This window comes from Adiantum capillus-veneris, chromosome 27 (genome assembly GCF_014529385.1).
Source record: "Adiantum capillus-veneris isolate H3 chromosome 27, ASM1452938v2, whole genome shotgun sequence".
Lineage (NCBI taxonomy): Eukaryota > Viridiplantae > Streptophyta > Polypodiopsida > Polypodiales > Pteridaceae > Adiantum > Adiantum capillus-veneris.
Genome location: NC_140957.1, coordinates 22186311 through 22249057, shown reverse-complemented (window position 1 = coordinate 22249057; position 62747 = coordinate 22186311). Strand labels below are relative to the sequence as shown.

The 62747-nt window shown below is 41.8% G+C and overlaps 2 protein-coding genes and 1 pseudogene across 2 annotated transcripts; all 3 read left to right on the top strand.

Annotated features, from left to right (window-relative positions):
• The first annotated feature begins 3727 nt into the window (after positions 1–3727).
• LOC147421624 (Ribosomal protein S12/S23 family protein) lies at positions 3728–4217 on the top strand. Its single transcript, XM_086502955.1, is given in 2 exon segments — positions 3728–3739; positions 3993–4217. Coding segments are annotated over 2 exon segments (237 nt in total).
• A 24627-nt stretch (positions 4218–28844) lies between these two features.
• On the top strand, positions 28845–29915 carry LOC147421623 (uncharacterized). Its single transcript, XM_086502954.1, is given in 1 exon segment — positions 28845–29915. A coding segment is annotated over 1 exon segment (1062 nt). The 5' UTR covers positions 28845–28853.
• A 518-nt stretch (positions 29916–30433) lies between these two features.
• Positions 30434–33120, top strand: LOC147421622 (uncharacterized; annotated as a pseudogene).
• The last annotated feature ends 29627 nt before the right edge of the window (positions 33121–62747 follow it).

Below are 62747 nucleotides of genomic sequence, written 5' to 3'. Positions count from 1 at the left end.
GATAACTCTTTAGTAACTTTAACAGATCAATCTCCAGTAATAGAGGTTTCAAACTCTTCAGTAACTAATGTACCCTACACTTTAACCTCAACTGAGATGTCTACCCCGATACAATTAGATGATGGCGAAAATGAAGAATAAATGATAGTTTCATTGTAATACAGTTTAGGCCGAGCTGTCCAAAACGCTATCCACTCGCAAGAGTGGATACGCACCGCTCTAAACGGCAGTACCAGGAAACCGGAAGATAACGTGGTTTGCATGAAATCAACGATTCGACCACTAAATGTAAATGATTTCTCTATCATGGGATAAAGTGCCATTTGTCCTTGCTTGCAGAAAATGGCATATTTGACATAGTTGAAGAAATTAAAGCATAATAAGCTATCTATTTAATGCTAGACTGACGGAACCGCAAAGGCTATACGTAGTCTACGTACTGATGAGCGTATGAAAATAAGTCGTATTACTTCATTCTCAGGGCAAATAGATTTTCTATCTGTCCCGTCCGTACGGCGTAGAGTCGGGCATGAAACGATGGGCACCGAAGAGGAGTTAAACCTCTAACTACCTGATTTCCAGGGACTCTATCCAATTGAGCTATCAGTGCAGGGGGGTTGGGTTGATAAAAGCCCAACTGCACCCTTTCCTTGTTGCAAAGCAGCTTCTCTGCGCTACCTTCTTTGCCACAGCTACACCACTTTCGAAGGTTTTCTCAAAAGCCATCCCAATAGCCTGTTGAGCGCTTTTCCTTCTTTTCTTTGGGAATAGGTGGAAGGTCCTTGTAGATTATGAATAAAATCAATATCATAAACACTAACCCTATAGCAGCCACAACTACGACTATTGCTAGTGCAGACTCAGGGAATCTGAAAGGGTCAAGCAGGCCGACTGGGAGTGGGAGTAGGATTAAGTAGCTACTGAACTCTGAACGGAGATAACTGACAATTCTTTTTTATAAGTTTACATAATCAAAGTTACAAAAAAGGGTTAATTCAATTAAAACATAAAAAAATAAACAACCAACAATTTAATACCAGATATCTAGAGGTGTAAATAGTGCTACCATGAAAAGCAAACGAACCCTTAAAACACGACAATTGTTTAGACAAGTTCTTAAAAAAAGAGCTTTTAATTCTAGTAAACAAATAACCATTACTAGTAAAAAAGAGCATACTAACAAGATAAACAAAGCGCGGATAGTCAACAATATAATCAGAAATCTTAGATTATGACTTAATTATGAGTGGATTAGTGGATGTGATACTTAGGCTGTAAGGGAAATGCCAGATATTAAAAACTATCCAAACAAAAGTAGCAGATAAAACAAAAGGAGGCAAAAACTACTTAAATAAAACTTGTTTTATAACTTTTTTTTCCATTTTTCAGAATAACTAAGGATCAAAAAGCCAGAGTTTAATAAATCATACAAGGAAAGGTAAAATAGAGACGTGATATTAAAAAAATGGTCAAATGTGTGCTTACAGCCTCTGTTAGTTATATACAAATAAAAAAACAAGTCTAGATAGGGCAAAAGCTTAGCTAATAAAAAAATGAGCTCTTTTAAAAACAGATAAAGTGTGAACCGTATTAGACTGAAGCGAATCAATATCCGATAAACGCAAATCTTCAGTTCTTCTATAATTGTTTTCGAAACAAAATGTTTCATTTCACTAATTAATGAGTATTAAAATAAAACTTCTTTTTTTAGTTCTTTTCTTAATAATCATGGCTTTTGTTTTATCTTTACTTTTTAACTAGAGAACAAAAAAACCCTTATTTGATCCATAGACACAAGTTGTATCGTAGAAAACAAACTTAAAAACACAATAAATATTCTCTCTTATATTAACAAAAGAGCTCCTTTCAAAGCGTCGCCGCATCCTTCTTCTTTTGACGCCGGTGAGGCCGGTTTACTAATGTTATTCTTATCTTTTTTCTTTCCTTCTTTTTTTGCTTTTTGATTTTGTAGCTTATATAGATAAAAGCCTCAGTCTATGCTAGCATTAGCTTAGCTTTTAGCCCAGTTAACGGAAGATCTCAAGAGTAATTGCCTGTCCACCGAGCTGGCTGTATAGCATCTTTTGACACAAAATCGCATTGCCCTTGGCGAATCTAAGCGACTGACAAAAATGAATCACGCGCCATCTCTGCATAGACTTGGCCCCAGCAATTATAACCATATACAAATTACGGTTGTGTGTACTTAGCGCGGGGCGTGGAAACAAGCATAGGCTTTTGCATTGGCTTGGTTATGTTTCTATAAAAAAGAAAATAATGATTAGTTTCCAATTAGCGTTTTGCCGTTTCCTAATCAACGTAAATAGAGCTTAATGGGTCCTTGGCCCACTCTATAAGGAACTGCTAAGGTAGGCAAGAAGGTAATCTCGTCTATGTAATCGTTTGAGCTGAGCCCCTCATCTCAAGAATGTTCGGTATCAACTTGACTGCGTCGGTATTTAGTAAGTCTAATGGTGTACTAGTTGGTTTCAAGTCATTAGGCAGGGAAAAGTCAATCCAACGAAAAAGGTGGGTGGAGTAAGGGGAAGCAAGACTGTCTAGTCATTGCTGACGGTGTGGGTAAAAGAGAGAGATTTTGTGCACGCAGTTAAGGCCATTGTATAGTTATGTTTGTATTTTTTAGCCTAGGCAAAGCCTTAAATATACGTTTCGCTATCTATAAAGGCTAACATCTTTTTTGAACTACCACTTATTGGGATGGGAGAGGCAAGATTTGAACCTACGTAGAAAACCTTCAACAGATTTACAGCCTGTCGCTTTTAACCACTCAACCACTCTCCTTGTTTTTTCTCTTGCGTGTCACTTAATTGCCCACTGGAGCACTAGGCACTGTTAATGGCGGGTGGGATATCCGGTAAGCAGGTCTTTTTTCAATACTCTTACACATGCATGCCCTTTGATATGCTTTTAAATTACACAGCTGACTTGGATTTGATACTCTTGCTTAAGCTTTTGCTAATGGCTTTTTTGGTTTTTTTTTTATTCATAGGTTTGTTTTTTTCCTTAAACTTACGTGTAACTCCTTAAGAAAAGGAAACAAATTCGCCTACTACTTCATCTGAGTCAGCCATCTCAGACGACGTTAAAGAACTTAGTCTTTGTCTATTAATTCATTTACGTTACCTCCACTTTAAGTACCTAAGGCTACTTTATCTTCAGCCCCTGCTAAAGGGTGGCTTGTTGAATACATGAAGAAGTTAAGATAAAAAAGGAAGACAAAACTACGTAATAAACAGCGTTATAGCTTTTTGTCCTTGGATTGGGTTAAAGGCAATTATTCTGGCCCTTTCTTTATGTCAAAAAGAGTTTCTAGCTAATACAACGATTCTGAATCTAAAGACAAAACGGAATCCTACGGGCCTAACATAGACCCTGAAGACTTTATTTTCATAAAGTTAATAGAAAATAGTAAAGAACTTTGAAAAAAAAACCGACCTATAGTTTACATGCTATCATTGAGATCACCCAGCGCGTCGGGATTGCCTTATCAGAAAGATTTCTATCCTAACAAATGGCTTTATAGGGCATTCATTTCAATCATATTTAGCCGCAAGATTTCATAGTTTTTAATCTCATATATTCTTATTAGACACCCACATAACCTTCTCTAATGATGTATGATTAAACCCCGACACATAACTTAACCTTTTTTCATGACCCTTCCACCTGCCCTTTTCATATCTCTAAAATTTCGTACATTTTGGATATGGCGCTTAAAGTAAGTCCCTTTTAAAATAAAGAAAAACTCATATTAGTGGCGTTGGCATTTTTAATTTTATCCCCTGCGATGTGCTGCTTTAAAGGCACAAAGAATCGATCGTACACTTAAGCGGTTGAAAGATCTGGGTTGCACGCATAAAGAAAAGCATAGATTGCGAAATACACCTACCATAAATTAATTGCTTCATCATTGTAGAAGAGTAAAACGTCACAAAATATGTACTTGAGCTTTGAATTAACGTCTCTAAAAGTTTGGGGTATGCCAGTGTGTTTCGACAAGAACACTAAAAAAACCCAATTTAGCTTTATGCAAGATAGCCAAGGCACGTTTAAGCAATTGAAGGAATATTATTGCTTACATCCTTGGCGAGGGTTATAATTCATAGGAGCAGCCCGCGGTTATGGCTAGAGGAGGTAGGGTAAAAGATTTGTTAGGTGTCAATTATTATTGTATTCGAGGAGTTAAAGATTCGTAGGGAATCTTGGATTGAAAATGAGGCAGATTAAAACATGGTACAGAAAAACCTAAGAATTCGATACGAATAAAAACGTCAAATCAAAGAATGATTGCTTTTTTCGCTTATTGCCTTCAAATCGATTTAATTTCTTGGGAAGACTTTCAAAATGACCGGTAAGAACTTTCGGAACGGAAAGCCATCCGCTTTGATCCCATTGTAAATATTCATGCGCCCATCTAGCAGGGCTTATCTCATCTAGACCCAAGGGAGGCTGTATAAAAAGCACATATAATTACTGAGATAAATTAAGCTACATTTGGAGGGTAGATGATAGAGAAAAAAGATTAATCAATAAATTAGTCCACTTTTGTATGATTGATGGTAAGAAAACAAAATCTCGTGTTATTGTTTCCCAAACCCTTTCTTGTCTTTTCTGAACTGAACCCGATGTTCATGTTATTCTACTTTTGGCGTTAGCCACAGAGAATGTCAAGCTTACTTGCGAAGTCAAGAGAGTGAGAATTGGAGGGATTACTCGTAATGTACCCAAGATTATTCCCAAAAAACATTAAGAAACCTTAGCTTTTTGTTGGATTATGGAAGCAGCTATCAAATAACGTACTATAAGCAGAAATAGCTAGAGTCTAGATTAACGTTTATCTGCTGAGATACCGGATGCTTATTAAAAGAAGGGAAATGTTCATAAGAGAAGGGATGATCCTCATAAACCGGCAGAGGCCAATAGAAGTTTCGCGCATTATAGGTTGCGGCGCAATAAACAAAGTAAAGTAAACAAAACAAACAAAAAAAAAAAACAGGGATGGGGGCTTAATGAAGTCCATCCCCCTGCACCGATAGCTCAATTGGATAGAGTACCTGGCTTCGAATCAGGTGGTTAAAGTTTCAAATCCTCTTTGGTGCCAATTCCACAAAGAACATGCTTCTAAGGGAAAATGCAGTTATTCAATCCTATTTGTTACTTACATGTTTCCATTGCGTGTCGCCAAAAAACACCCACTGCACGGTTTAACGTTAAGGAAACATCTTGTTGTAACTGGCATTTTCAACAAGATGTTTCCTTTACTATGGAGATACCTATTAACCATATAACTTTGGGCCATTAAATGATTCTACTCTTTTTAGCTTGGCTACAAACAAAGGCAAGTCACTTTTTGGCTAAACTAAAAGGCAAAAAAACCAACCAATAAAATTTATGGCTAGCAATCAAATTGAAAGAAAAGAGGTAAGCTACACTTTGGCTTTCGGAAAAGTTATGAATACAAAAAACAAGAAACTAGCAATAATAGCTACATCGACAAAAAGAGAAAACCACCCTTTACTTCGGAACAACTGCCAAGGTATGCATCATGATTAAGTCTTTCGAGAAACCACCAACGGGGCATCTACATAACAGATGCTAGATTGGGTTGTCTAGAAAATGAATCTTATATACAGTGTTGTGATTGCTTCATATTGATAAGAAGTCTAGAGAATAATTTGAAATGAGAATACATAAATAATTACCAGTCATAGAGACAGAAACACATAAATTGCGCGAGAAGGTGCTTTGGTTGAAATTTTACCATCCACTCGGGGTTTAATTAAAAACTATATTTCATTATTGAACTCGTTTAGAGTTAATTGCCAAACCCTAGTCAAATCAAATTAGGCCTTTATTAAAAAAATACATAATTACACGCATAAACGAATCCAGACCAAACGTGATGAGATCGAATCAAAAGCATAACAGAAAGGCACTATGTGCTACCCTTAAGAGGACAGGAAATCACATAACGCTTCCCCCATCTCCCACTCGGCCGATGGGGGACACTTAATCAAAAAAGGAAAAAATGATAGCTACCCTTTCCACCGTGCCGTATTGTTATGCATGTAAAGGGACATGATCACACGCACTATCTATTTGGCTATGCTGAATTCTGTCGAAATTTTCTTTTGTTTGGTTTATGCTTTTGAACAGTCAACACCTTAGATTGTATGAAAAAGCAGCCACATACACGAACATAATGCAGTGTGCCCTTCGTATGAAATCGCAGCACCTATATAGATAGTTGATCAAAAGAAACAAGAAAGAACTAACCACGAGCCGAAAGCCTACTTAACCATGCCAGCCTACTGCCTACTCATAGGTAACATCAGCTATATGGTATATTCTATGCGCAAAGCAATCAATCATTGTATATATGATTGATAACGTTGACACTGGGGGCATACACATGACACGGTACCATTTTTATCTGATGTCACAGACGCTTTGAGCAAGGGAAAGAAACTAAAAAATCCACGGGAATTTAAAAAAAAACACTAAAGAGGTTGACTAGTAGTAACAAGAGGTCCGTTGGGAGGAATCCATCCGGGCGTATCACGGTTTTTTACTGGGGAGGTGGATTGAAGTGATTGTAGTGAAGAATCGATTGGAAATGAAGCGCTTCGTCCTTGGGCATTGTGGAAAGGATCGAATATGACCTAAATTGTTCCTTCCGGATTGCTTCAGTATGATGGATTGAAAGGGTGCGACACTTTGAAAAGAGCAAAGCGCTTTCTAAAACTAAAGCGAGGGCGCCGTGAAGATGGAGAATGCATAGCGTTCCCTGGGCGCAGAGAATCAAACGTAAAGCGCAGTGGAGTTTTCGGTAAAACAAAAAGAAATTTCTTAAACCTAAGCATAGCTTTAAAGGACGGCTAAAGGCAGATGAAAGGCCGAAAGATAGGGTGTGTAAAGTAGATCGTACACCTTCCGTGTGACCCGTTGTGTTGGTCCTAAGCAATGTCTTTTGCAAAGCAACCCACGTAGGCAATGATAACTTTGACTGAATGCGGGTACCCAGTCCCGCCAATAGCTAAAATGCATGACTGCCTTGATAAAAGGATGGCCACCTTTAAAGTTGCAAAAGCAAAAGGCCCGGGCCGTAACAGGATGAACCAATATAAATGAGTGTAAGCTTCGTAGCCTAAACACGATCAGTGCTAACCACGCATAACGAAGGCCTGTTATTATAGTAGCAAGAGAAGTCAAAGTGGTGATGATTGAAAGGTTTTCACTGAGCAGCGTTCCCAGTCGTACGAGAAGAGGGGTTAATCGGCGAGGCCATACACTTGTGGAGCTTCTCGCGAAGTATAGCTCACATCCAAACATCTGATTGAGGAACGGGGAAATGCCCATGGAGCTCCAGAAACGGAAGGCCTGCCAAGCCAAATGCCCGTGAGTGCAGCAGGATTCTTCAAAAAGAATAGGCTGACTTGAGGACTTAGGACCTTAGCCACGAATAGCCAGAGATGCGTGCAGACAAAATAGAAATTATAGCGTCCAACCCAAGGACTTGACCAAATGTTCAGGCCCTCCAATCGAGCAGGGATTTCAAGCAAAGTGGAGGATTTAAGTTCTTAAGAAGAGCAGTGTGAGGCCTATAGCTCATGCACAATTTAGAAACCGAGCCCTAACCGTAATGGTGCGGTTTAGGCTAACACTTATGTATTAGCTAGTTATTAATTGGAAGTAGGCAGGATGGTGATGAATTATGATTAGTCTAAACCATTCAACCTCATTTAACATAGAAAATGAAGGTTGAAAGTGGTTAGAAGAGAAGCTTCTATGGGAGAGCTGTTAAAGTGGTTCCTGGCTACGCCCTGGAGAAGACTACGATGACCCTTATAGCGATAGAAAATACGTACTCGATTCATATTTTTAAATTTTGGGAAATTGTATACCATTAGCCCATATAGCTAGGGGCGCATGGATACATAATATCGAATGGAAGCCAAGTTAAGGCGTATGGTAAACTTGAGCTGTAGGAGTCAAAGCTAAAATAATTGAGAAAGAGAATGCATAATGTATTGCGCGGTCACCCTTAGGTGTTCACAAACCTATAGATTTATAATGCTGAGCTACTATTGGTATGGTGTCTAATCCCAACCATGGCATACATAGGCTTAGCAAAGCATGGTAAAGTCGGTGGTTAGGCAGACGCCCCATTGGTTGAGGTGTTGCTATGAATCTGGTTGATTATCCCTATGGAGGAGGCGAAGGGCGCATGAAAGGAGGTAGACCTTCAGTGTCACCCTGGGGAAGGCCCACTAAATGTGGATTTTGAGCAATAGTGAGGAAACACAGAAATTAGTTTATGGCATGATTCGTATGGAAAGGCCCTTTTGTTGATGCTTGCCTATTAGAAAAGATGAAAAAGATCAGGGGGAGAATCTGGTTATGTAGATTTTCCATTTCGCTGTTATTTAAGGGTTGCTATGCAGAAATTCGTAATGGGTGATCTTTTATTCGTTTGAGGGTTATAAACGAAAAGGTTGGTCATAAATTTGGAGGGCCTTGAGAACAACTAGGATCAAGCCAAGATAGAAGGTACGATAATAGGATACGGCATAAAAGGTAAATCCGATTTGAGTCAGACTTAATCCAAACTACCATTCAGATTCAAGTCGGTTTAGTGAGGGCGATCGCGGAGTCACTGAATGAACTGCCTGTTGCATGTCGGTCGAGGCATTGCAGATGTCCACAACAAAACAGACACAACTTATTCCAACGCTAGGAAACCGCAAGAAACAACGGAAAGCACGCACCTCAAGAAATAAAAAGAGAAAACCAAAGCATGTCGTAAAAAGAGCACACTAAGCCTAACCAATCCTTAGGCTTCGACCGTGTCTCTGAAGCACAGTTGAGTGTAAATACCACAAACATGAGGTGCGGGAGGGATACCAAGCCTAGCTTTTCAAAAAGAAAAGCAACACCATGCCTTCTATGTACATGCGCTAATCATTGGAGCATGTACCCAGACAAGGAGGGCTCAAGCCCTTCAGGAAGCCCTGCGGCTTAGGCCTAAATCACACTATGCTTCAACAAGTGAGAGTATGCGGTAAAACCGGTGAACCACACATCTAACCTGCGGGCAGACGCATGGGGCAGAAGGCTCATAGTACCTGCCTACCTATCGCGGATCCCACAAGAAAAAAACGCAGCCCTGCGATGGAAATAAAGGAGCCTAAATTAACACACCCACCCAATAGGGACGTTGCACGCTCAAGCAGTACAGAGATATCATTTGGATGAAACTGAACAACTATGAATCTTTTTGACACATGCCGATTGGCTTTGTGTTTGCCCTTCAGCAGAGCAGAGATTAAGTCATCATTGAAACAAGGGAAGGAAAAAAAAACCTCAAGACTTTAATGCCTGAGCCGCCTGATTGAAGTGAAGCTAGTCATTAGCAGGCACCTCATTTGGATAGAATCATTTTAAACTCTATGAAATAACGTAAGCCAAGGCCGAAGGCTTTGAATGAAGTGTTTTTTCTTTCTTTTTACTGACCCACAACCAAAAACACATAGGTAAAAAAGCTTCACATTTTCGAAAGGCAAGGTGTCAAAACTGTAAGAATCAAGCAGCATCATTGCTAGCAGAGAAAAGCAAGTGCATAGCGTAAGAGGCTTGGCTTGCAAATAATCAAGCGCTTCTTGGATTATAAGTCCCCGAGCCAAGCCAGGATCTACTGCATGCAATATAGGTAACTTGGGTTAAAAAGCTGTGTGATGGGCAACCATCTTGCACGGTTCGAAGAGCACCTGATTTAGTCTGTGTTGGTAAATGAAAGTTCTTTACACGGCTTTTTTTACAGCTAGACGTAGTAACTCTCGACTCCATCCACTGTTATGGAAAATCGTTGTTATAGGATGTAGATTCTAGATATCTTTTCTATTCAATTTTTCCCAGGATTTTTTCTAAAGAAGAAAACAAAAAAACTAAAGAAGAGAGAGAAAACCAAGGGAAAAAAAGGAAAACTGAAGGAAGAAATCGCAAAGTTGACCTTCGTCTCGGTAGGTGTATTATTCATCATTTCCCTAAAAGGACATTTATTCATGTATTTTCTTTTAAAGTTTAATGACATCCACCATTACTTCCCGGTTGACTACACCGTTGATGACGCTAATCGAGAGGGCGACCGGTCTAATTCCTGCATGAAAACATTGTACAAGCTCGATTATGTATTGTATAAAGGCGTTGCACTTACTCTTGCTCGGTAACAAAAACAGGGACCAAAGCATGTGTGGCAAGGAGGTTAAAGTTTGAATAACTTTATGCGTAAACTAAAAACTCTACGCAACTTAACAGCATAAAGCAAGCCTGCTTTTGGTATTGAGATGAGGGCAAATCTTAACGAATCGAAGTTCCTTCCGAGGTTGGCTACCTAGCGATAGTTAATCATTGACACGCTTTGTGAATGGGTAATGCAAACACACGCTACCTTGCTTTATGCCTACTGAGGGTTTTAAGCAATTAGTCTAAATAATCTTCCCTTAACCCACTTATTGAACAAAAAGGAAAGGATAAAGAAGGTTACCTATGTTACTGGGGACAAGACACTAAATAACATCCCAACACAGGGCATTCGATCAACAATTGGACAAGCCATGTAGGAAACAACGGTGAGATCTTCTGGGAGGAATGTAATGGAAATGGCCTATGAATTTAGCGAATAGCGGAATTAAGAGAATTAGAGTGAGCAACTTTGAGAGCATAGAAGGTGAAATTAATTGGTAGTAGCAACTTAATCATAACACTTAATTAACTAGGCATGAGCAATACTTTTTCCAGAGAGAGAGAGAGAGTTTAGGGAATATGACAACAATTGAGGACCGGATTTATGTGCAACCGGTTCCCCCTCCAAAAGGCATTTGTATTATAGATTCTCTCATTAAGAGAGACTTGGTACAATACAATCTTTGTGTTCCTTGAGACCTCTTTGATAGTATGGAGATGGAAGCTTCATACACCAAGCTTTTACATAATATCAACAATCAATCTTAGCTTGAAAACAATCAAGAACTTGTGAACATCATTAGTCTTTGTGTTCCCTAAATCATTTGAGTGCATGAAGATGTATACTTTTATGCATCAACTTGTTCCTAAAGCAACAATTAATCTACCTTGCAATACAATTAATCTACTTGCATTAAGTAACTAATCTACTTGCAATAAACCATTAGCCTTCTTGCAATAAGCATAACATGCACTTTGTAGAAAGCATTAACTATCCCAAGCCTCAGTCCCAAGACCTCAAACACCTTCGAAGGTGGAGAGAGCTAGTAGGGAATGAAGGTAGGGAAGAGGAAGAAGAAGTATTCCATAGGAGAAAGAAATAATTTCTCACTTATCATCACTCTTCTTGCTTAGCATACATAATAGCATAGTAATGAAGATGGAGAAGATGGAAAGATTAAGCATTGAAGCATAGCTCTTGGTTGGATTTGCACTCCATAGCCAAGAGTGTTGGTGTAGGCTCTCAACCTCTACTTGCTTGGAGAAGGAGAGGGAGCTCTTGCACTTTGCATAGCACACAATGAGAGTGTCTGTGAGTGTGTGTGGGTGAGTATACCCCGTAAGAAACCCCCTAGATTTCTTGGGTCGACCCCCCCTTGTAGCTCATGCTTGAAGCTCATTGGACCCCTCCAGACCTAGCCAATCATAAGCAGGAGGCATTACAAGCAGCAAGGGTAGCCTTAGGACAAGTGTTCCCCTTTTCCCTTTGAGAGAGAGGACTTGATAAATGCAAAATCAATTAATTAAACCCCCTAAATTATCATTGAACCCCTTGGGTGGCCAACCAATAGGCTTCAGGCACATCATGAAGGCAACATGAGGAGGAACTTGACAAGTGTCCCTTTTGCTTTCTTTGTACCATGCATGCCTTGTGTGAGTGTGTGGGTGTTCTCTCTCTTCCCCCCTCAGGTAGGGCTCGCCCCCTCCTTGTAGGGATTGAATATTTGACTTTTTGACACCTCAAGCCCCTCATGCATAGGCCCAGTTCCCACCACAAGCTTGGCTCTTAAGCATTTTAAGGTTGGGTTGGGTTCTCACCTCAAGTGCAACCCTAGCATTTCAAGCATGTCAAGCACCTCAAGCATCTCAATCATTAATTAAGCATCTCAAGCACCTCAAGCACCTTAGTCATTAAGCATGAAAAGCAGGACAAGCACCTTAGTCATTAAGCATGAAAAGCAGGACAAGCACCTCAAGCATCTCAATCATTAATTAAGCATCTCAAGCACCTCAAGCACCTTAGTCATTAAGCATGAAAAGCAGGACAAGCACCTCGAGCTGGGTCGGGTTCCCGCGCCTCAAGCTCAGCCCTAGCTTACCTAAGGTCAAAGGAATTTTAGACAAATTATTGGAGGTCTTCAATCAAGTTAACCCTAAGGTCTTATGATCCATTGGTTAGCCTTGCTCTTTAATAGACTATCTCTCATTTGGGCCCCTTTTTTTATTGGCCTTGTGTTGAGATAGATCTATAAGCACATCTCAATATCTTAACCCTTGTTCCCGTTTATTCTCCCACATTAAGTGATCAGTTTAATATGAGAAAATCATTTGGGTTAGTTAGATATTAGTTTTTATGACATCACCTCTCTCTTGACATCATAGTCGTCCTCGACTATGAGGTAGATATGGTAAAGTCTCACCCATTAGTCGATTGGTCTTAGTGGGTAGAGGATCCATTTTTACCCTACGACATCATTCCAGAGTGGATGACTAATCCACTTGGTGCTTGAGAGACATTGTCTGCCACAAGCATGTCTTCTCTTTTTAGTCCATATCATACTTCCAAAGTAGAGTGACAAGTTCTACTTGGTGTTTGGGAGACGTAGTCACCACAAACATGATCCTAAGTATGCATACTTCTTAAAATTTGTGCACAAAACATAAAAAGAGAGTCTTATTTAAGACAAAAACATTGATTATTTAAATTTTATTTCTTTTACATTTGCTTACTCTTTTGTGTCATTGTAAGCATCATTAGCAAGGTTCATATTATCCTTAAGCTATTTTCTTTGCATGCAATTAGCATCTTTGAAAGGATAATTCTTAACTTAAATAAGATACTGTCAGTAATCTTACCATTTCTTAATACCTTGTGTTCCTGTCGAAGGATGAACTTGGGTTGGAGCTTGTTTGCTTCATCCTTGATCTCTTGTGGGTCTTCATTTATAGCCTCTATTGGTGGCTCTCCTTAATAAGGCTCGAACAGGCTCTCATGAAAATGATATATATGAGCCAGTAGTTGGGCAACTTTAATTGATAAGCCATCTGATGGATGGGCTTGAAAATTTTGAAGGGCCCATAGTATCTTTGTGCTGACCTAGCATAATACCTTTAATGGCTCGTGGGATTCTTGTGTGTAATTTTCCTTAGATGAGCCTTGGGGAAGTTTAGTAAGACCCAATTTTTTTTCTTTTTCTTTAAAGATAAGGCTCTTTTGTGCCTAATGGCAGTAGCCTCTTTTGCCTAGCTAATAGATGTATATAGCATGTTTAATCTTCTAAAAAGATTCGTTTTGATCTTGGCTATACTCCTTTGCAATGAAGATCTTCCTAGGTAACTTAAGCTACAAGGGAATTTTGGATCTTCCGTCTTTAGCCTTGAAAGGTACTTCCCCCTTAGAAGTATGTTCATGTTATTAGAGACATACTGTTGTTAGGGTAAGTACTTCTCCCATTTTGAGCATTGATCTACTTCGAATCACAAGCTTTTAGTAGATCAAGGATCATTAGTTTTGTGATTTTCCTTTTGGCCATCCGTTGGAATAGTAGGCCGACATAAAAGGGTTACTCTAGTTCTGATAGAGACTCTATCAGAAATTAGTGGTCATGGTAGGATTTCTATCCGACACAATTAGATGTTGGCAAGCCATGGTCCTTCTATCATCCTTCATCTTTTGGTATACCATACATTTTGAAACATACTCTTGTATGTTCTCATTTCTTGGTAACCCAATACAAGTATGCTTTTACTCCTAGCAGAGTAAATTCGAATTCCTCTTTGCCCCGCATATGGGAGGAGCATGGGAAGTGAGGAAGATATAGCCTATTGAGGTATGGAAGATAAACATCCTCTTACGTAAATGGTTCTTTTTCTTCCATTTGTAAAGGCTACTATCATATCCCTAAAGCCTGGGTTAGAAGCATATTTAACTATCATAAAACATAGCTCATTGTAAGTTGCTATTGATACCCTATCTACCCTTGGCCATCGGAAAAGTGCATCGGCTACATGATTGTGCTTGCCAGCAATGTGAGCAATGTAAAATTTAAATTGCAAAAGGAAATTTTCCCACCTCATTTGATTGTCAGAGAGCTTGGTTTGTATCATGGATGGAGTCCGCAAGAGGTACTTCCATGTGTCAACGGCATGTAAATCAGCTCGTAGTTCCTTTTGTATATGTCCAACATTCGCTCATTGGATTTGAGTCTTTGAATCTTGTATTCTATGGTATTCCCTTTTTGAAGTAAAGTTTTTCTCGAAGGAAATCATCCAGGCATTACATTGGACCTCAAATAGCTTTGAAAGATCCCGTAGTGTAAGCATAAGTTGAGAGATAAGTTTCTCTTTGAACTTTTCAAAAGTATTTTTCTCTCTTTCCAGTCCATGTATACTTAACGTTGTTTTTTTGTTAAGTCATGTATTGGACCTGCTATAAGCATGAATTTTTCCTATGAAGCATCTCTAGTATGCACTCGTACCTTTAGAGCTTCACAACTCATGTAGACTCCTTGGATTAGGCCATTTTTTTATTACCTCTACCTTTTGTGGATCCATACAAATACCACCTTTAGAGATAATGTGACCTAATTATTGAATCTCTTGAAAATTTCACTTTTCTTTTGGTTAGAAGAAAGCCTAATCTCTCTCGAAACTTACCAGTTCATGCTATTGCCTTTTGAACTCCTCTTGTGGAGCTTATACAGCTCAATAAGGAGGCTTATTAGGCAGTGAGCTTCGTGGTAAAAGCTCCATTGCATAATCATTGTCCCCTCATTGTGGAGATAGCTCACGGGGGTATCATCAATAAAAACACTTTGGAATCCATTTAGGAATGTAGAAAATTCTAATTCCTCTTGATTACCGTCTTTTTTATTGTTACTCGTTGAAACATTAAATTCATTTACAGACTTTTTAACAAAAATAATGTATATGAAAATATAGATTTTCATTAACTTGTGAAAAGAATGCATATTTACAAGGGATAGGATGCTACCCAACTCATAAACATGTATGTACATATCTCCTAGCATAGGAAAAACAAAAGCCTTTTGTTATGAGCATCCTCTATGGGAGTTTCCAGCATAGAAACTCAAGGCAGCTCGTTGCGTGCATTTCTTTGGGGACAAGCACGATAGACATGCCCTTGCTGTCCACACTTGTAGCATTTGTTATCCTTACGATAACACTCTAGCTCTATTGGAGAGAGTCTATTCTTACCTTTATAGACTCCTTTCTCCTTAGCTTTGTTATCGGTGTTGCTAGAGTTGCCTTTGGAGGAAGTTTGAGCATTATTACTCCATCTAGGCTCATTTTGATCCTTCACTTCCATGGGCTTAGAGTTTCTCTTAACCCCTTGTTGGAAATTCATTTTGAGAGGCAACCATAGTATGGTGTATGACCACCGATATGGTATTAGGCCTTTGTGAGTTAATATACTCAGCCATCTCTTGAGAAAGACCCGCACAGAATTGTTGCTTTTGCTCAGCAAAGTCTATCTTTTGAAAGACAGTAGCCTTGAGATGTAAATCCCAAAACTTGTCTACATACTTCTGGATAGACTCGTGGGGAGAGAGTTTCAAGCTTTTCCATTCTCTGAGTACATTGTCTTTAGTGTTGCTTGCCAAAAATTGTTTCATGATGGAGGCTCTTAAAGCCTTCCATGTCCTTGGAGCTTTTCTTTGGGCTCGTAGGCTAGCCCACCATTGACGAGCGGAGCTCTAGAAATGCATAGATACCTGACGCAATTAAGAGGACTCCATGAAGTCCTCCTCACCAAAGGCCACATCAAACTATTGGATGAAGGCCAAGATCTTGTCCGTAGCACCAAAGGTGCCATCATAGGTAAGGAAAGTGGTGTCCTTTCCTCCCTCCTTGAACTTCTTCAGCTTCTTGGACCTTCTCGATACCGGATAGGACTTGGGATGGCCTTTCCTTTTGGGCTCTTTGAGAGAAGAGCCGCTACCTTCATTGGAATATGAGGAAGGTGATGAAGATGGAGAAGAGGGTGACCTCTTTCTCTCCTTTTCCTTCTTTTGGTACCTCTCTTCCTTTTTGTGATAACAAGGAGGAGGACTTTGTGGCAATCTTTCCCTCTTGGGGGGAGTTGGAGATCGTTGAAGCTGCCATCTTCTTGGAGCCACATCTTTGGAAGTATTGGGAGACTCACTTATTTCTCCTTCCCTTGGTGAAGGCTCTATAGTAGACACTTTGCCTCCCTTCTTGGATGGAGGTAAGCCTGCTAGTAAACGTTTAAGCGCTTCGTTTGGGTTCTCCTCTTCTCTCACCGTAGAGAGCCCTCTCTTGGAAATCTCTCAAAGAGACTTCTCAGGTACTCTCTCTTTTGGGGGAGTTTGGAGAATCCCATAACTATGAAGTTGCTGGAAAACTTCACCTTGTAGGGTTGGGTTTCCCATAGCTTGTTGCAGCTTAGAAACAAGACAATTGATAAACATGGGAGCATCATCATTAGCACCTTCATGTGCAAAATCAAAGTTATCAATGTTCATTCTACTCTCTTGATTATTGTCAGCCATGTTAACAAAATTTGTGTATGTACTTAGTGTATGCTTTGGCAATTCAAAACCTTAGTTGCCACTCCTCTTAGCCTTTGAAAATCGGCTCTTAAGTATCTACACCCACGGCTCGAAGTGGTTAATTATAGAGAGTAGAGGAGTAGGTCTAACATAGCAGAGTTGCCAAGGGTTAGCTCCTTTCGGACTTCTTATGGCTCAATAATGGTAAAGCCGTAGGCAAGTCTAAAAAGACTCCATTATTAAGTCCAAAGCTCCCGAGGTGTGCACCATCCCCCACATAGTGGGCTCAACAAAACCGATAATAGATCCCAGTTCCACTTACCCTAATATAATTAACAACATCAACCATTTATACGCTACTTAAGGACCTCTCTTCTTAAGCAAGAAAAGAGAAACCAAATGCTCTGATACCAATGTAATGGAAATGGCCTATGAATTTAGCGAATAGCAGAATTAAGAGAATTAGAGTGAGCAACTTTGAGAGCATAGAGGGTGAACTTAATTGGTAGTAGCAACTTAATCATAACACTTAATTAACTAGGCATGAGCAATACTTTTTCCACAGAGAGAGAGAGAGAGAGAGAGTTTAGGGAATATGACAACAATTGAGGACCGGATTTATGTGCAGTCGGTCCCCCCTCCAAAAGGCATTTGTATTATAGATTCTCTCATTAAGAGAGACTTGGTACAATACAATCTTTGTGTTCCTTGAGACCTCTTTGACAATATGGAGATGGAAGCTTCATACACCAAGCTTTTACATAATATCAACAATCAATCTTAGCTTGAAAACAATCAAGAACTTGTGAACATCATTAGTCTTTGTGTTCCCTAAATCATTTGAGTGCATGAAGATGTATACTTTTATGCATCAGCTTGTTCCTAAAGAAACAATTAATCTACCTTGCAATACAATTAATCTACTTGCATTAAGTAACTAATCTACTTGCAATAAACCATTAGCCTTCTTGCAATAAGCATAACATGCACTTTGTAGAAAGCATTAACTATCCCAAGCCTCAGTCCCAAGACCTCAAACACCTTCGAAGGTGGAGAGAGCTAGCAGGGAATGAGGATAGGGAAGAGGAAGAAGAATTATTCCATAGGAGAAAGAAATAATTCCTCACTTATCATCACTCTTCTTGCTTAGCATACATAATAGCATAGTAATGAAGATGGAGAAGATGGAAATATTAAGCATTGAAGCATAGCTCTTGGTTGGATTTGCACTCCATAGCCAAGAGTGTTGGTGTAGGCTCTCAACCTCTACTTGCTTGGAGAAGGAGAGGGAGCTCTTGCACTTGCATAGCACACAATGAGAGTGTTTGTGAGTGTGTGTGGGTGAGTATACCCCCTAAGCAACCCCCTAGCTTTCTTGGGCAGGGATTTTAATTACGCGATGATGCATTTTGTTAAATGTTAATTATTGTTGTTATTATCACTATTTTTTTCATGTTAATAACATATCTAATTTCATGACCTACGAAAACCGGTAGAAAACGTAGAAGCGGCGGGAAAACCAACAATCCCGGCAGGCCCAACAAGCTTAATATGAAACCTGGCGGGCCCGGCGGGACAAGCAAGAATCCCGCCGGGCCTGTCGTGTACCCCCTCTATATTTGGCGGCTCTATATAACCCTTTTATAGACATCACATCACTTCACCTCTTCCTCTAAATTTGGTCATCCTTTAAAATTTAGAAGAAAAACTAAAGGTAAAAAAATGAATAGTCTTTAAAAAAATCAAAACTTAATGTAACTCTGATCATGGATCATTAGCTCTTTTTTGGACTGAAGTGATTCTTGAAAGGAGGTAGAAAGGTGAATCTTTGGGTCGGTATCTCTACATTTGGGATGGACTGATCTCATGTTTGGTTCACCATTATATTTGCTAAATTGATTGCTATATTGATTAGAACTTCTGTCATGGGTCATTAATTCTTTTTTGGACTGAACTGATTCTTGAAAAGAGATAGAAAGGTGAATCTTTGGGTCGATATCTCTACTTTTGGGATGGACTGATCACATGTTTAATTCACCGTTGTATTTGCTTGCTATTCCGATTAGAGCTCCAATCATGGGTTACTAGTTCTTTTTTGGACTGGACTGATTCATGAAAGGAGGTAGAAAGGTGAATCTTTGGGTCGATATCTCTACTTTTGGGATGGACTGATCACATGTTTGATTCACCGCTGTATTTTCTTGCTATTCCGATTAGAGCTCCAATCATGGGTCATTAGTTCTCTTTTGGACTGGACTGATTCATGAAAGGAGGTAGGAAGGTAATTCTTTGGGTCGATATCTCTACTTTTGGAATGGACTGATGACATGTTTGATTCACCACTATATTTGCTTGCTATTTCGATTAGTGCTCCAATCATGGGTCATTAGTTCTTTTTTGGACTGGACTGATTCATGAAAGGAGGTAGGAAGGTGAATCTTTGGGTCGATATCTCTACTTTTGGGATGGACTGATCACATATTTGATTCACCGTTGTATTTTCTTGATCGTGTTTGAGTAGATTGAGGTTTATTCCCTTCAGGCTTCACTACTACGCTTGTGTGTGATATTGATTATAACACTAATGTTTGGTTTGAATAATACTTGAAAGAAGAGATAGCATACTGAGCTATGTTTATTGGTATTTCAGGCATCCAATAAGTATGTCTTCCACCGGGAATGTGAGCGGTGATGTTGATGTCTCAAGCTTGGCTTCCTTGAGGAGACCTCCTACCTCGATGCCAGGTCCTGCTTCGCAGGGCAAGCGAAAGGCAGGTGGAAAAAGTCTAGGACCCGAGTGGAATTTTGCCACAAATTTAAATAAGTATCAAGATTGGAAATGTAACTTTTGTGGCAAAGAGAAATCTGGAGGAGCACCAAGAATAAGGGATCATTTGCTAGGTGGCAATACCCGAATCCAAGGAGGAAAGTGCAAGGGCTTAGGTGCAGAAGAAGCAGCTATGCGCTTAAAAGCTTTAATTGGTAAGCTAATTTCCATGAGAAAAAGATCAAAACTCTCTACTTTCGACCATCACACCCCGGTATCGATAAGATCAAACCAGGACGAGGGATCATTGGGTGTAACGCCCACCAATGGAAGCACTCAAAGCAGGGAACCAACTTCTCATATCGATGGAACTACACCTCCAAACCATGGATCTCCTGACTTTCAGGTGGGATCGTCAAAAAGTAGACAGGTTAGCTTACAGACGAGCTTCAAAACGCTTGCCTTAGAAGAAGCACAACTTACACTAGCTAAAGACGTCTATTTCACTGGGGGATCATTGGCCATTGTCTCCCATGATGCATGGAAGTCAGCTTGGAAACGCATTGGGGAGTATGGTTCTGGATTTACCCCTCCAACATATCACCATATGAGAAACCAACTGTTGGATAAATGTTACACAAGCACACACAGGATATTCAAAGGGTAATATTAAATGCAATAGAACAATCTGGATACACCATAGTTAGTGACGGTTGGTCCAACATTCAAAGGCGGCCATTGATCAACATCATGCTTGTATGTCCTCGTCGTGAATGTTTTATCAAAGCTGTGGATAGCTCTGGTCAAATAAAGTCTGGTAGTTTTATAGCTTCTCTCACCTATATAGTGCTGGTTATAGTACACACAGCTTGAACTTGGTATTGCAAGATTGGTACAAGAGTAATGACACAGAGTGGTTCAAATGGATAGTAGACAATGCTCGCTTAATAGTCAAGTTTGTTTTGAAGCGTCAGAGGGTTCTTGACATGTACCGTCAGAGGATGTCTACTATGTTAAAACTGTCGTGCGAAACTAGATTTTGTACCAACTACTGTACGATAGAATCACTAATAAAAAATAAGAATGTTGTGATGGAGACATTTGTTTGTGCCACTTTTTCAGAATGGGAGGCCGGTCAAAGGGAGAAGATAAAAAGCAAAATAGGGGTGATCAGAGATCTACTAGCTGATCGCCACTTCTGGGATGATGTGGTGGATGTGCACAATGTCATGATGCCAATTATGCTCGCATTACGCCAGCTCGATTCTGCCTTGCCTAACATAGGTAAGGTGTGGATGGCTTGGTGGAGTGTTCAAGAAAGCCTTGCAAATCTAGAGGAGCCCCAGGAGCCAATTGTGAAGCCTTGGAAGACACCATTCACTCAAAGAGGAGAGAAATTCTGAGAAAGTATGTGCATGGTCGATGGGTTGGAGCACATAGTCCACTACACAGCGTAGCTTTCTTATTGGATCCAAAGTATTGGGCAATGGAAATAGACAAACTCGATGAGGAGGTGCTGGAAGACTTTTATGATGTGATAGGCAGGTTTTATGTTGATCCTGATGAGCATGCATCAGTTGTTACTGATCTTACGAAGTTTAAACTCAAAGTGGGTAAGTTTGGTACAGAATTTGTGCAGAAACTTGCCACGGAGCAACCAGCGTGGAAGTGGTGGATGATGAATGGTGGTAGTGCACCCACCCTTAAACGCCTAGCTGTTAGAATCCTAGCACAATGTGCATCCAATTCAAGTTTTGAGAAAAATTGGAGTACATATAAATATGTACATTCCACCATCAGAAACCGCCTTCTAAATTCAAGAGCTCAAAAATTGGTGTATATGTACTACAACCATTGGCTATTGGCAAGAGTGCAAGCTGAGAACTACAAAGAGGAGATGCAGCGCTGGACTTATTATGTAACCAATGATGAGGTGGACGAAGATAGTGAGCTGCAAGGGGAATCTCATGAAGTAGAAACTACATGTACTTTAGAAGAGATTGAAGAGAATTTGGAAATTGAACCAACTTTGACCCGTCATCACAGCAAGTGACGGTGGTTTAATTAATAGATTATCGAATCCATTGAGTGACTTCTATTTAAGTTCAGAAACTGTTTATCTTATAAGCTTTTTTATATATTTAGTTTAAGGTTTAGACATTTTCTTAATAATAAACGAAGCCCTTAAAAACCTTTACAAGGCCACAAATCACTATTAAAGCTTCATAATATTACAAAGCCCTAACAAATCTTTGCATTATCGCATATCATAATTGAAGCTAAAGTGAAGACAATTTACAATTCACTAATAAATTCTCGCAAGACAACGAGTAAATGTTTTCAAATGTCACAAAAACTATCCAAGTGATAGTGAAATATTTGTGAGAATATCTTCATTCTCCTGTTCACGCTGACCTTTAAGCTTATTATAGTCTTCAGACATTTTGAACATTGCATATAGCTTTTTGGATATCTCATACTCACATATAGCACAATGAAAGCTATTCATCATGCTTTGCATCAAGCATGATATGGTACATATGTCCGCATGGCAAGCTAAAGGGACCACACCACTCATGAAAGAATGATCTACATATGGGGCAAGGACCACTGTGCTCACCAGAAGCTGGAGGGGCCTCAATAGATGTTGGGTGCTCAATCAATGTGGCAGAATTTTGTTTTTCTTATAGTCACCTCTAACTCTTTGACGTGGCGAGATAGCACCTTCACCTCCCTTTGCAAGTCTCTATTTAGGGTTGCTTCTGCATGAGAGCCTTGCGTAGCTTGTGATGCTTGCCTGAGTTGAGTTTGAAGCTCCTCCTTAACTTGGTGCACTTCCATTGATGCACCTTCTAGTGCCAATGACATCTCTTGCCGTGTGACGGTGATTGCACTGCTACGAATGTCCTCAACCGTCATATGAGGTGTCCTTGAGCTGAAGTCCACTCCTTCACCCAAGACATAATGAATGTATAACATCTTGGCAAACCAAAATGGACAATCCATATGATGCATAGGATGACCCATAACATCGAGATATATGTTCTCTCCATTGTCTCGTATGTCTGCATTAATGCATTGTGATAGCATGAGTCGGCCTTTCTTGATGTTTTCATCTGCAACGCCTGGCCATATGGATTTGACCATTTCTCGGTCAATCCTAGAGTTCACCTCTTTCCATTGTGTACCCACTGGGTTGGCCCACTGGGAGCAACGAGCTGCAATTCGAGCGGTCTCATTCACTCCACCACCTTGACACATGGATCTGAGACACTCAAAAGTGCGCTTAGCCCTTTTATTATCATTATCCATATCCTGATTAAACACTATACTTCAGTTACGGCATACAAACTTAATGATAATCAATTGCTACAAGAGTAACCACCATTTTACGACAATCAATTGATATAAGAGTAACCACCATTTTACGACAATCAATTGATATAAGAGTAACCACCATTTTATGACAATCAATTGATATAAGAATAACCACCATCTTACGACAATCAATTGATATAAGAGTAACCACCATTTTTTAAATCAATGAATGACAATCAGTGATTCCACGTGGCTTATGCTTGAAACTTAAGAGAAAAAACAAAACTCATAGAAAATTTGTTGTCTATTGAGATATAACAAAGTGTTTTTATTACTCATACATCATCCATGGCGCATAAAACCCAAATTTTAAAAGTGCTTTTATAAGTCAAAAGCCTCAGAAAACCCTGCTTCATAAAGTACATCATATATCCATCAAAAAAAGGCTACACTCATTTCAGAGGGAGGGCGTAAGCATCGTTCTGGCTGGGCTTCAAATCTTTCTAATTCTTCGTCCAAAAGTGCCAAGGTCTTTCTCTGTGTGGAGTTCTTCCTCACCCAACCTTCCACAACAATCCTAGATATGGCTTGTACCTCCACTGAAACCTTATGTTTGAACCAATCTGTGCTATAGTAGTTAGAGAACTCTCCACAAAACTTACAAAATTGCCATATCACCCATCCTATGGCGTACACATCTGTGGCCTTGGTCCATGGGCACGAGTGATTGCCATCTAGTAACTCAGGAGCTCGCCAAGGATGAAGCTTTTGCCAGTTTTCATCGGTATTGTTGGTCTTTTGTGTCTCTAAGCCAACACGCAGAGACAATCCCCAATCAATTATTCCAATACGGGGAGTGACTCTCCTTGGTAAAGTCCAACATGATGTTCCATGGATGGAGATCATTGTGGATCACTCCATCGTCATCTGCGAATCGCAATTCCTTCACAAAGGCATGGATCAACGAGGGAGCATGATTGCACAAGCTCTTGATACGTGTTTTCTGGTCTTCAGAGGGCTGCTCCCATTTAAAGTCTTCAGGGATCTTTCCTTTCCCGTCTTGATGCGCTACAAGCGTCATGAAAGAGCCATGTGGATGGGGCACTGTCTCCATAAGATCACCTAAAGTTCCCCCATTGAAGTAGGGAAATATCAGAAACCATGGCAACGCTACAGAGTAGGCAATACTCCTCACAATACCTCTATGGTTGAGATCTACCAAAAAACTCAAAAAAACATCAATAAAATAAGGAAGGGTTTAAAAAATTACTGCTACACTGCTTTGAGAATGTGGAAAGCTGCCAGAAAGTTTGGTGAAGACTTTTCAATGTACCTCTTTTGTGAAAAGACAAGCACCGGCGTCACCTTTATATAGCCACGGCGGGCCCGGCGGGCAAATAGCTTAACCCGGCGTGACCGCCGGGAAGATTCACTAGCCCGACGGGCCAACTAATTAGCCCGACGGGCTACAAGCCGGTCTCCAGGTCTCCCTGGAGGTCAAAAAAGATGAATGTCAATTAACAAAATATTTGTTATTTTGCATTTCTATTGTTATTAACCTGAAATTATAGTGTTATCACGTCATTTTGAAATCCCTGTTTAGAATCTTGGGTCGACCCCCCCTTGTAGCTCATGCTTGAAGCTCATTGGACCCCTCCAGACCTAGCCACGCATAAGCAAGAGGCATTACAAGCAGCAAGGGTAGCCTTAGGACAAGTGTTCCCCTTTCCCCTTTGAGAGAGAGGACTTGATAAATGCAAAATCAATTAACTAAATCCCCTAAATTATCATTGAACCCCTTGGGTGGCCAACCAATAGGCTTCAGGCACACCATGAAGGCAACATGAGGAGGAACTTGACAAGTGTCCCTTTTGCTTTCTTTGTACCATGCATGCCTTGTGTGAGTGTGTGGGTGTTCTCTCTCTTCCCCCCTCATGTAGGGCTCGCCCCCTCCTTGTAGGGATTGAATATTTGACTTTTTGACACCTCAAGCCCCTCATGCATAGGCCCAGTTCCCACCACAAGCTTGGCTCTTAAGCATTTTAAGGTTGGGCTGGGTTCTCACCTCAAGTGCAACCCTAGCATTTCAAGCATGTCAAGCACCTCAAGCATCTCAATCATTAAGCATCTCAAGCACCTCAAGCACCTTAGTCATTAAGCATGAAAAGCAGGACAAGCACCTCGAGCTGGGTTGGGTTCCCGCGCATCAAGCTCAGCCCTAGCTTACCTAAGGTCAAAGGACTTTTAGACACATTATTGGAGGTCTTCAATGAAGTTAACCCTAAGGTCTTAGCCTCCATTGGTTAGCCTTGCTCTTTGATAGACCATCTCTCATTTGGGCCCCTTTTTTTATTGGCCTTGTGTTGAGATAGATCTATAAGCACATCTCAATATCTTAACCCTTGTTCCCATTTATTCTCCCACATTAAGTGATCAGTTTAATATGAGAAAATCATTTGGGTTGGTTAGATATTAGTTTTTATGACAAGGAAAGCCCCGAAGAGAGGTCAGAGGGCCCATACTACCTGCCTACCTTTGTCGGAACCGGGAAGCACACATTTAGCGAATGCCAAGTAAAAGGGAAGGAGCCTATGTATTTGTTACGCTTTGAGAGCCGGAGGGAAGAGGAGTAATTTCCTTTACCTGGCCTCTCATCCGTCAAGTTAGAGAGCCGTGTGATAGGTAACTATGAAAATGCCTCCGAAAAGTACGAAACCTATAAAATTACTGAAGGAAAATTATGAAAAGGCCTCCGAAAAGTACGAAACCTATAAAAAAAGATACATGCAATAGTTACAGTTATTCTTCTTTAGGAAAAGATGCCCGTTGACGCTTATACATAGCGAATGCCTGATTCAGGGAAACTAAGAAAGTCTGCAGTTATCGTTGCCGGAAGAGGATTAAACCCTGGTGGCCTGAAATGTAAATTTTTTCATCTAGTGAAACAAGCACTAATATCTTGATCAAGCCAGTAAAAGCTGATTTTTCCTATTAATGTGCTTTTCCAATATCTTAGGAGATACTTTGGGGACCAAAAAAAAAGAAATCATTTGTATAAATTTGTACATCTATATCTTGAAGGATTGAAAACTGCGAATGTGTGAAGGGAATCTGTATTTGTCGTCTAGGTTGATTGAATGGCGCTTTAATCGCTTAAACTGAATGTATGAAATCTGGTTCAACATCCTTACATGTCTTTTCTGATTATATCAGTTACGCAAGGACAAAAACATTCACTCGTTATGGGATTCTGGGTGTCAAAGCGTGGATTCCGTATTCCAAACATGTTTCAAAGAACAAAAAGAGACTGTTGACGGGCGAGCGTCAACGACATGAATTATGCTTCCAATGGTGTGTACACATATGTGTATGCATATATTTTTTGTATTTACGGGCTCCACAGTGGGTTCCAAGTTGTACATTGTTGATTAGATGAGCCTAGATACCTGCAGCATGTTATATATTTTTTGGTCGGCCACCCATTTTTAAAAGCCCTTGTATATAAGTCAATTCACAAGATGTGAAAGGGCATTCTTAGAGAAGAGAGTGTGAGGGAGTGTGGAGAAGAAGAAGAGAAGTGGCTATGGAGCTTGGATCTTCCACATCATATATAGTGGTCATTGGGATAAATGGAAGCTAAGTTCTCTCTACTTTCTCTTATCTTTCAAGCGTATGTCTTTTAATGGTGTATGATTAGTGTTAATCTTCTCTTCTCTCTCAAGTTTTCCCTCTTGTTTGAGCATTCTTGCTTCACATGTGTGCTAGATTAGAGCGTGTGTGTACATGGGCTGCATACATTTCTCTCATTAGGCTTCTTTGTGTATGCTTAATGTGTGATTAGAGTGTGTGTGCTTGAGATTAGAGCAAAGGGATGCACCATTGTCTGCATGATTAGAGAGTTAGAGTGTAGATTGAGAGTGTGTGTGAATGGATCTTGCTTCATCGGCTTTCCCTCTTTTCCTCTCTTGCTTTACCCCTCTTCCTAGAGTCCTCATTCCATCACATTAGGTGCATCCATGCCTCCATGCCCTAGCCGGGTTCCGATCCACCAGATTGACATTATGTCGGTGGGTTGTGCGTTGTGCTATGACCGCCAACATTGGCGCCGTTGCCGAGGATCGAGAGCCTAAGCTAGAGGATCACCTGTGTGATGGTTTGAGTTTCTAATTTTCATTAGGATTAGGTATTGGTGATGGTGAATGGTTGATTTGTGATGAAATTTTGTTAAAAAAATTGTGTGTAATTTTCATGTTCTCTCTTCATTTTCACTAATTGATCACTTATTTACTACTAATTAGCTAACAATTGGAGTGTTTTACATGTTTATGTGCCTAATTAGAGGCTTGTGCATCACTCTTACGGGTTGAAATTTCATCAATTTTGCATGATTTGAGTGATTAGAAAGTGTGTAATTATGGGTGATTTATTCTAATTTTGATGTCTAATTACTCACTAATCTTGTGCGTTTTTGGTGCTACACATGAATGAATCTCTAATTGGATGTTTTTCCTTCATGATTATGTATTTGATTTGAAGAAAAATGATGCTTTGTGATTGGTGCTTGTAGGTGGAGATGCGGTGAAGCGGTTGTCTACACACACACACACACACACACACACACACACACACACACACACACGTGTGTGTAATCGTCAATTGGAGTGGAGAAATGGACGCAATTCTTGTTGTAATGTGAGTTCATTAACCCACTTTAAAATATGAAATTAAAGTGCAGGTTTGAGAATTGATTAGGTGCACTTAATCGGTGCAAATCTGTGTGCACTAGTGTATGCCAACGTGAGGGCAAATGTGTACAAATTGGTGCTTGTTTTTTGGCAATTTTGATGTTAATGTGTTTGATGCAAAACCATTGATTGATTATGGTCATTATGTTGATATGGTTTATGGTTTTCGATTGCCAATTTTGCACCGAAATGCTGCCCAATTTTTGGTAGAATGTGTGTGCATTGATTAGCGATTGGTGCTTGATTATGCGTGTGTGTGCACACTTAATTGGGCTTGTAATTGATTGCAAATTGATGTGAAATTGGATGAATTGCAAAGTTCAAAGTGTGATGATCAATTGTATATGCTTAATTTTGCTTGATTCTATTGCTAATTATGCTAATTTTTAGTCAAAATTAGGCAAAAAGAGAAGCAAAATTCGACCTAATTTGGATGCAAAATGCATTAAAATTTGATTTTGGGTGTGATTTTGAAGTATTAATTGCAAAAAAATTTCTTCACCAAACTGAGAGCGTATGCACTTCACGACCTATTTTTAGCTTTACATGCGCATAGGTCTCACTTCACGAAATAGTGTGTGCATTTACTTAATTTAGGTGTGTGTGTGCACTTACTTGATTTAGCTGTGTGTGCATTTACTTAAATTGGGTGTGTGTGTGCACTTACTTGATTTAGGTGTGTGCATCATTTAAGAGGGGTGTGTGCCATCTTCAATTTGGGTGTGTGTAAAGTGTAGTGCACAAGCAAACAAAGGGGGTGGGGGGTCAAGCACATGTGCATGCTTGTTTTAGGTGTGTGGAAAGGGAGTAAAGTCAACAAAAGACAAGGCATGTGAGGAAAGAATCCGGTGAGAGAGAGAGAAACAAAGTCAACAAAGATAACAAAAAGAGTGTGAAAGCACAAAAAAACAAAATTTGATTTGCATGGGCGTCCGAATTTAAAAGGTCTTTTTTTATTTTAAAATTTAAAAAAAAAAACGATTTTTTTTCTTTCTTTTTTTGCTTCTCACACATATTCCACACGCATCACACGCCCCACATACTCGACGCTCGCGCGCATGTACACACGATTAGACACATTTAGAGGAGATACGTCCGAGAGTTAGGTTTTGCCAGATTTGGGTCCGATTGTACGGATAACCCTCGATAGAGTGCAGATTTTGATTTTAGACTACATTCGACGAGCTGACGAGGTTTAGAGGCCTATCACATGCCGAGAGCGCACATATGATGGCCATGACCACTTCGTGCTCTGAGTACACATTGCTTAGACTTGTAGGCGAGCACAGAGGCCGGCCCTTTTGCACGGACACATTTGGATATTTCTTTGTCCAGTGCCGCACCTCCTTTGGCCCCACACAGACCCTCCAGGTGGTGCGAGTCCTTCCCGACGACACGTGGGATGGCACATTTAGAGATGACTATAGCGCCACGTATGTGGTCGACCATTTGATTAGGCTAGAGAAGATAGAGCTAGTACACGCAGATGATTGCCTTGAGGCCTTCGACCATCCTGTGCAGGTTACATTATAGTGGGTAGGTCCTTGAGTGATCTATATAGATAGTGCTCAACGCATATATCGATTAGAGTGTCGCACTTCTAGTAGACGCCTATCCACAGATGTTGTGACACTAGTTAGCGAGCCTAAAGACAAATGCTACATGAGCACCACAGGCACTGAGCTTTACTTTTTGACTTGTGGATTGCCGTACGATCCTCGACCGACCCAGCGCCCTACTTCGTGTAGGAGTGCCTTACCTCCTTTAGACACAGTGCCACCACCCACATCACTCAAGAAACCACCGCCAGGATTCTCCTCACCTAGACTTGATTTGCCGCCAAGAGTTTCAAGCTATCACGAGTCTAGAGCGATGTTCACGGCAATTGCTAGCACTTTGTGTACCACTCAGAGTGAGCCACAGATAGAGGCCCGGAGCCTTCGAGACACGTACTTCAGAGAGTCTCAACCTCGAGACCTTGCACCATCTAGAGACCCATGCCAGCCTTTGATGACACAGATTAGAGAGCATACGAGAGAGTCTATGACGACCACATCACCCCAGTTGAGAGCACCAGAGGTAGGGCCCGGTAGATCACCCATTGTAGATATGAGTGCCCCTAGACCATTGACCCCCACCCTTCAAATACTGTCCGAGACCAGAGAGACTAGGGATAGCATGAGAGATATAGACGGTCAGATCTTGCACATAGTAGGTCGATCTCCACGAGGGGTTGCATATTATGTTGACACTTATAATCACCCCTTTGTGAGGCTAGCCACCCCGTAGCGCATGATGTCTACACCTAGGTAGATTGTGAGAGCCTACCCACAGAGGCCAATAGAGCAGTTTTTATTGATGAGCTCGGAGAGCAGTATCTCTTGATTGAGACCCTTGATTTTGATGACATTGAGCGAGCACACCCAGATGACAGCCTAGACACACAGACACATCCTAGGCTAGTGGATCTTCAAAGAGTTGAGCAGACTGTGACCTATCTAGATAAGCTTGGTCGTAGGTACAGACGCATGACGAGTGGTGGATCCAGAGATCCTTCAGCCCGCCGCCTTCTTGCATATTTGATAGGAGATCCACGTGAGCGAGTTTATAGGGATGTCGATCATGCAGTATATGTTTTGACTATAGGTCTACCCTACTCCCCTCGACTTAGACATGATGATTTATGTTTACCCACGACGACCACGCTAGCTCCACAGCTATCGAGAGCTCCGATTCCTCGAGAGACACCACTAGAGAGATCACCTCCTAGGCTTCTTTTGTCACGTCGTATTCTACCACCTTGGGAGATGCCAGATGAGGATGATAGTGTGCCATGAGAGATAGCTCCAGCACCTAGCCTGCCACCAGAGGTAGAGCCCCTGAGACTAGAGCCCAGTCAGAGTATTGTTAGGGAGCCTACACCACCTACCACACTTATCCACGAGACTTCCAGCACACAGCGAGAGATCTCACAGAGTCATAGAGTGAGTGCCTCTGATGGCTTTGTTATAGATGAGACCACTCCAAAGATTCTAGCTTCCCTTGAGCATCTTTGTTTAGATGTGACGACCTCACAGAAGCCCTTAGAGATAGCTGTCGAGATAGAGCCATCTACGAGAGTAGATCCCCCTATGAGAGAAGATGCAGAGCCGACAGCATCGCTATCCCACTCTTTTAGCTTGCATAGCGATGTCATAGCTAGTGAGTCACAGAGAGAGCAGCCACCACATATAGATGTTGCCCTAGTGCCATCTACGAGTGCCGATTCACGATCAGATCACCCGATTGAGCGGAGACCAGCCACAAGCCGTACTTTTCTAGATCAGGTTCCTAGAGACCACATTATTGACACCACAGAGATAGAGGTTACACCACAGATACATGGACGTACACGGACTAGAGTGACCTCTACTGACACCCTATGTAGGGATGCGATAGAGCCTACTAGACTTGTTTGGAGACCATGTACACAGGCATCTCAGCCATGTGTTGAGCCTTCTCTAGGCAGAGGCTCTGCGATGATGAGTAGTGCCACTGAGGAGCGACACACGATAGATCAGGCACGTAGCTCTCCACGTAGAGCTTCTAGGATAACCCAACAGGTATTTGTTCCCAGTGACGAGATAAATGCTATATTTTCACCTTGTGATGACACGATCATATTTCTAAAGAGCCATATGACTGACGACGGACTTTCACATGGTTGGCTCACATCTAGACGGTCACTTGAGGCAAAGGATTACTTTGAGGTACAAAGACGTGTTTGGGTACCTAGGCCATGAGCGGTAGCACACCCAGCGCATACAAGATCATACCCTAGAGCGAGACCTCCACGAGCCATATGTCGAGAGATGAGACTACCCCTAGAGAGGTCGGTACCTTCATAGCAGATAGTATGTCCTAGAGCTAGATGCACACGTAGACACGCTAGGAGAGCTCAGCCTGAGATCCCTACGAGAGCGCAAGCATTGCAGATTTGGCTACCGAAGAGCCTTCCACAGACTATTCGAGTAGAGGCTGAAGCCCACCCTATGACCACTCCTTGTGCTGTTGAGCAGACTTTACATATGGAGCTAGGTGTTAGCCAGCCCTTGACTATTAGAGATCGAGCTAAGAGATTGCAGATCATGCTTCATGGTGAGAGCTCTCTCTTGACTCCTAGTTGCACGAGATTTGAGATTTGTACACATTGATATGTGCACTAGATTTATGTGCATATACCAGAGGCACTTTTTTCCCTTTTGGGTTTTTTCCCTCTGGATATCTAGGTTTTAGACCCTAGCTTAGATGTTTTATTTTATTATTCTGTTACTTTTGTTATTTTATCTTGCTGCTGACATACCTCTTGGAGGTACATTTCTTTTGTTGATCTTTTGATGCATCACGTAGACAGACATTAGCTTGCCCATGGAGATTGGACGACCATGTAGACATGATGTATCTCCAGACACGAGGAGCTTCCATGACATCGACCTCTTCATCGAGCCCATGCACAGGTGTACTCCTTCCTAGGCTATATGGTTTTGTACATTTATATTTGTTGATTGTGGCTTCTTCTTGGTTTGATTAAGTGCAATCAATTATGTTTTGTTATCTGCCATTAAAGATGTGTAAACTTGTCCTTTCTTTAGTTAATTGACTTGGAGTTTAGTTTTATTGATGAGCCTTGAGGTTAGGAGGCCGTGACTTTAGGTTAACTCATTTACTTGACTACTAGTCCTAGTTGGTAAAATTATTTGAGTGTTTGAAACCTTAGGAGTGTTTTAAGCATAGAGAGGCTTTCTCACCCAAACAACAAAGAACACTAGTGAAAATACAAAGGAAATGGAAGAAAAACAAAAGTGCCACAAGTGTAAAAGCTTAAGCTGGAAGAGAAATCCTGGCTTGATTTGGTACTTCACGCACATGTATTGCCTATGGTACTAGAGCCCTAGAGGTTCCCAGTGTGGGTGCTTTTCTTTGAGAAGCAAAAAGCCCCAGGTATACAAATAAGCACACACGTCAAATGATTTTGCAAAATGTGAAAAATAACAAATGAAAAGCAAGAAAAATGAAATGAGAAAGACTTCCATTGAGCTTCAAGTAACAAAAATTCAAGCTTTTGTTTTGAGTTGTGAGAGTTAGTTAGCTAATCTATGACAGACATAATTAGGGAATCTTGCATTGGGATAAATTTACTAACTTAGCTAGTACTAGAGTAAATGTTTTAACCCTTAGTCGTAGCTAACTAATTGATAGACTCGTTCATAAGCCCAAAACTCTTGATTAGTTAATTTCAGCAAGTGCAATTTATTTTTCCTTAATGGCAGTGTAACATTTCATAATTATTTGCATTTACTACATGTGCTTTGCCTTTTCCTTATACCTTATCACCATAGATTTGAGCTTGCTACCTCATCCACCTTTTTCTTTTTGAAGGCACATTCTTTCTCAAGCATCTACCACGACATGGCTTTGTCAGGGATGACAAAGCTTCGGGAGAGGAGAGTGTTGACGGGCGAGTGTCAACGACATGCATTATGCTTCCATTGGTGTGTACACATATGTGTATGCATATATTTTTTGTATTTACGGGCTCCACAGTGGGTTCCAAGTTGTACATTGTTGATTAGATGAGCCTAGATACCTGCAGCATGTTATACATTTTTTGGCCGGCTACCCATTTTTTAAAGCCCTTGTATATAAGTCAATTCACAAGATGTGAAAGGGAATTCTTAGAGAAGAGAGTGTGAGGGAGTGTGGAGAAGAAGAAGAGGAGTGGATCTTCCACATCATATGTAGTGGTCATTGGGATAAATGGAAGCTAAGTTCTCTCTACTTTCTCTTATCTTTCAAGCTTATGTCTGTTAATGGTGTATGATTAGTGTTAATCTTCTCTTCTCTCTCAAGTTTTCCCTCTTGTTTGAGCATTCTTGCTTCACATGTGTGCTAGATTAGAGTGTGTGTGTGTACGTGGGCTACATACATTTCTCTCATTAGGCTTCTTTGTGTATTCTTAATGTGTGATTAGAGTGTGTGTGTGGGCTTGAGATTAGAGCAAAGGGATACACCATTGTCTGCATGATTAGAGAGTTAGAGTGTAGATTGAGAGTGTGTGTGCATGGATCTTGCTTCATCAGCTTTCCCTCTTCTCCTCTCTTGCTTTACCCCTCTTCCTAGAGTCCTCATTCCATCACATTAGGTGCATCCATGCCTCCATGCACTAGCCGGGTTCCGATCCAACGGATTGACATTATGTCAATGGGTTGTGTGTTGTGCTATGACCGCCAACAGAGACTCAATTCGGATGCTGTATCCAAAAAGTACAAAGTTTTGGAAATGCTAAAAGGGAAAATGTAGAGGTTGCAGAACGGACGGTACATGACTTAGTTTCGGAGAATATGGCATTAAAAGATGTTCAGTGGGTCATATTCTATATTAAACCATTGAGGTAGCGCGTCGTGCTATAAGCAGACATTTCTAGAGAAATGGTTGAATATGGGTAAGAATCTTCGCAGATATTCCCATTACCCGTAAACCCACGGAAGTAAGAATGGGAAAAGGAAAAGGAAATCCTACAGGTTGGATGGCTCGTGTGGTGATAGGATAGATCTCACTTGAAATGGATGGTGTGAGTTTGTTAAATGCTTGAGAGACTGCGACATTAGCAGCGCATAGACTATGTATGTTGACTAAGTTTGTTTAATGGTTGTAATTTCTTGCAATGTAAAGAAAAAAATAACTGCCCACTTCGCGAAGCGAAGGAAGTGGGCGCCCAGCCCAAGACCACAGGGCGGAAACGATTCAACCACCAAATGATGAACACGGGATATGATAAAATGATGCCTCTTGATTGGAGTGTGATGTTATGCAAGCATAACAAAAGCACCTTTTGCACACAATAAAGATACTTTATAAATAACCAAAGGAAAAAATAGCGTGGGGAGAAAGAGAAAGTAGAACAGACCCGATTAGGGGAATCAGTGCAGATAGCAAAAATCAAAAGAAAAGTAGGCAGCACTGGGGGCTTATGTATGCCAGTAGGGCACTCAGCATGTACAGATGAGAGCTGAACTATGAGAGAACGTTGTGCATTGAGTTCACAGGTGTACTTAGCTGAGGAACTTGCAATGTATGCAGCATTTGTGGATAGTTGAGGGAAGGAAAGGCCTGTAATGTATGAATCTATGTGGCTGACTCGATGTATTGAGGCTTGTGGGTTACTAGTCAGCTAAAGGGCTGTGTGCGTGTGCTTAGATATGTTGTATGTGCATTTATGGACTCGGCCATGCCGCTTATAGTGTGTTTCACTTACGGTCACACATACATATAAGTGGCTTGTTGGCTGTACTTTTCCCTACCGTTGTGGAAGCGGTTTAGCTAGAATCACAGTTGCTAGATCATACAGTCGTAGAGACAAGGAATATTATAGCCACTTGATTTACGTTTCCCATCTCGTCGAAAACAATGTCTTGTTTCCTTTTGCACTTATGCACAGAAAAGGAGCCAATTGATTAAAGGTTCTATCCTCTAATCTCAACACGTCAAACACCTACTCATGAAGTGGTTACAATAGGCGCGTGTGCGCTGAGATAAGGAATCTAGCCAATAATCCCACTTCTTCAGCCGCCTCTAGCTTAATTCCTGACTTATCAAGCTCTACATCTATAGGTGGTACCACATTGCTTAATCGCATAAGGACAGACGCAAACACAAAAGAACCTTTTTTAAGTATAATAATCATTGTCATGTGTTGCAAGCGTGCATGCTTTGAGCAGGCTTACAAGGCTGTCTAGTAAATAAAGTTGTGGTTGCGTAGAGGTAAGTTATCTTAGGTGTGTGCGTTTGTGGTGTCGAGGGAGATTCGCTTTGCTTGCAGGTTTGAGAAAATAAAGGAGCTAGTGTGAAAACGTATCAAGGCAGCAAGCAGTTATCACATGTAAAATTGGCTTTGCTAATTGTTAGGATCGTTACAGCAAGAAGGCCCTTTAGTAGCTTACCGCTTGAGCCACTATGGAGTTACTCGCGACATGACGTCATGAAGCACTGCACTTGTTTGCCTATTGGGCCCTAGGAACCTTTCCTTTCTCCAATTGAGTTTTTCAGTAATGGAAATGGCAGCGGTTCTTTTGGCTCACGTAGCTTAAAGGATAGAGCATTCCTATGTACCAGGAAAGGAAACGGCAACGGTTCAAGTCCGGGTGTGGGCTGGTGGAAGGAACAAGCAAGAATGGTTCAATACGGTATCTAACAGGTAAATCAAGAATTTCACTTCGAATTCTGGACCTTAACACCTTGCTGCTTATGGTATTTTATGATTAGTATCGGAAACGGATGGAGAAGCAATAGAACGTGCGGAACCGCATATTGGATTACTCTAGTGCGGCATGAAGCTGCTTAGCCGAGTCGGCATATCCCACTTAGCCGTTAGCAATGCTTCGCTTGTTTCTTGGACCGGGTGGTACACGAAGGCAACTTCCACATCATAAGCACCGAGTCGATTTGTCAAGCAGGTAAGGCAAACTGCACGCGGAAAAGGAAAAGAGAAGGTTGTAAAGATGGCCTTGTTACCTATATCAAAAGTCAGAATAAATGATGGAAAGAAACTTAGTCCTCTATTTTAGTTATCTCACGGACCAACCATCGGGGTTTCTCGAAAATGAGAATGCATTGGCGGGTCCTGGAGTGCCCGTCAAAAGCACACGCACATACTCCGCAAGGTAACTATTACAACCAGCACCCTTTGCATTTCGGCACAGTGGAACGTGTAACCAGCCTGGAGTTCCGTTTCAACCTACACTTGTTTCATGTTGGGATGGCAAGCTAACCGTAAGGGACAAACCAAATCCTCAAGTCAGATAGGATGGCACTACTAGCAAATACTGTCTGGCAAAGACATAGGCGCAAAGCGTGGTAGGCCCGCTAGCTAAACTGAAATCATACAATAAAAGCAAACAAAAACCAACAAAACTACAAAAGCGTAACTAGGCAAACAGTTAAGCCAGGAAGGCCAGGTCATTTGATAGGAATGGAAAGGCTGATTTCTTTTGTTCAAGCTGGGGAGAGGAGTGAGAATAAGAAGCCAGCCTTGCCGCTTAGGCTACACCTATGCGCCGGGCCTGAGGTCAGGGCCTTAGCAAGTTTACAGTGCAATAGATGGCGCTGCCTACAACAAATTTGCTTTCCTCCTCCGTATCCTCAGGGGGACCTTGGAAGGGAATTACAAAACAAAGAGACAGAAACCATACACACATAAGCTACTAAATAAGATACGTTTTATTAGCGCAGCGAATAAAGGCTGGGCCGCCTCTACTTGTCAAAAATGACGCGAGCCGTATGCAGGGAGACTTGCACGTACGGTTCAAAGAGGGGTATCCGGCCAACAAAAACAAAGAACCGGCGCCTACCCAACTAGAGGCACAGAAAAATTAATCGAGTATAAAACGTATCTTTAAGCTTTACCTCATTCTGATCGTTTGGAGGGTGACCGTGAAGTCACCGAGTGAAGCCCTCCTTAGAGACAGAAAGGGATACTGCAAAAAACCACCCACGGCAAAGCAAGTATTACTAATCTATGTGTAAGATATGGCGACAACAACAACATGTCATAAAAAGAGATAACCAGAAATAGCCAACTCTTGGCATATCTCTAACTACGCCCCTAAGTGGCAGTTCAGTTGAACGGTTTCGTGAATGCGAGATGCTAGCGGAACGATCAGCCAGACGTGTTGGGTAGCTAAGGCTTTTTCCTTACCACGTCTTTCCCTCTGTGTTGAGGATCCAAAGAGAGTGAACTGGAGATAAGGGAAACTAGGATTCGATATGGGTATAGCAAATATCTGAAGCGTAACCGTACACTCACACGACCTTTGTTGGGCGGGGCAAGAGATAGAAGCATTCAGTGAAACCGTAAACCACACTTCTAGATAGATGTGTGGGACAGAGGACTCGTAATACCTGCCTACCCTTCGCTTCAAAAACCATGTAAGCATAGGGTGCTCTTAGTGTCGCAGAAGGAAAGGGGCCTAAATTAGCGGACAGACCACACTTAAGTAGTGCCGGGCAGGGTTTGTGCGAGTTAGAACACCCAGATAAGGAATTGGCAATCTGTTAGAAGCTGGACACACCCCACGGCATCTAACTACTCGGTAGATTATTATTTTTTGTAATTAGTCATTCATTGAGGAAAACCCTGATTTTCACCTTGTAAATATTGGGACTTACAGAAGTTTCCAGATTGTATCCCAGTTTTGATAGTTAGAAGGAGTAGATGGATGATTTTGGAACTTTAGGGTTTGAGAAGTTGTAAGGTATATATATCACTTTTTGACCTTAATGAAGGACCTTTTGTCATTTTAAACAAGTTTAAGTTTGTGAGTGAGCGTACTGTGTACGTGAGAGAGAGTGTGAGCTTTGTCTTGACACTACATGTGCTACGGTGGTCGGAATCGAGTGCGGAGAAGTGCAGCGTGTTGCCCCCGACTAGAGCTACGAGCTGATACCAACATTGCGCGCATACGGTTCAGCTTCGGGAGCTTCTTCTACGAGCTTCATCGGTTGTTTGGGTGAGCATACATTGTCCGATTTTGCATTGCAGCATATCCACACGTTCACATTGAGTAGAACCACACATTAGGCACTTCAGATTTTGGAAACGAAGACCTGCAGATTTCGGCCAGACATCCTACGTGTTTCTGCACCGGTTGTTTTGGGTCGTGACTTTGGTTCACAGACCTTAGGGAGAGTGGCCTATAGGTATTCGTAGGGTCTCCTTCAAGTTCTGTGGTGTTTCCGAAGTGTTTGATAGGTGTTCGGCTCTAGCAAGCGTTGTAGAAAGCATCCTCTTTTGTTCTCTTGAAGACTGTGACTTAGACAATTGGTAGGGGCCTCTGTAGGAACTAGTTAGGAATCGGTCGAGTGTAAGTTGACACCTTATGCTTGCTTCCACGCGCCTGCGGGTCGAGCTTCGTCCTTAGCTGACTTTACTTGTTAGGTGAGTTCTCGCTGTGCTGACGTCCGTCGCGGCATATCCGTCCAACATTGGCGCCGCTGCCGGGGACGAAAACCTTAGGTAGGTGACCGAGACTAATCCTTGAGGATTGGGATTTTTGGCTTGCCAAGAGTCTCGCTTTACATTTAGATAGGATCACAGGGTGGAGGACTCTCTAGGTCTTAGAGGGAGTTTAGGAAGCGTGTGTCTGGCCTAGATCCTTCGACTGAGGTAGAGGAGGTACACTTAGGAAGTTTTTAGTTAGTAGTCGAGTTCTAGAGTAGGAACAGGGAGTGGGAGAAGCGGTGTGAAGAGAGCTTGAGAGTCCGGAGAGGCCAAAAGGCAACCAAAAACACCAATTATCACCATTTCTTCATGGTAGGTAGGAGTAGAGTAAGTAGAACATCATGATTCAGATCTAGAGCATTTCATGCATGTATACTTGCTTGGTAGAATCATTACAAGTTTGTAAAAGACGCAAAAAGACGCAAAAGTGTGGTTGAAAGCCTAATTGAAGTCCAAAGAATACTGTGAGTGTTTCTGATAGGCCTAAAGAGCATCAGCAGCATTCCTGTCAGGAAAAACTTTAATTTTAAGCCAGGAGACATCCTACGCGTAGTATGTCTACAAGCCAATCTGGGAGGAATTTTGGAATTTTGAGGTGACCAATGTGTTCTAAAGGTAGGGTTTACCCTAATTTCAACTGCAAAGGGGAAATTTGGCCATCTCTTGACAGGATAACGCCAAATAGATTGAAATTGCTAGACATCCTACCCAATTAGTGCAAAAGCATCAACTTGAAACCAAAACCTTAAGATGGCTGCATGAGTGTGCCTTGCCTGATATATTGAGTAACTGAAAGGGTCTTCACCTCATTCGGGTAAGAAAATTGGGTTCAAAGTGGACTTTAGCACTTTTGACTGAAAGAAGAAAAACAGCAGAAGTTTGAGACTTTTGACATCCAAACTGAGATCTAAGCATACCACTGGGATATTGACATCAGGGGGAAGCTGTGGAAAAAATCCGGGGTCAAGCAGGCCAAAAAGACATTCTACGCGTAGGATGTCTACAGAGTGATTTTGGACTCCAAACTGAAATCTGAGTATACCAAGATGATCAGCAGCTCAATAAGAGCTGAAGTCTTGAGTTTAAAGCCATTTTGAAGAAAAAGACATCCTACGCGTAGTATGTCTAATGCAAGAAAGTGAAGCCATAATTGGACTTTGAGCATTGTAAGGGGTCATATAGCCTAAGGCAATCCTGCTAGTCAATTTTGGTCCAATTTGGAGTTGATTAGACTGATCAACACCATCATCGGGCCGTCAAAACAGATTTTTGACTCATTGACCAGCTTCTAGAAGTCCAAATCAAAAAGTAAAAACAGCTGTAAGCTCAGCACAATAAGGGGAAAATACAGTGCAGAAATCCAGGCTAAATGCAGCATGAGACATCCTACGCGTAGGATGTCTATTGGGGCATTCATGAGAGAAAATTTGACTTGGCCTAGACAGTGAGGTTCTATTTGGCTTAAGGGCTCTAGAACTTCTTTCAGAGGTAAAATTGGACCGTGATTGCCCCTTTGACAAAGCAAATACTGAATTCAAGCTTTTTCACATAAATTGGCCAACATCAAGGAAGGGTACTGTTTCAGATTAGCAACCTAATCAGGAACATCAACAGTATATAGAATACATTAGTGGTTGAGATTAACTCTCCAGTTATACCAATACTTACTAAGATCACCTCTAGCAGATAAATGCGTTGATCCAATTGCCGAAATTAAAACTCTTGTGTACAGGTATATTTAGCAACAAAGTAAGACGTTATGCAGAAACTGATCCATTGCCAGGTTAGTGGTTGAACTTGTGATAAGTTGCATTGATAAGTTTGATGAATTTAAGATCAGGAAGATACATTGTTAGAGACCAGAAAGTGGCAGGTGACCAAGTTAGCGTAGTGTCCACTGAAGAGAGTGTAACTCAGGCAAGGTTAGATCCGCTAGCACCGATTATTTAGGAAGGTAGTGATACTGACGCGTCGTCAGACAAATATTTCTTCATGATGGGAAGCCAACAGCCAGGAAGTTTCGCCTATGAGGGACCTATGCGAGGAGGAAGTACCTCCCAAAATCCTTCGAATGATTTCAGGCTTACTGTGATCTTCTTGGAGGGAACAAACTCAAGAGAAGCCCTAGTCTATTCTGACTGTCGAGGTCGCAAGTGCATTTGTATTGAAGAGAGGCCAGCACAAAGATTGGAGATAATCCACGTGTATGATGATGGAGATAGATTCCGAGACGAAAAGGGAAACCACTATTTAATAGTTAGCAACCCTAAAGATTACAACAGATATGGAGACAACGTGGCTAAAGGGAAAATGATTTCAAAAACTCAAGAGCCTCCACCAAACATTGATCGGCATGGAGCTATTTTCATGTACGATAAGAAAACAATCAGGGTTCCAACTTATAACGAGAATGTGGGAATCTACAAACACGAGAGCGAGGGTATTGTCTCTTACTTTCGCAGTAAAGAACCATACGTAGATGAACTAAGCAAAGACAAATTTCTTTACTTATTCTCTTATGAAACTGCTACGGGGAAGGGCATAGTTTCTGTTGATAGATATGGGCGATAATACCAACGTATTCTCCTAGAAGAAGTAGAAAGAGCAACAGGTCCAGGAGCATCAGCATATGCCCCTGAGGAAATGCCGAGAGCCGTCCACACCCCAAGCAAGTCAACGAATCCATTCTCAGATGAGTATGACGTTACATCACATTCCCCCAGACCGCGAGCATTCAACAACCCAAACCAACCAGTAAACCAGCCATCATTGCAGGCATGGCTTAGACAAAGTGCGACAATGGAACCAGACAAAAACCGAGAGGGTTATCCAGCGGCTCGAGGGCTCAGGGATTTGCAAGAACCACCACACTATTCAAGGTATCAAGCAGAGAGTAAGCCAAAGACACAAGGGTCGACCGAACTTGGAGGACCACCCATGGAACGAGTTCGAAGAGAAGGACCACCTCCGGCGAGAACCTTTAGAAATTATGGCTTAGGAGCACCGTTGGGCAAGGAACCAGCCTATTACAGAAGGCCTGAGGAGGGGTATAGACTTGGAAGGGGTGATCCCATGATGAGGTTTGTAGACCATCGCAGAATTAGACCTTCTCAAGTGCAAAAATGGGTAAATAGGAAATACACAGGAAACAGAGACCCAAGAGATCATGTAGCAGCCTTTGTACGTGTGATTAGAGCTGAAGAGGTGTTAGACTTTCCTACCCAATTCGCAAGGTTTGGACTAACCCTAGAGGATGATGCTGCAACTTGGTTTGACTCTGTAGAACGTAGAGACTTTGAGTCGATGGAGGAAGTGTTTGACGAGTTTATTGAGGAATTCTCTCAAAGGGGAATAGCTCATAATACCGTCTCACAAATCCATAAATTCAAACAAAAAGATGGAGAATCTGTACGGAAGGCAGCCCTAAGACTAAAGAGATATGTTAAGTTATGTCCTGTTGAAGAACTGCCAACTCAATCTAGACTTATGCTGATATTCATCCAAGGACTAAGGAATGCAGATCTCCAAAAAGACTTACATATGAAGAGGAGCACTACGTTGAATGAGTTGACCAAGGAAGCCTTGTACCTTGTGGACAATTGTGCGGTTTACAAAGAAGGGGAGTTCAAGGACCTTGATGACGATTCATCTTCACAGCAAAGTGGGAGCAAGTCCTCCAAGACAACACTGAAAGGAGAAATAGCGGTAAACCAAGAACAGCTTGTAGATGAAGTGCTAAAAAAGATCAACTTGTACGCCAAACCCCAGGCTAAACCGCCCAAGTGGTGTGCTATTGAACAAAAATGGACAAACCACGGGACCGAGGAATGTTACTATAACAAGGGATATGTGAGGGAGAGACCTTATGCTCCCCAAGCTCCTGTAGCTTCCCCTCAAGTTCCACCTATGCCTAGATATCAAGCAGGCAACTTGCCAAGACCTGTAGGTGTAGAGAGACCACAACCGGTGTTGGGGCAACAACCACCCCTACCAGGATTACGACCAGTTGGTGTAAGATACACCCCAACGGTAACTGAACCAGAAGAAAAGGCTTTGGTGCCTAGGCATGCATACTATGAGGATCCCAATGGATATGCGGCGAACCCTATCTATTATCCACCGGAGGAACCCTTGACACCAGATCCATGGAGCATGATGGGGAATCAAGGACCTCCAACTGCTATACAGGCCGCAGGAGAAGGAAGATATAACTTGGATGAACGAACATTGTTGTTCATAGCCAATGGAGGCATGGGCGGAGAGAGACAGACTTACCAGCAACGGGGAGCTCAAGGAGCACCTCAACAACCCAAGGGCCCCTGTTACAAGTGTGGCGGAGACCATTGGCTGAGAGACTGTCCCCATGATGAAATCATTAGAGTCAATGCGTATTGCCCAGAATGTGGAATTACTCATTTGATTCCCGATTGCCCTAAAAACCCAAGTAAAGGAGCAAAAACCACCTTGAACCTGTTGGAAACAGTACCTTCCAGTGGAGTATCAGAAAGTGAAACAATCATACATGTTCAGGTGGTGACACGGGCCCAAGCCCAAAGAAGGACGAATGAACCCATAATAGAAGAACCAAAGAAGGATGCCCAAAGTTCAGAAACGAAAAATCCGAGAAGCACTTGGAAGGCAAGAAAGGCGCGTAGGAAAGCCAAGAAAGAACGAGAGCAAACTGCCCTATCCGATGAGTTGAAACATACAAAGAACAGGTTGGAGCGGTTAGAAGATCTAGCCAGCCTAAGCTCACACACCACAGCAGCCATAGCACCAAAGGAAATAGTTGAGCCCAAAAGTGCAAGATCAGGAGGATCTGTGCTAGCAGACAAAGTAAATGAGCAGTTGGATGCGCTTCTAAGAGCTTATGAAGCTCGGCTTAAAAAAAACCAGACCCAGGAGCAAAGATGGATGACATATCCATATGCGGAAATAGAAAAACAAAGGTTGGATATGTGTAAAAAGATGATCGAGACGGCTCAATCATTGATGGAAGACCCGTTGGGAAAACCGGCAAATTGCCATGATGTGTCAGTTCCAACCCCTATCCAACCAACAATAGAGAAACATGAGGAAACAAAGGAAAGACTCACTAATGAATATGAGTCCATAGGAGAGCTTATCATAGTGCCCAATACCACTGAAGGGGCAAGTGACGGGGTCCGTCCTAGAATATCGGCAGAGATGGAAAAGGACGGTAATGGTCTAGATGATCTGTGGAAGCAAATCAGAGAGGCCAACGAGGCTAATAGAATGAATGACCACATGAATAGCACGAGAAAAGGAAAGAATGTGATCCTACCTCCTATTGAAGAATTTGAGGCAAGATCACAAATAAACTTTGAGGTGCATTCACAAGGGGGAGACCAAGGATCTATTAGGTCGGGACACAGCCAACCAGACTCTTTGAGAACTTTACCCTCTTACCTAGGAGAATACGAAGCTAAGTCGGAAGTGAGGGAAATTCCATCTCAAAGATTTTCTTCTAACAAGGTGATGGACTCACAAGGATTGATTGAGCTGTTAGCCACCCCGGTGGCATGCACAATTACGTTAGCAGAACTCCTAAAGCTAATGCCAAACATGTAGACCACAGTAGGAAAATGCCTGGAAAAATTTGGAGTAAAAAATCCCACCTTGAAACTACAAGAAGGAATCAGGGAGTTGAACAGGCCTAATCTAAACACTAGGCCGGTACCATTGAATAAGGTTGGAGAATATTGTGAGGGAGAAGACGGAAACACAATGCTACCTGTAGAATTCCAAGGAGTGGTTTCCAAAGCTATTCTTGACAGTGGAGCAGGAGTTGCTATCGCCACGAAGGAAGTCTGGAAAAAATGGGGAAAACCAGCTCTAAGGGCTACCCGAATGAAGCTGCAGTTGGCAAATGGTTTCATGGAGAAGCCTCTCGGACTCTTGGAAAAGGTAATTGTCACTTCGTGCGGGATCGAGTATGAGCATACATTTGCAATAGTCGATTTCGACAAAAAGAACAATTATGAGATAATCTTGGGACGACCATTCATGCGACAACTGAAGATGGTCCAAGATTGGGGTTATGACCACATATACCTCAGACATGGCGAGACGACAACTAAAATACACTTGAAAGACCATAGTTACAAGGATGTAAACCAAATACCTGTGGAAGAGTTTGATTCCGCTACAATAGCAAGATCAGAACTACCAGCATGGTTAGGGCAACCAAAAGAGCTATGGATGTGCGCAGCTTCACATTGTGGAAGCTTAAGAAAAGAGGATTACATCTTAGAAAGAGCAATTGAAGACAAAGAGTATATTCCAGAGCCATTCCCTGAAGATGCCTTGGAGCCTCTAGAATGGGAACACATACTGGCAATGTTAGATGTATGTACCATTACCAACAGTCCAACAACAAAATTTTGCGATAAGGATGGTTACGATGTGCTACCCTATTACATGGTAAGCATGATGCCAGAAAAAGAGACGGTAGCACCTCCAGAACAAGAAGAGTTTTACAACTCTTCTGAGCAAGTGGAAGTAAATGATGAGGCAGATAATGAGTGTTCGGACACCTCCAGTGAGCGTGGGAATGAAGCAGAGAATATCAAGTTTTATGATTTTGCTAATCAACACCCTAGACGCCAAGAACGCTATAGGAAGAAAAGAGCCAAAAATAAAGTGAGACAGAACCTGATGCCCAGGATAAAAGGAAAAACTCACTATTTGATGCTTGTAAAAGTAGAGGATTGTGTGAAAGATCAAATATCAGGAAAATTCTCAGAAAATCGAAAAGAACGAACGCGAGAACAAACGAATCGGGAAAGAAAAGCTCGGGTTCAAACAAAATCACAAAAATCTGAAAAAATAAAAAAAGAACCAACAAAATACCAAGAGTGGACCAAACTAGAGCGTAAACAAAAATACCAAGAACTGAAACGGTCTTTGAGGGAGATCTGGACCACTGAAGAGGATAGTGATGGTAAAGGGGAGTCAGAAAAGGGCAACATGAACGTACCACCTCACTATAGGAAATTTACTATCCAGGAAAGAAAAATCATCTTGATACCACCAATCAGAGAGAGAATCAACCAAGAATCTTACGATGGGCCTGAAAACGCAAAAAGAATAGACCTCGCAGAACCAGGTGAAAAGCCTCAGCCGGTCTATATAGCTAATGATTTAGAGCCTGAGGAGGAAGCACAGCTTACACAACTTCTAACGAAATATAAAGATGTGTTTGCTTGGTCCTATAAAGACCTTAAAGGAGTTGATCCATTAATATGCCAACATACAATTCCTTTAAAATCAGATGCAAAACCTAGCAAACAACGTCCTTATACATATAATGACACATTTGCCAAACGAATCAAAGAAGAGATTGATAAGCTGATGGACGCAGAGTTCATCTATGAAATTGAACATACAGATTGGGTTTCACCCATTGTGGTCGTTCCCAAGAAGAATGGAAAACTGCGAGTGTGCGTAAACCTCAAAAAGGTGAATGCGGCAACCGTAAGGGATAATTATCCCTTGCCAATTACAGAACATGTCCTTGAGCGAGTGGCCGGGAAACGGGCTTATTCCTTTCTGGATGGGTTTTCAGGATACAACCAATTGGCAATAGCAAGGGAGGATCAACACAAAACAGCTTTTGCCACAGAATGGGGGATTTATGCATATCGAGTTATGCCATTTGGCCTAACAAATGCACTAGCCACTTTCCAAAGGTTAATGACTCACTCTTTCAAGGAATACCTAAGAATATTCTTAGAAATTTACATGGATGACCTCTATGTACACTCTCTTCTGCGGGAAGAACATATTGACCATTTGCAAAAAGTCTTTGAAAAGTGCAGAACATATCGAATCTGTCTAAACCCGGAAAAGTGTGTATTTATGGTTAAGCAAGGACGAATCTTAGGGCACATTGTCTCAAGAAACGGCATAACCACAGACCTGGACAAAGTCAAAGTCATTGTAGACCTACCCAGGCCTACTAATGCAAAACAAGTGCAATCCTTCATGGGGCACTGTGGATATTATCGAAGATTCATATACATGTATGCGGTTATCGCACAACCTTTGTATCGTTTGCTAGTCAATTTCGAATGGACCAATGAGTGTGAGACTTCATTCCAAAGGCTGAAAGAAAACCTTATATCCGCACCTGTGCTAAAGGCACCAGATTGGGACAAGATATTCCATGTACACATTGATGCTTCGGCATATGCCATTGGTAGAATTCTAGCTCAACCTGGAGACAGAACAATGGATTTTTCCAGTTTGCTATGCGAGCAGATAGTTAAACAGTGCAGAAAAGAACTACACAACCACCGAAAGGGAAGGGTTAGGAATGATTTATGCTGTGAAGAAATTTCGGCATTATTTACTTACAAACAAATTTGTGTTCTTCACGGATCATCAAGCTCTTTTATACCTAGTAAATAAACCTTGCAATACAGGGAGAATCGTACGCTGGTTTATTATATTGCTAGAATTTGACTTCACAGTGGTGGTCAAAAAGGGGAAAACTCATCTGCGAGCTGATCATCTTTCAAGAATACACAACGGGGAAGCCCCTCAAGGGGTAGATGATGACATACCAGATGCTTATCTTTTCAACATCGAAATGGTACCCAAATGGTCTCAGGAAAGAGTTAGCATTCTATCCTTTGGAAGTGAGTTTGATAATACAGGATGTAGAAACAAACAGCGAACAATTCTACAAACAAAAAACTTCTAGTTGATAGCAGGACGGCTGTATCATCTTGAATCTGACCTAATCCTACGATTATGTATAAATCCGGAAGAATTCAAGTGCTACCTGGAAGAGGCTCATGTCCAGTGTTGTGCATTTCATTTTTTCAACAGTGAAAACACACCAAAGACTGAAACAATTAGGAGTTTATTGGCCAACTATGTATGCGGATACACATTCTTACGTTACCAATTGTACAGTATGTAGTGCCAAGCGACCAGTGGATCACGCAACATTGTTTCGGGTGAACATAGCACCTGCATGGAGTCAATATATCATTGACTTTCTAACCACTAGGACATTCCCTGAGAACACTACAAGAGCACGGGAGAAAGCTATAGATCTGGAAGCTCGTGACTTTCAGTTAATTGGAAATCAACTCTATAAACGGGGCAAGGACAACCAACTCTGAATCTGTGCAAGTGAAAGAGAATACCTGCTGATTCTAGAACATGCACATAGCGGAGTAAGTGGAGGCCATTTTGCGGGCGATAAGACGGCGAAAATTGTCTTAACAGCAAGAATCTGGTGGCCTACATTGCACATGGATGCCGAAGAGTTTGTCAAACGTTGTGATGCATGTCAACGCACCAAGGTACCAATCAAAAGAGATGAGATTCCATTAAGGCCAATGATGGGGGCAAGGGCATTTGCAAAGTGGGGATTTGATTTTGTGGGACCTATATCACCCCCTGCATATTGCACCCATACCCAATATATCATTGTGGCTACGGATTATCTCACCAAGTGGGTCGAAGCCAAAGCAACACAAAAAGTTGATGCACGCACCACGGCTCAATTTTTGTATGAGAATGTTTTTGTACGTTACGGGTTACCGATAGAAATTGTCAGTGACCGTGGAACACACTTCCTCAATGAAGTCATTGAATATCTACTAGAGGATTTCATGGTCATACATCGAAAATCAGCACCATACCATCCACAGGCCAATGGGCAAGCGGAGGCCACAAATAAAACACTATGCACGGTCCTCACTAAAATAGTGTCACATTCAAGGACCGACTGGGATCAGCAGCTACACTCAACACTATGGGCATACTGGGTAGCTTACAAAACCTCAATAGGAACAACACCATACAACATGGTGTTTGGGCTAAACGCTATACTACCCATAGAGTTTTTAATCCCAACTCTACGCGTAGCAACAAACTTGGAATGGACAAGGCATGAACTCTCTTCAAGAATTAATGATCTTGAAAAGCTAGATGAACTCCGCTTACGAGCGGTCGCTTCAATCTATGCTAAAAAGAGAAGGCAAAAGGAGTTTTTTGATAAACATGTGCGTACCAAAGAGTTTAAAACAGGAGATTACGTACTTGTTTATACATTGAAGCAACATGCCAAGAAACTGAAAAAGCGAGGGATGGGACCATTTGTGATTCATGATCTATCACAAAGTGGGGCCGTCAAGCTTGCTACATTAGCAGGTGAAGAAATGCCAAACTGGATTAGTGGGTGTCGACTAAGGAGATATCACCTTCCACTCACACAGGAGATGCTCCAACAAATTCATCAAGGAAAGCAAAGAATGAAAGAAAAAGAGAGAGTACGGGAGGAAGCTCAAACCGAAGCACAAGAACGCATTGCAAAAAGACGGCTTCTGCGACAAAGTAAACCACCATTGAGAATCAATGCCATTCGACTCATGAACTTGGAAGAAGACACAGTCGAGCCAATAATTACAGTCAAGGTGGGCAATGATCAAGTTGAATCACCAGCCTTGCTCGATTCGGGTGCTCAAGAAAATTTGATCTCTTACGGATTATACCAACAGCTCCAAGTCGCAGATCAACTTCATCCTACTCCCCAAGTGCTGGAAAGTAGCACATCACATCCATTGAAAACATTAGGGTGGATTATATTGCATATACAGTTACATCAATATATTTACCCACACAAATTCTATGTGGTGACAGATGAAAGCACACAACAACCAATGCTGCTAGGGCAACCTTGGCAAAAAGCATACAATGTCCAAATAGACTGGAAAGCACAGGCGGTCAAAATCCAGCACGAAAACAAACAACAGGTGGTAGCTTTTGCTCAAAAGGAACATCCGGATCAAATGCAAGCCATGCAATCACTGGAAACAAATACCAAAGAACAAATACCCTCAACGATCAACACGAAACCTGAGACCAATTACCAGCTAACGGCCAACCATGCTCATCACAGACAGCTGAAATCACCGACTACACTGCAAAAATCTAGACTACCACAACAAGGTAAACAAGTATGGATGCGGAAGGATAGAAACGCCATGAGGGGGAAAACACAATGTGACAACCGAATTCTAACAAAGCAGATGGTGCAACCAAAAACCAAGGTAACCAAGCAGATATGGATTCCAAAAAAAATGCTTAGCCAAAACCCTCATGTCACTCACATTTGGATACCAAAGCAAAAGACAAAGCAAATACCTACGGTACAAGCAACGATGGAAAGTAGACATCTATAGGTCAACCGGGCAAACAAATATAAGTGGGTGCCGATGACAAACCAACAAGGGGCAAAGTTGGCCGCACCACACTACCAATGGAAAGCCAAGGCCATACGGCCCATAGCTAACACATCCTCCGAAATAGCTACGACTCCATCAACAATGTCGACAACGCAGTTGCCTCTGACCAAAAAGACCATTAAACAAAGAGCAGTAGAGTTACAGCTGCTACTTGCCAAGAAAACAGGAAACCTCGACGGCGAATGCCAATAAGCATCTTGCTTATTCCCTTCTCTTACACAGCATTAATTTTTCCATGCATTGACCGAGTATGCATAAAATAGGGCCACATTAATAGGCCACGCATTAGCACGACTTTTTCAACCGATGCACGGCACATACTCTGAGGCGAAACCTTGTCGTCCAGGAGGACTCCGACTAGGAGGGGGAGAGGCATTCTCAATGTGGAACCAATAACAGAAATAGCAAATAAGGGCACAATTTTCGACTATTTTCAGGGTTGACGTTTGATTGCGAAATTTTCTGGAGTAACCCCAGTATATATGCCCTTATACAGCATGAAGCTACAGGAATATGGGGCCAAACGCCAAATTGAGCCCCTAGGTGTGTGTATATATGTAGAAATAGCCATTTTTTCAGGCAAAATATTGGTAAAACGGAGAAATTTGGCCACAAAAAATTACATGAGAGTGTATATAATGTGTTGCGGTGATGTTTGTGATCTATTATGAATTATGGGGATTTTCTGGGTTTGATTTGCTATTTTCCCTTTAATTTTGCTAATTTTCGGCAGAAAAACTTCAAAAATACAAAAAGCAGGTGAAAAACAGTCGTAATGAAAAACAAAAAATATGGGGATGACCAGTGACTAAAGAAAAACCTACGGTACAGTGGGGGTGCAATTATGAGACTGAAGCGGAAAGTGTGTTTTGGCCAGGTTTTGGCCGAAATAACAAATTTTTGGTAAACAGAGCAAATGAAATCCAAATCAAGAATTTTTTGAGCCTAAACCGCATCTTGCAGAAAGATAGGAGCACATGTCAAATTTCATGAAAAATGGTTCGGGGACCTCCATTATAAGAATTTTTCACCCCATTTTGAGCTCATTCTTACTATTGACCTTGTGGAGAGAGCTTCTGCCACCTAGAGCGGATCGACCTTCCAGGAGCTCCTACGACGTGCACGTCTACCCGACCAGCTCCAGACATGAGAGGTAGGCTCACCACCTTGAGCTTTTCGCGCATGTTTGTCATTCTGTCGCGAAAACTAGCGTAGAGGTCACACACAAAGCGAGCGGTAGAGACCTACAAGTAGAAATGGCGGCCTAACGGCTAACCCGAAAGCAACAAGACTTCATCAGCAGCTTACCCTAGTCTAGGAGACCCTTCGTGGATAGCCAATGGCAGTGGGAAAACATCGGGAAAAACCCTAATTCCTAGAAACCCGCAAGAGGCCACCAAATGGGAAATCGGCGAAACGGCGATCAAATGCTACCAAAATTTACGGGTAGGAGCATATCGACATGCTCGACAAGTCCATATGACCCGCATGACCAAAAAGTGACCCGAAGCGGCACTAAACCTCAGAAACGACATCAGACAGACAAAGCGTCAAAATGCACTTGTGGTCAAACCGCAAGTCCGTTTGCCACCAAACTTCACGAGCGGCTATCCTAGACCATCAACAACAAAGTCCTATGGTGGTGGACCACCACAAATCATCAAAGGTATGTAAACGCCTCCACGGGTGCTTCTAGAGCGACAAATTGCCAAATGAAGCTCCGGTAAAGCCAAAGTCGACAAAAATCATACGGCAAGGATCCCCAAAGGATTTGGAAGCTATGAAGACCAACATCGAGGAATTTCATCGCCAAAAAGCACTCCAAAAGTCAGAAAACGGCTCAGAGGCTCTAAAGTCTACACAGGGAGTTTTACTTACCCAATTGACTTTTTTGTTGAAATTAGGCTTAAAAGGGACTTAGGGGAGCAAAGGGCAAGCACTGGGAGCACTAACAAGAGAAAAATCACCAGGAGACATCCTACGCGTAGGATGTCTCAAGGGCAATTCTTGGCACAAAACCCAACAATTCTTGCCATGCACGTGTTCTGAATGACATTCACAAGCCCGACACCAAATTTCATCACCTTTGGAAGAGATTGGACCTCATATGCATGGAAAAACGTAAAGATAGGGCATAAAGGCACTAAAGGGCCATTAACCTACCAAATCTCATGAAATTTGCACAACACATTCACATACACATCAGTTAACTTTCTGTGTGGTCTGGGAGCAAAAATGAAGAAAAAGACATCCTACGCGTAGGATGTCTAATGGACCTTTTGGGCATGAAGGAGAAGTTTTGTCATTTCAGAAGCAATAACCTCATCAACAAGAGCCCATATGTCAAGCTTGAAGCCCTTCTAATCACTTTTGACCCCCAACACCTTCAAGATACATTTTTTGAGCCCAAAAACACCTCATAGAGCCCTACATGCATCAAATATTATCCAAATACAAATCCAAGAACATGGCTATGTTCCACAGATCAAGGAAAACCCACTGATCAAGTTTCATGCAGTTCTGAAGAAAAAGACATCCTACGCGTAGGATGTCTTAAGCTTAAATTTAGACTTCTGTGCAAGAAATGACATCATAGGAGCTAATACCATGATGCATTGAGCCCATATACCAAGTTTCAACCCATTTGGACATCAATTGCTTCCTATGATAGACAATCTACCAAAATTATGACTTAAAGCCTAAATCAGTCCAAAAATCCACTTTTTGACATCCAAATTCAAATCCAAGCTTATAACCATGTTCCATGAGCCTTACACTACCTACAAGTCAAGTATGAACCAGTTCTGAAGAAAAAGACATCCTACACGTAGGATGTCTAGATGGATTTTTTTTTGTCAAATTTGCACTGTGAGCACATGCACAGCTTCACAAGTTCCTTTTGAGCTATGATTTCAATTTTCAAGTCATTTGGATAAGTAAAACTCAGTTTAGCAGCTGATATTTTTTATTAAAAAAAACGCTAAACTTTGGATTGTTGAGTACAACAGGGTCTATGGCAGCCTCGAAGTCACCGGCAAAGAAGAAGAGAATGACAATCAAAGACTATCTAGACGAGGTGGAACCATTTGTCACTCCACAGGGAACATTAAAGCCTACAAGAACTTGGATACAGGAAGATCTACTAGAGTCAAACGACCTAAAAATCTACCAAGGAGTATTCAAGGACAATGACGGAAATATAATAGAGCTGCCAATGCTGCCAAGGGAGCTCAATGAATTTGTCCGGAGCAAAATGGCCGGCTACTTGGAGAAAATTGACCTCCATAACTATTTTGAAGCAATCCCAACAGGGGTGGACGTCAAAAGAGTATGGGAGTTTGTGACCAGCATTAGAGAAGATGGAGTGGCCAAGGTGACGGATTTGCACGGTAGACCCAACACAGAGATCATTATTACGAAAAGGGTTGTCGCCCATGCACTAGATCTCTCCAATCAGGGAGACAGTGTGACAAAGAGAAGGGATGAAGTAAAGGTGTACAAAGAGAAAAAGGCTAATTACACTTTTGAAGACATCGCCAACCCAAAGGTGGCGATCATGAGCCAATTGTACAACCAATACTTCCACATGTGCACAAAGAGGCCGCAGAAGTACAGGATGCCGCCAGGTGCAATTGACACAACCTTTACTTGGGCAATGACGAAGGGCACCCCAAAGATAATCAATTATGCGGCATACATACAAGACAGCCTGGTAAAGATGGGAAACAAAAAGCCAACCTACATAGTGATAGGAGAGATGATAACCAAGGTAGTTTATGCAGCACTACATGCCAAGGGAAGGTGGCCTGACCCCCCATCTCAGAATGACTGGCTAAGGATAAAGGAAGACAAAGAAGACGAGCCACAATGAGCACCAAGGGTGGCTACAAGGTTGAAGAGACGACTGGAGCCAATGAAAGAGGAGCAACATGAGCAGAAGAAAGGCAAAAAAGAATCTGCTCAAGTGCCAGCCAAAGAGACTCGATCACAAAAAGCGGCTAGACTCGAGAGGCTAATGGAGAGTTTCCGAGCAGAAAGAGCCCTCAAGGGCGATCTAAACGAATTATGGAAGCCATCCCTTGAGTCGATGTCCGGATCCTCAAGAAGAGTGCAAAGGGACCGCTTCGAAGACTATATCAAGAATTTCGAGATTCTTGATGTTGCGGCGGAAAACATTCCACACATCCCTTTCACCGAGGAAGAAGTGGAGCAAATACGGCAAACGTTCCTAGATGAACAAGAAAACAAGGAAAGAGAAAGAAAGAAGAAAGCAGATAGGGATTTCAAGGGCAAACCTACAGCTTTACCAGGTAGCCCTAAACCTAGCCCACCGCCATCACCACCTCCTAGCAGCCCTCCTCCAGAAGATCAGAAGGCTGGAGACAAGCAAGAAGAGCACCAGGATGAAGAGCAAGAGCACAGGACAGAACCTGAACACAAAGAAGAAGCCAAGCCTGCATCTGAACAAAAAAAGCTCAAGGAAGCATACTATGCATTTTTGGACCTGCTAGCTGCAGGCTATTCAAAGGAAGAAGCCGCCACAGTCGCATTCGACTTGGCAAGGACACGAAGTGAAGAACAGCTGCCAGGCATCCAGCTAGTTGAACTTAAGGAGATTGCTACCGACACGGTAGACCTGCACCCGCCCTCGAATGATTGGGATGTGGTGATGACAATGCTAGCTGGAATAAGGGCACAATCTGTGGCATCAGACGAAGAGTTGAAAACTCTAAGAGCCACTGAAGTAAAGACCAAAATGGAAAGAGATCTACTGCAGGCAAAAAGCCAAGGACACAAAGAAAGAGAAGCTGACCTCCAGGCCAGCTTAGCCACTGCTCTACAGAATTGCCAAACAAAGGAAGAAGCAAATGAGGCAGCGGCAAAGAAATTGCAAGCAGCTAAAGAGGAGTGCCTACAACTCAGCAAGTCATTGCGAGATGCAGAAAAAGAAAGGGATAATCTGACACTCCAGCTAGCAGAAGAAACAAAAGAAGTAGAGGCCTTGAGGAATGCTAAGGAGAAGGCGGAAATAGAACAAGAAGCAAGCCTAGATGAAGTCCTTGAGCTCAAGGACCAATTAAAAGTCAAAGATCAAACCATCCAGAGGCTGAGAGCATCACCTGCGCGAGTTAGAGCTACAAGCTCAACTCAAATTATTTCAGAGAGTCAAATCTATGAAGAGCAAATGCAATAACTCCAAAAGTAGTTGACTCTCGAGAAGAAGCAAAGGGTGATCATGGCTGAAGGTTCTATTGCAATGCAAACCAGATTGGAGGATAGCCAAAAGGCCCTACAAGAAGAATTGACGAGCATCAAGATAAAGCTCGAGGAGGCAGAAAAAGTAAATGCTGAACTCAATGACCTCCTCGTGACTATGGGCGGCGAAGCAGACACTCCTCACGCAAATAGAGGAGTTGAAAAGCCGACAACAAGCAGAACCAGAGAGCTCAGGGCCAGCTTCCAATGAGGGGATCGACCTCGACAATGTGTCGGATCCTGTGGACACACCCATGCCAGAGGAAAGCATAGCAGGCTCCTCTCAAGAGCCCCAGGATCTAACACAAGAAGAAGAGGAAAAATTGCGAAAAGCAATAGAGGCAGAGCTCAGAGAGAGCACCAAAGAGGCCTTGGAATGGGAACAGAGGGTTTTCAAATTAATGACAATTCAGAAAATCGACGCCACCAATCTCAGGCGTGAATGGCTACAACCCTCTCTCCCATATCCATTGCTTAAATATGAAGCGGCAACAATAAACCAGCGAATCAGAGAAGAACCAACGGTCCCTCTCTACAACGCAGACACCTCGAGGCCAGAAGGAGTAAGGCTGATAGTAGATTCTCAGCCCAAGTGGAGGAAAGCTTGGCTTACCAAGTACCCGCAGTACCTAATACACTTGGTAGAGGCACCTAAACACATAAGGGACAATCTCAGCTTCTGCCCTCTACCAAGGGTTAGGACGTGGAAAGCACACGAAATCTTACAGAGAAGCCAACCCACTTGGCTGAACTACCCAAAGCTGCCAGGCGTGAAGGCAGGTGAGAGAATAAGTGTACAATACATGGTGAAAACCCTAACGGGCGCCATAAAGTTGTTCACTGGCTCACCTGACCTTACATGCATCATGATGAGAAAGATCTACAGGACCATCCTAGCAGTGTTTGAAACCTTCAAGCCAGGACAGGTGACCGACAGCATATTCTTCTTCCAGGACACATACAGATGTGTGTATGAGATGTCAGGTCAACCTTCCAAGGAGGTGATACATGCATTATATCAAAGAATCATGTTTCTCCCATCTTATCACCTCCAGGCGTTTGAAGAAGCTTTCTACACGGGGTTCTTTACAATGCATACAGACATCTTTGGGCCAACAATGCTGAATCTACATGCACAGTACGAATCGCTGCTAAAGATGCGGGAGACCATAAGGTGAAGCAAAAAGTTCAAGGCCATGTCGGGGAAGACATGAACAAGGAGGGGGGGGATGTTAGAAGCTGGACACACCCCACGGCATCTAACTACTCGACGGATTATTATTTTTTGTAATTAGTCATTCATTGAGGAAAACCCAGTTTTTCACCTTGTAAATATTGGGACTTACAGAAGTTTCCAGATTGTATCCCAGTTTTGATAGTTAGAAGGAGTAGATGGATGATTTTGGAACTTTAGGGTTTGAGAAGTTGTAAGGTATATATATCACTTTTTGACCTTAATGAAGGACCTTTTGTCATTTTAAACAAGTTTAAGTTTGTGAGTGAGCGTACTGTGTACGTGAGAGAGAGTGTGAGCTTTGTCTTGACGCTACATGTGCTACGGTGGTCGGAATCGAGTGCGGAGAAGTGCAGCGTGTTTCCCTCGACTAGAGCTACGAGCTGATACCAACATTGCGCGCATACGGTCCGGCTTCGGGAGCTTCTTCTACGAGCTTCATCGGTTGTTTGGGTGAGCATACGTTGTCCGATTTTTCATTGCAGCATATCCACACGTTCACATTGAGTAGAACCACACATTAGGCACTTCAGATTTTGGAAACGAAGACCTGCAAATTTCGGCCAGACATCCTACGTGTTTCTGCACCGGGTGTTTTGGGTCGTGACTTTGGTTCACAGACCTTAGGGAGAGTGGCCTATAGGTATTCGTAGGGTCTCCTTCAAGTTCTGTGGTGTTTTCGAAGTGTTTGATAGGTGTTCGGCTCTAGCAAGCGTTGTAGAAAGCATCCTCTTTTGTTCTCTTGAAGACTGTGACTTAGACAATTGGTAGGGGCCTCTGTAGGAACTAGTGAGGAGTCGGTCGAGTGTAAGTTGACACCTTATGCTTGCTTCCACGCGCCTGCGGGTCGAGCTTCGTCCTTAGCTGACATTACTTGTTAGGTGAGTTCTCGTTGTGCTGACGTCCGTCGCGGCGTATCCGTCCAACACAATCCCACACCAAAGATGTTGCTAGAATGCACGACCTTTAAGGCCAGGGTCCTTTTGCCTTGGCCATAGCACGACTTGATGCCTTATCCTCTAATTATGTTTGCGAGGTAAAGGAGAAAAGAATCCTTTCCCTATTAAGAAACAAACAAACCCTCGATCCACATGCTCTGTTGACTTTAGAAAATAAAATAAATAAAGGCTCTAGTCTTGAGGTCACCTAAATGCTCATGGATGATAGTTATTTGGCGAGGCAAAAGAAAACCAAACCATGATAACAAATTTTAATCCTTTTCCCTAAGGTAACTTAAGTTGGAGAGCCGTGTGATGGGTAACCATCTTGCACGGTTCGGAGAGCACCTGTGTATGTAACGCAAGTAAACATATACAATACAGCAGCAGCTAGCATCAAGTAACTTTTAACCCTATTTACGTTTTCATGACGGCTTAAGAACATGCTTATCCCTTGGCTGTAGAGAGACCTTGTAATTGCGAGGTACCATTATGAGCTTAATACATATGAGTGTTATTCTGCGAAATAACTTGAATCCCAAATCATTTACCTGCTTTAACTACTTTTGCCATGGATGTGGGAGCATTAACTTTGTTTCCGTGGGCTTTTGAAGAGTGAGAAAAACCTTTGGAATTCTATGAAAGGGTCTCGGGAGCTAAGATGTATGCCAGTTATATATGATCAGGTGGAGTGGCATAAGTGCATCCATGTGCTTCGTTCGACTAATCCAAGCTAGTCCTTCAAGCATCAGCCTGCTGACCCTTACAATGACTCTAACATAATACTCAGACCTATAAATTGACCTACGTTAACATGCAAGTTTATGTTTCACATTCTAGAATTTTCCAATGGTGCATGTAGATGCAATCATAAAAAACAAGTACATCTATGCATTCCGTAAGGAAAAGCAATATATAGCATCAAACTTCCTTCTAGTTTCTTTTTCCTACGTACTTGTAGAAGCATTTATCTTAGGAAAACACATCTTTGGGTGCCATTGGGAGAAAAACAAACAAAAGATTTAAACACAAAATAACAAAAACCTTTTCTTGGGCTTGTCATTACTGTTCAGCTATGAAATGTGGTTGACTATCAAGCTCTCTAAGAGATCTAGCGGACTGATTGTCTAGCGTGCTGAGAGATCTGAGGGCCACCTACACAATCATAAGAACAAGGTCCTCTCTCTCTCTCTCTCTCTCTCTCTCTCTCTCTCTCTCTAACCACAATAAATGATTAGATTGTTGGCGCCATGCACGATTGGATGCCAAATTAACGCTTCTGGTATGTTGCGGTCATTAAATGTATCATATGATTTCAATGATTTTTGTTCATTTGGGTTCACGCACCACATATGTTGGGGGCGGGGAGAGAGAGAGAGAGAGAGAGAAGAAAAAATCATGGCAGCCACACTCAAATGGAGCTTTTTGATCTATTACAATAGCTAGAAAGAGAGTTGAGTGCTCCATCACATCACTAAGGATATAATATTCCATCCAAAACCCACACACACACGTGCACACACACAGGGAGGGAGAGGGGAAAAAAAAGGAGAGACTTCCATTAGAGTACCAAAGCAACAAAGTTAACGCGTGCAAAAGACCATTTGACTTTGTTTTCAACCAGGGCTAGGCAGTAGGTACTATATTGTCTAAATGCAGTGTTTCTTTTTCCACGTTGACTTTAGTGGAGTAGTTTCTTACTTCGAACACATGCAGTTTCTTGTATTGTTGACATTGAGGACATATTGAATGTAGTGATTATTTTATCTCCGAACAGTATGTTGGTGATACATATTTCATTGTGAAAGTGTCCTCCCACGTTGTGCAAAAATATGTACACGAGCGAGCGAGAGAGAGAGAGAGAGAGAGAGAGAGAGAGAGAGAGAGAGAGAGCATGAATAGAATGGCATAACAACATGTGTGTTATATTCCATTCACTCTAAAAGGCTCTGGCACACTGTGACACTAATTTTAGAGACATTCACAAAGACACACACACACACACACACACACACACACACACACACACACACACACACACACACACACACACACACACAGCATGAATGGATTTTTTTGAAGAATGACACATGGGAAATTACCCCATGCACCGTAATACTACTCCCTGAGACGTTTGGGGGGGGGGGGGGGGGGGGGGGGGGGGGAGAGGTTTTATTATCGTCCTCAGAGGTCAAATATGACCTATCGGACCAAATTTATATGTGATGTAGTATGTGTATGGCTGATGAGTGACTCTTGATGCTCCAAAATTGTGGTGATGAGAGTCACAATGGAGAGCCCACACTTTGGCTGGGAGAGAAAAGTGTGTAGGTCTAAGTTATGGCTGAAAATGTGAGAGAAGCAAGTTCGGATGTGACCAAAAGCTGAGCACTCCAGTAGTGTGTGGTACTCATACTCTTGAACTTGCAGTGAGCATAATGTGCACAGTCAATTTGACTCTTCTCCATTGCCCCAACGCCCTATCTCGTATCGAAGGAAATGGGAGCTAAGCCGAATGGCAACGCTAGTGCGTATCGTCGACAAGGGGATATGCTCAAGCATGTAAGTGTGAGTACGGTTTCCTCTTTCCGTGAAGAACATGGTTTTGTAGTTGGGGGCAATATGGGTGGTGTAATGTATGAAGCATGACCCACCGAATTTCTCCCAAGCCGTAATACATTGGCGTTGTAGAAAAGCTTCATTCACTTGGGAGTCAATTGAAGCATCATGTAGAAAGTGTAATGCATCCCATCTCCCAAACCACTTCTTTATGTCTTACATCCATCCCGTCTTTTGAACTTTTTTTCTTGCTTCCCATGCAATTGTAGGAAGTCGATGTGAGGGGTTTTGACGCATCTTTATCATGTACTCCACAACCCTTTCCATGCCCATAACCTCAATTGGAAGACATCCCGACTCAAGAAGTAGGAGCATATATGGTGTTTGTGTCTTCACTTGGAGAAAGTTTGTAAGAAAACGCTTTTGGACATTCTCAAACTCTTTCCAAGTAGATTTTGAGATGCTCCCACCCCACACTTCAACTCCATAAAGAAGAACCAGTGTCACCAAGGCATCAAAAAGATACTTCTTGAGAACCCAACACTTAACGTTTCCCACATTACACATGTTCTCAAATGCATAATATGCTCACTTTCCCGCTTCCAAACGACGCATAGCACATTCATGCCACTTGTGATTGGAGGGACCCTCAAGGCCAAGGTACTTAAAGCTCTCAACAACTTCAAGTGTCTCATTGTTGTACACAATGCATGGCTTCTCCTTATGGTTGGTTTTCACATGCATAACCTTTGTCTTGGATTTGTTCACAATCATCCCACTATGCAAGAAAAAGTTGTCAAGGACAACCATAAGCTTTTGTGCATCTTCTAAAGTATGTGCTAGAAGCACTACATCATCCGCATAAAACACAAAAGCATGATTACCGCATTGCAAATGGTGACCTCTTCAATGCCTTCTTCTTGCATAAAGTCAAGTACCATTTGTTCCAATTGATCGATGCATAGACCAAAGAGAGTTGGTGAAAACGGACATCCTTGTTTAACCCCAATAGTGCTTATAAAAATTTCTGAAATTACTCTTCCCATGCGCAATTGACAAATCACCTTCTCATAGATTCGAGAAACCGCAAGCATAAACTCACTTGGCACTTGGAGTTCTTCCATCCTTCTCCATAATTTTTTACGTGGAATCATATCAAAGGCTTTCTTAAAGTCCACAAAACAACAATACAATCGCTTGCCTTTCAACCAACTTTCCTCCATGAGAACACAAAGAGTGACAAGATGATCAATGGTGCTATGGCATCAACAAAAACCCGCTTGTCCCTTTGCACGCTTGTCATTACTTTAGCCCAATCACTCAATTTCATCTCCATTATGCAGCCAAACAACTTTTCCATAAGAGACCCAATCATATAGTCCGATAATTGTTTACATTCTTTAAATCCCCTCCTTTATGCAAAGGCTTAACCCAATTAGTACTCCAATCATAAGGCATACCATGTTGAAGTGCAAGGTTGAACATATCACACATCCACTCATGGGTAAAATATCCCTTCCATTTGATCATCTCCGGCTTGATACCTTGAAGATCTCCCGCTTTGCGAGTGGCCAACTTTTCAAGCCCACTGCATACATCCTCAATAGTAAAAAAAGAGGGCATACGTGGGAGTCAACCATAAAATGGCATTTTTCAGCATTTGCTTGCTCATATAATTACTTACAATGTGTATACATATTCACAAGACTCAAGTTACCAAAATTCTCAACCCGCTTGCCCCTCAAGTTTCTCCAAAATCTTCCACATGCATGTGCCTTTTCTTGGACTTGAAAAGTCGTTGCTTTACTTCCCATCTTCTTCTCTTCTTTTGAATCAATGTTTTGTATGTATGCAAATGACTTTGATAGTTGTCTTTGTCCATAGTTGCATCAAGCTTTATCAAGGACTTTCAAGCATCTTGACATTCTTTATCAAACCACCTTTTGTGTGATCTATCTTTGTTGATACCATGGAGATGCTTTATAGCAAAGCATTCTTCGGCACAAGAACAAATAACTTTCTTAAAAGCTTCCCATTTAGTTTCCAATGGTACATCATATTGAAGCTTCTTCATCCATAATTTTTGCTCAACCATTTCAATGTACATTGGTGCCCGTTTGAAATCCATACATAGTGATAATTTCTCTTTCCTTTGGCTGAGATTATCATGCTTAGTTGCTTCTCCACATGAAAGGTCAATACCTAAGGTGCAATGGTCCAATTTCGGGGTCCATTGGTCAAACATAAAACTCTTTATGCGATACATGATGGCTTTGGAGAGTAGCATATAGTCAATCACACTATCCACAGTATGTCTCCTACATGTAAATCCATTGGTTCCACTCCGCAAAGATACACCATTGGCAATGAGCATACCCGTGCTATTACACATGTGTAAAAGTAACTTTTCATAGTGATCTAGCTCTTTCTCATCCATTGAAGAACCATCATACAAGTGAACTTCCTCCAACTCCCTTGCAATTTATGGCATATCAAATTGTTGAGTATCATGTTGCAATGTTTTTGTGTGAGCATTCATATCCCCAAATACAATAACATCACCTTCACCTTTGAAATGAGCAATGTCCTCTTCTAAATCAAAAAATGGTTGATCTCTATCCATGCAAGATAAAAGGGAGAATCATGATGAGGAATGTAGAAACCGGCTACAAAAATGGGTGCTCTTTTTGGTGTCATAATTTTCAGTCATACATAACATTTGTACTTGTCATCTTTCACAATTAATACAAAATCTTCCAATCCTTTCTTAACCATATATGCTACCCCTCCTTGTCCTCTTCATTGCGCTTAAGA